General features: G+C 40.5%; 1 protein-coding gene across 3 annotated transcripts; it reads right to left on the minus strand.

Annotated features, from left to right (window-relative positions):
• Positions 1–15,251: 15,251 nt before the first annotated feature.
• On the minus strand, positions 15,252–56,574 carry TESPA1 (thymocyte expressed, positive selection associated 1). Of its 3 annotated transcripts, none has more exons than XM_059683153.1 (11): positions 56,419–56,574; positions 40,655–40,862; positions 39,711–39,753; positions 30,486–30,535; positions 30,094–30,147; positions 29,313–29,349; positions 28,950–29,048; positions 26,728–26,936; positions 24,456–25,261; positions 23,256–23,352; positions 15,252–15,975 (listed from the first exon to the last, which is right to left on the minus strand). In XM_059683153.1, exons 2-11 carry the CDS (start codon positions 40,815–40,817, stop codon positions 15,770–15,772), a joined length of 1,764 nt encoding a protein of 587 aa, XP_059539136.1. In that variant the 5' UTR covers positions 40,818–40,862; positions 56,419–56,574; the 3' UTR covers positions 15,252–15,769. The 3 variants fall into 3 exon arrangements, with proteins under 3 accessions (XP_059539136.1, XP_059539137.1, XP_059539138.1); XM_059683154.1 differs by lacking the exon at positions 56,419–56,574 and adding an exon at positions 52,725–52,870; XM_059683155.1 differs by lacking the exon at positions 56,419–56,574 and adding an exon at positions 52,574–52,616.
• Positions 56,575–72,089: the final 15,515 nt, after the last annotated feature.

The following is a 72,089-nucleotide window of genomic DNA, read 5'->3' on the forward strand; positions in this document are numbered from 1 at the left end:
CTTCTTTATCAATATTAGAACTCCTGAATTTAGATGAGCCCATGACCACCCAGAAGAGAAGTTATGTTTCTCAACCTCCCTTGCAGATAAGGTGTGTCTATGTGGTTAAATGTGACCAATATGAGGTAAGTGGAAGAGGTACTGTGCAACTTGTAAAGTTTCCTTAAAAGATGGAGCATACCTTTCTCCTTTCTTTGCTTTTTTTCCTGCTGTTTATAATGTGAGCATGATAACTGAGGCCAGAACAGTCATCTTAGGGACTGCAAGTTAGTCCCTAAATGCATGGTGAGGCCAGTAGGGTAATAGGCTAAGAAAAAAACCCTGGGTCCCTTATGATGGAGGCTTAGTGAGAGAGAGAGAGAGAGAGAGAGAGAGAGAGAACATAAAGGATATGTCAAGCATGTTTAAGCCACTGTTTGTTTATTTCCTGCTGGATCCAATCCTTTGGTATCTGGAAATGGGAAGATGCCATCAGGCAGCAACGGAAAATATGACATTAGCTTGGTGACTGACTGACCAGTGGGCAGCAAGGACCTGAATTTTGCAAGAAAAAAGTCTGATGGCTACCATTATTCCATGACAACACATTTGAAAAGAAAAATTGCCCCAGTTGGGAAGCTAACTGCCTGCCAACTAATGTGGGATTAGTGAAAATGATGGGGAAAGTGCAGTATTAGTGTGGGTTGGCTGCTGCTTGCCACTTTCATCAAAGTCCTAGGAGGGAGGTGAATTCAGGCTAGAGCTCACCATTTAGCAAGCTGAGACAGGAGGAGGTGCAACTCTCTGGGAAATGCTCTCTGCCTGAGGCTTTTAATTTAAATTGACTGAAGTCTGGAATTAGGAGTCTTCAAGCTTGGAAAAGATAATCACTATGGTATCCCCAAATGAAGCAGTTATATGCAGGGGATGTGAAAAGGCAGCTAAGCAGAAGATAAAACCATGGGCCTGAGGCATTATTAGCACCTCTGTTACGTGTTCTCTGCCAGACAGTTGGAGCCCTGTACAGCAGCCTAGATCAGATAAAGGATGCTGCCTTTATGCTACCGCTTTTTATTTTTTTCTGAAGACGTCTAGATAGCTGCCATTAGCTTGATAGAAAGAGGCACAGACAGAGGCCAGTGAATACAGACCAGAGTGTTCCGATTTTAAAACTACGTGTAGATATGCTTGGTTGTGGAATATTGGCATGTGAAATATCTGGAATCTACCCCATACAAAAAGATCAGATCTCTATTAAGTTTTTGAAGTAATTATATTGATTAAAAAACCCCCACAACTTTGTAAAAGTCCATTATTGTTCCATCCATAAAGCCCACAAACAGTGGGGAGTTGTGTAGCTCCCAAGAAGTCAATACAGTTATGAGCACATACAACAGTGATCCCCATCTATACTAATAAAAGGGTAATATGCTAATTAGACCAGACATCTTCCAGACATTCTTCCAGAAGTCCTTCTGGACAAAGCCACAGTGGTGGGGGCTGAAGCAGAGGCAGTTAGGGGTGATCAGTCCAGCAAGGTAGGGTAGTTAGGGGCAATCAGGCAGGCAGGCAGGTGAGCAGTTAGGAGCCAGCAATCCTGGATTGCAAGAGAGATGTTGGGCTGCCAGATTGAGCCTAAACTAGCAGTCGGACATCCCCCGAGGGGTCCCGGATTGGAGAGGGTGCAGGGCGGGCTGAGGGGTCAAGCCATGCATGAATTTCATGCACTGGGCCTCTAGTAAGATTATAATGGAGCCAATAATCCTATCACCTAGTGATGTCATAGTCATCATAATGTGTGTAAGGGACACTCATGCTTCTGGTGATGCTGGTATAAACAAACTTGCTGCACTGCCAGTCATATAAAAGTATAACACATACCATTGTGTAAAGTACATAACACTTGATAATGATAATAAATGACTATGTTACTGGTTTAGGTATTTATGACACTATACTTTTTATTATTTTAGAGTGTACTCTTTCTACGAATAAAATATTTTTGCTATAAAACAGTATGCTATCTTATGCTGGCAGCAGCCTCATACATCTTGCGTTTACTGCATCTCTGGATTGTGTCATTTCTCTTGTGCTTGATTTAAGCTTGTGTTGTTTTATACAGTACCATGCTTGTAGCCTAGAAGCAATAGGCTGCACCATATAGCCTAGGCGTGCATTCTGTGATGTTCACACAAGGACAAACTCATCTAACAAAGTAGTTCTCAGAAAGTATCCCCTTCGTTAAATAGAACATGAATGTACTTTCTAAGGCGCAGCTTGGTTTTTGCTGTGGAAGATGAGCAAGGAAGAACAGACTGAATAGGGCTGTGAACCAGGGAGCTTTTCTGCAAGAACAGAACCAGGGGAAGTCAGGTGATCGAAATAAGGGCTTACTACCAAAAAACAATGGGTTTAGTTAATTGTTGCAGTAATGACTCCTCCCATTTACTAAATTATAAACTTAATTGCAGTTAATCTCATTTTTACTCCTTCATTGCCTCCTGGGTATGTTTGGGGCAGATGAGGCCCTGTAGCTTACAGGCCACCAGATCACAGTGAGCCATATCTAGTCCTAATTAAGAAAAAGTTTACCACCAAGAAAACCTGGACTTCAATCTGGAGGCTGTGCCTGGTTGGGACTTGACTGTTGTCTTTTTTGAATAGGATGCATGTGTGCCCTTTAGGGAGAAAAAGGGTGTACACAAATAGTTGGGTGGCCTAAGGGGCAGTTGGTGGTAGAGACTGCATGCTATTCCCTAATAATCATTCTTCCCTTCTTCCTCAGATATGGAATCTTCAATGTTAGCTGGACACTTGGCTGCTGGACCTAAAGATCATTTGCCAGCTGCCACTGCTGCTATTATGGCCACAAGACTAAGTTCTGGCCAAGAGTATATACATGGAAGTGGTTGGTGCATCTGCTGCGCAGTGTCCTTAGAGGGGAAAGAGGGAGTGCCCTTCTTTTCCCCCTTCTCCTTCCTCCCTGGCCAAATGAAGGCATGCCAGCTGGAAGTGGGAGAGAGATCTTCAGGAAGTAATGTAGAACCCAGATGATAAGGAAGGAAGTGTAACAAGATAGAAGACAACTGGGTTACTGGTAATGGTGGAGCCCTGTACAGTCATGCTTAGCCTAGAGAAAAAATGTATTTTTGCATCTAGTCCTGACCAATGTACATTTCTCCACAAATATACATAAATATTAGAAAGATTTATTTATTTTTTAACTGCAGGTTAAAAAATGACCAATCAACCAACTACCACCACCATCACCACCAACATCCAAAGGAACCAATTTGGAAAGGAAAAAATTTAGGAGGTGAAAGTAAAGATTTAAATATGGTATAGTGTTCAGTTTGACTAGCAAGTGTTTTCTTTTCTCTTCAGAGACCATCTTATTTGAGTAAAAGCACCGGATATATTGTTTGGGATTTGGGATGGGGGTTGCTTTGCAACTTAACTGGCAATTACACTGCAGGCCCGTTTCTCTGAAACTGGCTTGATCCATCCCCAATGATGCACATTTTCTCCAGTGTATGATATTTGTCATAAGCAAGCTTTTCTTTTCTTCAACATCAGGCATACATTGCATTTATAAATAGGCAAAATAGTTTTATTCAGTGTTATATGGCAGCATATAATAACTTAAATGCCACATAAATGTCACATAAAGAGAAAGTATTTTAAATGAATTGCAGTTATTTGTCCAGTTATGATACCATATAACAATAGATGTGATAACAACAGTATGATGCTGGACATTTTAATTATAGATGTGCCTAATATTCTATGTTTATTAAAAATACTCTATATAGAAAACATTATTCAAATGGAATTATCACACCACATTGAAAAGTCCAGTGTTAAAAAATAATATTTGAAGCATTTAAATGTCATAAACATTAAAAATATATATGGAAATAAACCCCCTTAATATCTTCTGTTTTGAATTAAATCTTACTCTGAAATGTGGTATGTGAAGAAATTGAAAGCTGAGCTCCTCTGCAAGCCCTGGTTGGTGGGGACCCAGAGCTCTGCTCACACTCCCCAGTCCTGGCCTGCACGCCTGCAGGGTGCTTAGGGGATTGCCCAGGGTCTGTGGGGTGCAGTTAGGCAAAAACCCCTTTAGTTTTATGCACTCAGTTAACATAGGAGGTGATTGCAGCCCAGAAGGGACGTTACAGATCCCAGGACCAATGACTGGATTGTCTCATAGGTACCTTTACAGCTAATAACAGCTTCAGTAACAAACAAGCTGTGTCATGTCAGAGCATGGCTAACTTTCACAGAAACATCCTGTTGAAAGAATACATTTTATAAGTGTGCAATGAAAGGTTAACTCAGCAGGCTTGGTGTGTTCAAGCCCTGCACAGTCTAAAGAAAGGACTGGCCTTTGATTGATTCTTGGGAGATAACATTCAAGACCTTGGAATATGCTGGGAACCTGTCTTTGAATACCTGGGAACTTGGGCCCTAGTCAAATAGTTTTTCCTAACAATGTGACTTATGGTGAATGCCTGTTTCTACTCCCTTGAGGCCTAGGCCACAGTGAATCAGTCTGATTTCATAGGAGCTAGAGACTACGTGTCTCAGGTCAGTTACCCAGTGCTCCATGCCTACACGACTGACCCCCAATAAAAACAGCATCAGGCTCTAACTGGTTTGGCTCAGTGGATAGAGCGTCAGCCTGCGGACTGCAAGGTTCCAGGTTCGATTCCGGTCAAGGGCATGTACCTTGGTTGCGGCCACATCCCCAGTTAGGGGTGCGCAGGAGGCAGCTGGTCGATGTTTCTCTCTCATCATGTTTCTAACTCTCTATCCCTCTCCCTTCCTCTCTGTAAAAAACCAATAAAATATATTAAAAAACAAAACAAAACAAAAAAACAGCATCAGTTCAATCTGTGGGGTTGCTGGAGATTAATAACTAATGTCTGTCGCATGCGTGTACCATGCCTACATGACTGACCTCCAATAAAAACCCTGAACATTGAGGCTCATGTTAGCTTTCCTGGTTGGCAATAGTCCATGCATGTTGTCACACATCATTGCTGAAGAATTAAGCACTGTCCACAGGACTCCACTGGGAGAGGATGACTTGAAGCTCATGGCTGGTTTCTCCTGGATTATAACTTTTTCTCTTTTCTGATTTTAATCTGTATAATATTGCTATAATGAACTGTAATCATGAGTATAGTAACATCTTTTCTAAGTCCTTCTAGCAAGTCATTGAGCCTACCTCTGACACCGCGTGGGTTAACAATGATTATAAAATTCATTAATTTTCTGTATAAAAATAATTCTTAACTACTTTTAAATAGTTAAATAAATTTATTGTCAATTAACTCAAATATGAAGAGAGTACATTCATTTGGCATTGATTAGAGGAGCTCCGAAAGAACATCATATTCTCTTAAGCCAAAATTTTTATAAAATATATTTTAACCAATAATAAAAAGGAAGACTAATCAATATTTCTATTTGTAGAATTGTTTGACGTGCCAACATATATGACATTAAACAAAAGAGTCTTTAAGAATCATGCTTAATTTTTATTTAATTGCGGCTAGATCATGAGTCTTTCATGGAAAAAATCTGATTTGAAAATTCTTCACATCATATAAGGGTGAATTATAAGCAGAATGTCAACTTTTTCACCCCAAAATTTCATGAAAGAATTTATATGCCCTGCTTCAAGTATTTATCAGACACATCTTCATTCATAAAAACACCAGCTTTTCTTTTTTTCTAGCATCAATCAAGCCATAATAAAGAAGACAAAGAGGTAGGACATGACTAAAATAGGAAAATTATAGAGGAACACTTTGTGAAATACTGGAAAAACACACTGTATTCTCTCTAATCAAACTATAAACCAACAGGCTTTACAATAATAATTTAAGAAGATATTGCTTTGAGTCCAAGTTAAAAACTTCTTACAAATGTAAGTAAAGAGCTAATTGAAATTATTACTATAGACTGATAACCATTTTCAATTTGTTGAAGAAGAAGTATTTCAAAATTTATTAAAAACTCATACAACTCAACACCAGGAAGACAAACAATCCAATTAAAAATGAGCAAAGGATCTGAATAGACAGTTAGATGGCAAATAGACATATGAAAAAATGGGAAACTTCACTAGTCATCAGAGAGATGCAAATTAAAATTACAATGAAATAAAACCTCACACCTGACAGAATGATTACTAACAATAAATCAGCAAACAACAAGTCCTGGCGAGGATGCAGAGAAAAGGGAATTCTAGTACACTGCTGGTGGGAATGCAAACTGATGCAGCTACTGTGGAAAACAGTATGGAGTTTCCTCAAAAAATGAAAATGTTGCTTTAGCTGGGTTGGCTCAGTGGATAGAGCGTCAGCCTGCAGACTGAGGGGTCCCGGTTCGATTCCGGCCAAGGGCACATGCTTGGGTTGTGGGCTCGATCCCCAGTAGGGGGTGTGCAGGAGGCAGCTGATCAACGATTCTCTCTCATCATTGATGTTTCCTATCTCTCTCTCCTTCTTCCTTCCTCTCTCAAATCAATAAAAAGATATATATATATATATATATATATATATATATATATATATATATATATATATATATATATATATATATTTATGTCATTTGACCCAGTGATCCCATTTCTGGGAATATATCCCAAGACGCCTGAAACACTAATCAGAAAGAATACATGCACCCCCATGCTCATAGCAGTGATATTTACAATAGCTAATGTCTGGGTGGAGCGGAACAAAGGGGGAAGGAATGAAGGATATCTGTAAATAAAATTTTTTAAAAAAAATTTCTTTAGATTTCCCCAAACTTAATCCTAGGTACAAAGTTATTTCTATAAAATATGTCACTGAATTCTATTTTACTGATGCTATTCAATGTTCTGCATCAGTATCTTATGCCATTAGACACCTGGACAGCAGGGTGAAACAATGACAAAGTCACTGTGCTCTCCTCCTTTGCTTGCTTTTAGACCCCAAAAGCGGTTCTCAACCTGTGGGTCACGACCATTGGAAAACACATATAGCATATCAGATATTTACATTACTATTCATAACAGTAGCAAAATTACAGTTATGAAGTAGCAACAAAAATAATTTTATGGTTGGGGGTCACCACAACATGAGGAACTGTATTAAAGGGTCGCGGCATTAGGAAGGTTGAGAACCACTGTTTCTGGGTCTCACCCAGCTATAGTGAAGTTGACTGAAGAAATATAGTATTTATAAACCATAAAAGAAATAAGGCATTTCATGCAATTATAACCATCATATCTAGTTCATGGCCTTCAGTTGTTTGTTCAGAAAAGAGTAAAGCCCACTGTTATTAAATTTACTGGCTGAAAATGGAAAAATAATGAGGCACTCTCACTTTTTTCCTTTCTTTTTTTAAAAGTAATTAATTATTTTTTATTGATTAAGGTATTACAAATGTGTGGTTATCCCCCCATCATCCCCCCCCCCACACCCCAATCCTGCCCTCACCCTCACTCTTTGTTGTCTGTGTCCATTGGTTATGCTTATATGCATGCATACAAGTCTCTTGGTTGATCTTGCCTTCTTACCCCCACCCTCCCCTACCTTCCCTCTGAGGTTTGAGCATCTGATCAATGCTTCACTGTCTATGGATCTGTTTTTGTTCATCGGTTTATATTGTTCATTATATCCCACAAATGAGTGAGATCATGTGATATTTATCTTTCTCTGACTGACTTATTGTGCTTAGCATAATGCTCTCCAAGTCCATCCATGCTGTTGCAAATGGTAGGAGTTCCTTCCTTTTTACAGCAGCATAGTATTCTATTGTGTAGATGTACCAAAGTTTTTTAATCCATCATCTGCTGATGGGCACTGAGGCTGTTTCCAAATCTTAGCTATCGTAAATTGTGCTGCTATGAACATAGGGGTGCATATGTCCTTTCTAATTGGTGTTTCTGATTTCTTGGGATATATTCACAGAAGTGGGATTACTGGGTCAAATGGAAGTTCCATTTTTTATTTTTTGAGGAAACTCCATACTGTTTTCCACAGTGGCTGCACCAGTCTGCATTCCTACCAGCAGTGCAGGAGGGTTCCTTTTTCTTCACATCCTCACCAGCACTTGTCATTTGTTGATGAGTTGATGATAGCCATTCTTACAGGTGTGAGATGGTACCTCATTGTCATTTTGATTTGCATCTCTTGGATGAATTGTGACTTTGAGCATGTTTTCATATATCTTTAGGCCCTCTGTAGGTCCTCTTTGAAAAGTGTCTATTGAGGTCCTTTGCCCATTTTTGATTGGATTGTGTATCTTCCTTTTGTTAAGTTTTATAAGTTCTCTGTAAATGTTGGAGATTAAACCCTTATCAGCGATAACACAGGGAAATATGTTCTCCCATACAGTGGGCTCTTTTGTGGTTTTGTTGATGGTTTCTTTTGTTGTGTACAAATTTTTTACTTTGATGTAGTCCCATTTATTTATTTTCTTCTTAATTTCCATTGTTTTAGGAGCTATATTGGTAAAGATATTGCTACAACATATGTCTGAGATTTTGCTGCCTGTGGTTTCCTCTAAGATTTTTATGGTTTCCTGTCTTACATTTAAGTCCTTTAGCCATTATGAGTTTATTTTTGTGTATGGTGTAAGTTGGTGGTCTATTTTCATTTTTTTTGCATGTATCTGTCCAATTTTCTCAACACCATTTATTGAAGAGACTGTCTTAACTCCATTGTATGCTCTTGCCTCCTTTGTCAAATATTAATTGAGCATAATGGCTTGGGTCAATTTCTGGGTTCTCTGTTCTGTTCCATTGGTCTATTTGTCAGTTCTTGTGCCAGTACCAGGCAGTTTTGAGGACAGTGGCTTTGTAATATAGCTTGATATCTGGTAGTGAGATCCCTCCTACTTTGTTCTTCTTTGTCAGGATTGCAGCTATTCAGGGTCTTTCTTTATCCCATTTTTGGAGAGTTCGTTCTAGGTCTGTGAAATATGCAGTTGGTATTTTAATGGGGATTGCATTGAATCTATAGATTGCTTTAGGTAGTATGGACATTTTAATGATGTTGATCCTACCAATCCATGAATACAGTATATTCTTCCATTTGTTTATATCTTTCTCTATCTCTTTTTTTCAATGACCTGTAGTTTTCCAAGTACAGGTCTTTTACCTCCTTAGGTAAGTTTATTCCTAGGTATCTTAATTTTTTTTTGTTGCAATGGTAAATGGGATTTTTTAAAAAATTCTCTTTCTGTAAGTTCATTATTGCTATATAAAAAAAGCCATAGATTTCTGGGTGTTAATTTTGTATCCTGTTACATTGCCAAATTCATTTAGACTTAATGTCTAATAGTTTTTTGATGGAGTCTTTAGGATTTTCTGTGTACAATATCATGTCATCTGTGAATAATGACAGTTTTATGTCTTTTTATTCCAATTTGGATGCCTTTTATTTCTTCTTGTCTGATTGCTATGACTAGCACTTCTAGTACTATGTCAAACAGGAGTGGTGAGAGTGGGCATCCCTGTCTTGTTCCTTTTCTTGGGGAAATGGTTTTAGTTTTTGCTCTTTGAATATGATGTTGGCTGTAGGTTTGTAATATAAGCTTTTTATTATGTTGAGGTATGATCCCCCTATTCCCACTTTGCTGAGGGTTTTTATCAAGAAAGGATGTTGGATTTTGTCAACTGCTTTTTCTGCTCAATTGATGTGATTTTTATCTCTGTTTGTTTATGTGATGTATCATGTTTATTGATTTGCGGATATTGTACCAGCCTTGCAGCCCTGGAAAAAAATCCCACTTGGTCATGGTGTATGATCTTTCTAATGTAATGCTGGATCCGATATGCTAGGGTTTTGTTGAGGATTTTAGCATCTGTGTTCATCAGAGATATTGGCCTATAATTTTCTTTCTTTGTCCTATTTTTATCTGGTTTTGGGATGCTGGCTTCATAGAAAGAGCTTGGAAGTGTTCAGAAATGTTCTTAGGATAGAAGCTTGTCACAGAAGTTTCACTGAAATTGTCTGGAGTCTTTTGCCATCCAAGCTCAGCTCTCCTGTCATAGCCCTATATAGAAACATGTCCCCATAGAGTTAGCACTGAGAAAAGATGGAACAAGCAGGGGTGTGTTCCCTGGCCACATCCATACTATTAATTCCCATCTTCATACTAACAAAGAGGGGTATAGGCGTTCTGGTCATGTTAATCAACAGGTAATACAGTCATTTTAAATTAGATCTTTACAAGCACCCAACATCAGCCTTATCCACTCCTAGAAGACCCACATATTTAATTTGGTTTCGCTTATAAAAACTATAAAGTCAGTTTATATTTTCTGAGACCTTAGTAGCTGTGCATGTTTTAGAACAGTCAGCTGAATTTAGGCTGAGCACAGGCAGGAAGGTGGCTGGAGATTGAAAGTTCACTTTGGAAAACCTCCTAAATACAAACTGATGCTTAGATATTTGACACAGTTATTTCATGAGAGAATATTGTTTTCCTGCGTTAAAGAAGAATTAATGAACTTCAGAAACGGAAGAAGTCTGAGATATCATTAATAATTGTAAGCCCTTCTCTTGTGATTAGTAAGTGCCAGCATTCTTCTCTGTTCGTTACATAGAAGAGCTCATTTAATGCTCACATTAAGCTCGTGAAATGAATATTATTATTATTATTGAACAAAATGACTTTATTATCCCCTTCAACTTTAGTTAGACTTTTTTTTCTGACGCTAGACGTTTGACCTCCATTTTTATAGAGCATTTACTTGAGAAAACTTGCCATTGTAAATTCTTCCTCTGCCCCTTTGAGATGTAAATCTTCCCCACAGCCCACCCCCAGTGTCTTGCCAGTTTTACAACTCCAGGGGGTCTTTCTCCGGTACAGGGAACCATCTCTTTGAAGTGTAATCCTCAATGATTAGCGTTCTTATCTCCAAACTTCTATGGGAGGCTAGGAGCCTAACATCTGAACATGCTTAGGTCCAAATTGCAAAACTATTTCCTGTAATAAAGATATGAGAGAGATTTTTCCTTTGGATGAAGCCAATTATCAGGTGTGGCCTATAATCCCTCCTAAGGTCCTCCAGTACTTTTCCATTGGCTCACTCCAGATCTTAAAAATTCTATCACCCTTGCTTCAGCAGAGATGAGTTCAAACTTAGTTCTGGCCTCTCTCCCCTATTGGAATAGCCATGAATAAAGTCTTTCTTGCCTGTTTAACTTTGGTGCAGTGTTTACTAGGACATTATCCATGGTTTATTGATTAAGAATCTGAGGCACAGAGGGGGGTAGGGAGGTGTGAGAGGGCAATGGGGGAAAAAGGGACATATGTAATATTTTCAACAATAAAGATTTATTCTTTTTTTTTTTTTTTTTTAAAGAATATGACGCACAGAAAAATTGAGTAACTTACCTAAGGTCACACATTAGTGAGTGGGATTCTGTCATTCAGGGCTTTCTGTCTGAATTCTTCCTAGAATAAATATTACTGTGTTAAAAGTATTTTCATGCCATTATTTTATTTGACCCAGCCCAATATACTAGGCAGAACAGGTATTTTTATGTCTTTACTTTATAGTTGAGAATTTAGGGAGGTAAAACACCTTGCCTGAATCACACATGAGTTTAGGGCCCCAAGGTTTAGGGTTCAATCCTCACTGCACTCTTGAGCTGTGAATCTAATTAGAACCAGGTGCTTGGGAAGGGCTAACTCCCACTCAACTCTGGAAGCCTATGTCCTCTCCAGAAAGTACCTGTGATCCTCCCTTCCTATTCCAAAAGTCACCCAACTCCCCTCTTCCACCCAACAGTTTCCAGAGGCCTTTCTTTAGTTCACAAAAGCCATCGCCAGCCCTGGCCAGTTTGGCTCAGTGGATCCAGTGTCAGCATGCGGACTGAAGGGTCGCAGGTCTGATCCTGGTTGGGGGCATATGCCCGGGTTGCAGGATCGATCGATCCCCACTGGGGGGCGTGTGGGAGGCAGTTAATCGATGATTCTCTCTCATCATTGATGTTTCTGTCTCCCCCTCTCCCTCCTTCTCTGAAATCAATAAAAAAATATTTTTAAAAAAGCCATCTCCAGCCTTCTCCACCTACATTGCTTTCCTTTGAACCAGCTCCCTATAATGATTCTGCCTTTGCTTGGCCTCTTAGAACTCACTGAAGAACTCCGATTTATACATGGACACCTGCCACTTTGCCCTGTGAGGCCACAAGTATGAGTGCCAGCCTGTTTCCTACGTGTGTCTTATCTCCCAAATTGACTTCACTTCCTTCCAAAGGACTTCCCCATGTTAACATAAGGAACACTCAAACCTGTGAAATTTTGTGTGTGTGTGAGTTTATTTTAGCCAAACTGTCGACAATTGCTGGGAAGCAGACTCTCAACGGATTGAGATGATGCTCCAGAGAATGGCAGCTTTGCACCTTGTTTTATACATTACAATCAAAAGAGGAGACTAAGTGGGTTACATGAAATCCATTGGTGATAGATCAGGGAGGTGGGAGAAAGCAAAGCGGGGAGACCTCTGGGATTGGATAAAAAGTAAAATGATAGACACATCTTTTATTTAAGTGGGTGCAAGATAGTTAACAGTCAACGATTAACTCAAGAACAGTGAGGAGATTTGTGGTCTCTGCAGAGCGGTGCCTGTGCTTTCAGGGGGTCACGATAAAGAAAAATTCCTTTGATGTTCCAACCATATGTTATTGTAGGTGCAAAAAGACACTAGGCTCAGTTAAGGTAAAGACTGACCTTTGTCAGGGAAGATACTGGCCTAGGACATGACTACCCATCATAACCGGTTTTTTAGTTTAAAAAAGTTTTAATTTCAGACCATCCTTTGTGGTTACTTTGGGTCTCTGAGTTTGCAAGGCTGCCATGCAGGCTTTCCCTGAGCTAGTCAGGTTAGCATGTGGTCCCTTTCGTCCACACCAAACAATCCAGGCTGGCAATGGGGGCGATGTAGGTAGGAGTGGAGGCAGAGAGGACTCGGCACTGAAAGGGCGTTGGGGAAAGAGGATTGTGTGGTAAAGCTTCCACCAGAGACGGGAACTAATAGAACACAGTCCTCCACCCAGGTCCAGGGCCGCCTCTCCTCTGGCTGCCGCATGTGGTTTTGGTCTGGTTCATTCCTGCCTCGGGCCTTCCAGTCAGACCACGACTAGTCCTTTCAGGCCGTGATATTCTGGGAGTGTGAGGCTTGGGTTTCCCAGTGGGAATGGAAGTAGGCACCCCTTCCCTGCTGGGCTCACAGGGAACTAAGTTTCCTTATGGGCAGCATGTCTTGTAAAGAAAAGCAGAGCGAATCTTGGAGCTTCATGAGGACTGCAGGGGCGCGCTTCCCTTGAGCACTGCCCTGACACGTGTCCAATCCAATTGTCCTAAATGCGGCACGCTCTGCCCTCCCCCTCCCCCAACACCCTTCCCTCTACACACCCTCCCCCTACACACCCTCCTCCAACACACCCTCCCCCAACACACCCTCCCCCAACACACCCTCCCCCAACACACCCTCCCCCTACACACCCTCCCCCTACACACCCTCCCCCAACACACCCTCCCCCTACACACCCTCCCCCGTGCCAGTGAGGCGAGCGCAGTAGCTTGGCCTGGGGTCTATTACCTGGGAGCTCTGTCTCACACGCCCCATTCTCCACAGGGACAGTGTGTGGCCGGGGAGCTGGCAGAGGAGCCTGGCTCTCCTCGGGAGGAGGTGGAGCCAGGCACCTGAGGCAGAGAGCGAGCCGCAGTTTTGTTCCCGGGCTAATAATAGAACCTTCTGCAAAGGACTCTGACTCACTGTCCGAGTCCGTCAGAATCTGCCCGGAGCCGGCGTGGAGGCAGAATTCGTTTCTTTTCCTTCCTCGCTGGCATCGCTCCTGCGGACCCACCAGTTACTCCAGGGCTGTGAGCACCGAGGAAGGGAGCCAAGGAGGTTATCGGGCCATGCCCTACCTCCAGAATGCTGTGCCCACCTCCAGAATGCTGCCACCCCCCTCCAGAATGCTGCCCCCACCTCCAGAATGCTGCCCTCCCACTCCAGAATGCTGCCCCCCCCTCCAGAATGCTGCCCCCCCTCCAGAATGCTGCCCCCCCTCCGGAATGCTGCCCCCCCTCCAGAATGCTGTCCCCACCTCCAGAATGCGGTCCCCACTCCCGCCAGACCACTCCTTAGGAGTATCTAAGGATAACTTCTGGCGAAGCTGAACGTAGGATTGCCTCGTTCCGCAGCCCCAGCCCATTTCCTCCAGGCGATGGGGTCCAATGTGCTGTTAGTCTCTTAGTCTCTTAGGCTCGTTAGGTGACAAATCACAGGTCCTGTTCACGCTCATGACCAAGACGGCCTTAAGCGTCCCGCAGCTTGGCTAAAGCGTGGACAGGCTTTTCCCCGACGCTAGTCCCTGGCTTTAGAGAATTTAACTGTCAATTCTTTCTCTGTCCCTTTGAGATGTAAATGTCTCCCTGCCTCATTCCGGTTTAGCAACCCAGGAAAGGCCCTGAGAATCCTGTCTCTGCGATGTGAACATCAGGAAGACAGTGTCCTATGTCTGTTTCTGTGGAAGGGTGGGGGCCTAGCTTCAGGGGTGGGGGCGGGGAGGCCCTGGCTCCAGATTGTAATACTACCTCCTGTCATGAAGATACCCGAAGTTTACCTTTCCTTGGGGTTAGGCCCATCACCAAACACAGATGGCTAAGGTTCCCCCATCCGAGCTCTTAAAAATGCGCAGCCTGTTGTTTCCACCTAGCTAGGTATCCGTATGTCATTTATGCTGGCAATAGTATCAGAAGAAAATCAACCTCTGTCAGCTCGCTGTATTTAGTGTGATTTTTTTTCTTTAACACTCATCATGGATGGATATGATTTCCCTCAAATTCCTATCTTCTGTTCTTTGCTATTTTGCAACTTATTATGCAACCAAGTCATACATGACTGAAAATGTGTGTGTGTGTGTGTGTGTGTGTGAGAGAGAGAGAGAGAGACAGAGAGACAGAGAGACAGAGAGAGAGAGAGAGACCTCTCCCACTCTACTAAAATGTTCTTGGGGAGCAATGTATCTAAGATGTCTGCACCACATACTGCCTTACTGTAGAGCCCTGTAGGTGCTCAAGCTGTTTGTAGAAAATGTTTGGCAATGTTTTTCATCCAACAGAAACCATGACTTTTAGTTCTCCAGAAACATGGAAAGATTTGAAAATATTTTATTTGTATTGTTTTCTGCCAGCAGAAAATACTGGTTTTTTGTTTTGTTTTGTTTTGTTTTGTTTTGTTTTGTTTTGTTTTGTTTTTTTTTGCAGTGGCCAAGAAGAGAGACTCTGAATTCCACTCATCTCTTCCTATGAAGATACAAAGTTTGGGGTAGAGGGAGAAGCTGATTTTAAGGGGCAGGCTGTAAGTAGATCTCCTCAGATGAGGCCTCAAGAAGAAAATCAGGACTGGGTGATGAGGAAGACATTCTGGAATTTAATGGAGAGCACATAAGAACGAGTAGAGGCTCAGAGGGACCTCCCTTGTGGGCTGCACCAAGGTTTCTGAGTGTGGAAGGGGATTTTCCCTTCCTCACTTAGCTTGAGCCCTTTGAGAGCAACCCAGTAGCAACTGCTGTCTCTCAGACTTCATCTTCCTTAAATCCTCTAACTGTCTTATGCAGTGTCAAAACTTGGGAGAAAATTAAGTCTTTGTCTAGTTTACCACTGTCCATATCATGTATTCTAATACCTACATAGTAGAGACATCTACACGCAGAGGAATGAAGACATGCCTAAGGCCTTTCTCTGTGCGCAGTTTATGACAGCATCAGGACGTAGGTTTCAAGTCTTTCAGTCTGGTCTCCTTCCCTGTGTGCCATGCTGCCTTTCTCCCACTGAGTTCAGGACTTTGTAAGGTCTGGGAGCAGGAGCTGGAGGTTGGAGGCAGTACCAACTCCTGCAGGAAGAGGTGGGAATTAGGCTCTTCTACGAAGCCACTGCTGTCAGAGCATGCACTGTGGTGGTGGAGAAAGCCTGCAATGCAGATGAAAAGGAAACACATCATGCATTTTTAAGACAATGTTGGGTATTGGTGCTAATAGAAACTTTCATATCCCACCTGTGGAAATGCTTCTCACTACTATAAGTAATATTTAAAATTGTTATCAGCAGCAGCAGTCGTGTGACTGGCTTTCTGCCCTTCTCACCATGAAGTGAGATATCTGGAATGTTCACCTCTGTTTATACTTATAAAAGTATCCCTATATTTTATTCTTATTATTTTATATATATTGCTGAGCATTGCTGTAGAAAATTACAAAACCGTTGCAAACCCATGTCCTGCACCTTGAGCTGAGCCTCAACATTATTCACCTATTCAATTGCGAATAGATGTTTATATTCATAAATATTTCTCATCCTTTCTCCATAGCGACAAATCAAATCTTTACCATCTTCCTGAAATTCCCTGCGTCACACTTTCAGTGATGACCTTACAGGCAAAAAGAGAGAAGCCAACAGGCAGAACTTTCTGGGCTTCTTCCCCAAATGACCAATGTAACTGTATTCACACCTGTCCTTTTTCCTTTCCTCTAATCTCGGACAAAGATCAGCACCTCTAGTTCATGACTAACCGACTCCCCACCCCAAAGTACTTTGGCTCTCAACTCAATCTAATTCTCCAGTGACCTCAGGTCATCATTCTCCCTTCCCTCCTGAACCCTAGTCTCTCCCACCCTATTGATTCTTCCCCTTCAGCAAATATACATGTTTAAACCTTCCCCATCCTAAAACAAAACAAAACAAAACAAAACCAAAAGCAAAAGCAAAAAAACACTTGTTAGAGTCTCTTGACCCCTTTACCTACCTTATTTACATAATTTCCTATTCACTTTCATTAATATTTTCAAGCCCTGTCACATAAATAAAAAGTCTTATCAAGGTTCCTAATCATTATTTAGTTGCATTCTCATTCCTAATGGATATTTTATGGCAGTCAGTCAAGGGAAAAAGCTGGAACTTTCTCTGTTTCTTTCCCTCACCTCCCATCTCCTAGGTTTAGCCACTGTATATATTAAAAATCCCACTCTTCTTCTCCCTTCTTGAATGATTTCCCTTCCTCCACTGGCTCCCTATTTCTGCCCATATCTCACATCTCTGCTAGATCTTTCTAAAATAGAAATCTAATCATATAATTCCTTTGTCAAACTTTTAAGTTGTTCCCTAGACTGAATACAAATATTTAAAATAACATAGAAGACTTTGTTTCATAATCTGCTTTCTAGTAATCTTTCCTAGTCTTAATTTTTAATTTATCCCATATAATCCATTTCTCCCACTAGGCACAAGGTATAGTTTCTGAAGATACAGTTTTCCATTCCTGTCTGCCTTTGAACATGTTATCCCTCTAACTAGGATACCAATGTCCTGCCTCTTCTTCTACTTCTTCCCACTGCCTTTACTCATCTGTCCAGATTCACCTGGAAATGTCATCCTCTGGGAAGTTCATTTTTCTATGTCCCCATGTCATCTGATGAAGTTAGATAAAAGTAATTTTTGATTTTCCTGCCATGTCTTTCATGAAACTATGAGCTACAAGCATCTTGTGAGTGTTCCTGCTTAATCTATATAATACTCTTGTTGCCAGTGAATTTGTGAGAACACAAGCAAAACCGGTGGTGACAAAGCTCAAAGGGACGGGGCAGATTCAAGCACAGGAAGGGGGGCTTGTTCTCACCCACAACCACAATCCAAACTCCTGTGTACTCAGGGCAGTATGACTTCATGAAAAGAGCACTGATTCGGGAGTCAGGACACCTGAATTCTAGTACTGATTCTGATATTAACTAACGACTGTAGTTACAGGATCTCGCTTAGTCATTTTCTTCTCAAACAGTCTATGTAATTCTAAGACTTACATGAAATAATATCTCTGAAAGTGCTGTATACTCACTAGAAGGTAGTTTCTATCTGAAGGGCTGGGTAAGATAGTATGGATGGAGCCGGGGCCCCTGCTCTGCACACCTCCAAGAGCAGTGCTTACATTGCAGTCTATGTGAACGCTGACCTGAAGTGGCATGGCTCCACAGCCCTGGATGTAGCCTTGGCAAACCATTGAAACACTGGAAATGAATGACTCAGAAAATGAGCATTATGCAATGCAGAGGCAGCATCCTTCTGCCTTCCACAGCTCTAAAGAAGAATGGGCCATACAGATAAAGGGAAGGCCAAGGAGGAGAAAAGACTCACTGAGGTGAAATGGCAAATACATATAAAAAATAAGCTTAATTTTCCCTGTTGTGAAAGAGGCTTCTTCCCCTCCCACATTTGTTCTTAAAGTGTATTTCTTTAGAAAATTTGTAAACTCTTTGTCTCTTTGAAATGTCTGTAAAACTTTTTAAAAGGCTAACTAAATCTCTTGCCACCTTTACAAACCAGAAATATCTTTCCCAAAGGAAGCCATTGCTTTGAAATGTCAAGGACATAGCTGATTTCCTAGTCTTAATTTTTATCTTCTCCCATATAATCCATTTCTCCCACTAGGCACAAGATATAGTTTCTGAAGATATGGTTTTCCATTCCTGTCTGCCTTTGAACATGTTATCCCTCTAACTAGGATACCAATGTCCTGCTTCTTCTACTTCTTCCCACTGCCTTTACTCATCTGTCCAGATTCACCTGGAAATGTCATCCTCTGGGAAGTTCATTTTTCTATGTCCCCATGTCATCTGATGAAGTTAAATCAAAGTAAACTTCTGATCTTCATGGGAGGGTAGGAGTCTAACTTAGGGGCTTGGTTCTAACTCACAAAGCTATCTTCTACCATAAAGATAGGAGAACTTGCCAGCACCAGTTTGGCTCAGTGGATAGAGCCTGCGGACTGAAGGGTCCCAGGTTCGATTCCAGTCAAGGGCATGTACCTTGGTTGCAGGCACATTCCCGGTGGGACATGTGCAGGAGGCAGCTGATCAATGTTTCTCTCTCATCGATGTTTCTAGCTCTCTCTCTCCCTTCCTCTCTGTAAAAAAAATCAATAAAATGTATTTAAAAAAAAGATAGGAGAACTTTTATTATTCCTTTGGATAAAGGCAATTAGCTAACATAGTTGGCCACCCCAGTTACCAGGTAAATGCCAGATGAACTATGTATGACAGATGGTGCTGTTGAGTTCTCTGATAAGAGCACTAGTCATTGTTTATTTTGACATGAGTGTAATGGGTTGTATTTGTTTGGTTATTTGACAGGTCAGATTTCTTTCTGTCTTTACAACCTCGTTCGTGTATTGCCTGTGATGCACATCATGTTCTGGTTTAATGTTTATTTAAAAATAAAAACTGTTTTCTTTCTCTTATACCTTTTGGAGAGGTTTTCTGGGGTGGGAGAAGATTTTTATCTTTGATTATATTTCCCCAATGGGCACAAAACAATCTTCGTGATCATGGTATCTCCCCTGCCAGGTAAGTATTACACAAAACAATCTTGGTAAGAATTATAATTGAGCCAGAAAAATAATTGTCATATTCTCACAATGTCCTCTCTCCCTCCCCTCTCCCTGTTCCCATCTCTCCTTATACTTCATATCTAGGAGTTCCTCTTCAGGAATTTATTTTGGCATAAAAATTAACTGTCCAGTCTCTCTCTCTCTCTCTCTCTCTCTCTCTCTCTCTCTCTCTCTCTCTCTATATATATATATATATATATATATATATATTATTGTTAATATTATATGGAAAAGCTTTACACCAAAGAGCAAGTCTGTAGTTACCTGGCCCAATAGGTTCCACCAAGTACACACCGATAGCACTTAGAATAACCCCCTATAGGATTATGTCACAATAGTTATTCTTTATCCTATGCTCTGTACCAGCCCTCCCCACAAACCCTTCCTGTCTCTTCTCTCACTGCCACTAGAAGAGTTGACCATAAAATGAAACCTCCCATCTCCATACATGATCACTTCACAAATAGAATACCTGTTGGCCTGTGCTACCTCAAATTTGGTAAAAGAAACAAACAACGAAAATTTAAAGACCTCCTTGGCCCTGTCTTTTATAAATGTGGTAAAGGTTAAATGGTTTAAATTTCAGCAATAGGGCACCAATAAAAGGGCTATGAATTGGAAAATTCTGAGCATGGTGCAAATGATGGGGAATGATGAGGGCCATCCTTTTCCAGGAACTTCGAGGAAGAGTAAGACTTCTCTGGTAGAGACTAAATGATAGAGTGGGAGGGGAAGAAAGCTGAGAGCTGGGGACCAGATCCTTTTTTTAACAGAAAAGGTGCCCTTGTACTAATTACAGAAGAAAAAAAGGAATTCTATCTTATAAATGAAGAAACCTTGAGATTTTGGGCGGTAAGCTCTATAGGGCCGGATTTGAACTGGTATTTGCCTCTTTAAGTGAGTGTCTTTGTGCAATGAGAACTACAAACTGGACACAGTGGCTGGTTGGGTGCGGCTACCACTTCCTACCCATGTTCACACCCTCCCATGCCTGATAATCAGTAGTAGATTAACTTCTGGGACTGAATACAGAGATCCTGGGTGATAATTCATCTCTTGGAAATAATTACAGACCCTGGGAGAGACAGAGTGGGGTTGTTTTTCAGTAGATCCAGGACTGTGACACCTATCTCTGCCTTTGATGGTGGTAAGTGAATTTCTCCTTTCCATATTTCTCACACAGTCTTTAATGTTGGCAGTACTGGGCTGTTTTCATGGTTATCTTCCCTTTCCTATGATCTCTTAAGGATGATTGAGGGAGATACTTCATAGCTTTGAGAAAAGACGATTAAGAAAACTCACAGAGCATTGCAAAGATTTGAGAACCACTGTGGTCCCTGTCTCAGCCAAAGACTGTCAGTGAAGGGATTTCTCATTCTTCAAGAGAGGCATAAAAGGAAAATCTGCAAAATCACTTCCTCGTTTATCTGAGAGACTAAGTGCATTTAATGTCTAAAGTTACACTGTTTTATTGACTCGGATAAGCCATCATTTGTAAGATTTATAATTATTTTATATTTCACTAAGGAGGCAAAAACATTAGACAATTAAATAGGCTGATAGTGGCAATTATTAAGACCCATTCCACTTGAGAGATTAAAATGTGGAAAAGGTACACCTTAGAATAAGTAAAATACAGCATTTCTAACTGAAATCTCTTTTGCTGTAATGAAATTGCATCACCATAGCAGATAATGGAATCTAGTAACTTATGTGAAATGTGTAACTTCTAGAAATACTTCCTCCCTGGCATAACTATATAGATCCTCCCTGTGGCCTGCTTTGCCGGACATCTTGGTATTTTCTTGTGCAAGGCTGACATCTGCTGGATAAGTGGCACTTGAGCCAAGCTCTGTACAGTAGTCCCCTGCTATCTGTGGTTTCAGTTACCCATGGTTAACAGCGGCCTGAAAATATTAAATGAAAAATTCCAGAAATAAAAAATTCAGAAATTTTAAATTGTACGCTATTATGAATAGTGTGATGAAATCTCTCACTGTCTGCTCCATCCCAGTTGGGACATGAAACATCCCTTTGTTCAAAGTCTCCACACTTTAAACGTTCCCTGCCCATTAATCACTTAGCAATCATCTCAGTTATCACATTAGCTGTCAGGGTATCACAAGCCATTCTTATTTTACTTAATAATGCCACATTCCCACAACTTTATTACAGTATGTTGTTGCAATTGTTCCATTTTATTATTAGTTGTTGTTAATCTCTTACTGTGCCTAATTTATAAATTAAACTTTATCATAGGTATATATTATCAGAAAAAACATAGTACATATAGCATTCAGTACTATCTATGGTTTCAGGCATCCACTGGGGGTCTTGGAACATATCCCTCATGGATAAGGGGGACTACAGTGTGTGTGTGTGTGTGTGTGTGTGTGTGTGTGTGTGTGTGTGTGTGAGTGAGATTCTCCTATTTCATAGGACAAAACTAAAGTGATTTCTGCAAGAACTAATATGAGGTATGTCATTTAACTCCATGTCTTAAATTTTTTCAACTGTATATAACATATTGCTGCCTCCTGATATTTACCTCTTTTGTGAGTCACTAATCTGTATACCTGGAGATGAAGGTAATGGGTAAGAGAGAAAGAAGAGCCATTAGGGCTCCAAGCCACAGATTATTAGAATTAAAAGAGAATTGTAGAGATCTTTGTGATTATGGACTAATAACACTGAAATTTTGGAGTTTTAACAAAAATGGTATTGTGCTAGGAAGTGCAGTAAATAGTTCTAAGATATGCACAATGAAGGGAACTCTAAGCTAGATGAATCCTTATTCATTTACTTAATTCAAGAAAGGTTTCAATTCCTACTATCTTGGAATAGTCATTATCCCTGATGCCATCTTCTCTGTGGTCCTGAGATACAGGTGGTAAAACCTATAGAAGATTAAGTTTCACCTAGTTTAAACAATAAATCTTTTGCCCAAATGTTCAAATGTATAGGGGTTGCCTCTGAAAGGGTTAATATTCAAAACTCACATCACAGGAAAGACATTTTAGTGGCAATAACCACGTATGTGAGATTCGACATCAGACCCTTGTTGCAGAAAGGAGCTCAGAGCCTAAATGAACAAAGCTGTGAGATACACTGAGGAGTCTTCCCTAAGTCCTATGATGTGGGCTGAGTAAGAAGTAGCTAAAAATGTAGGTGCTGGCATGTAAATCTCCATGATCGTTCCTCACCTGTTACAAAACTCCTACAATGCTTTTCAAACTCCGATGTGCAGAAGAATCACTATGGATCTTGATATAATGGTGATTCATCAGGTAGGGACTGGGATTCCAAATTTCTAACAAAATTCCAAGTGGTGTCAATGCTTCTGGCCTGCAGACTATGTTTTTAATATTAAGGTTCTGTAGGATTTCCCCCAGAGCAGCAGTTCTCAGACTGCGATCACCAGACCAGCAGCATCAGCATTACCTGGGAACTTGTTAGAAATGCATATTTTCAGGCCCTGTCTAGACCTATTTAATCGGAAACTCTGGGAATTGGGGCCCAGCCATTACTATTTGAATAAATCCTCTGGATGATTCTAATGCTAATGTCTGAGAATCACGGATCTAGAGAAGTATTTATCTACCCATAATAGAATTGCCCTAGGAGCTTAAAAACAAAATATCAGCCACTGGTTTCCATGCCATCCCAATTAAATCAGGATTTCAGGATGTGGGACTCTTCATTGTGAGTATTAAAAAAATATTCCCAAGTGATTATGGTATGCAGCCAGGATGGAGAGAGAGAGAGAGAGAGAGAGAGAGAGAGAGAGAGAGAGAGAGAAAAGAGACTGACTTACTTCTTGAGTCTTTGCCAACAAAAGGATGGTAAAGGTGAGGGGGTGTGCGTCTGCTAGCCAAGTATGTCTCCTCGTCGTCCTCACTGTTGCTTTGCACCTGTAACCAAGATCCCAGCAGAACTAGTCAGAGCCACTGGTGGGGAAAAGTGCAGGATGTCAGGCAGCTGTAGGGGAAGGAGGCTTGAGAGACTTGGTCTCTTCTCCTTTGGCAAGAGCCGGTAGTGAGGAAGGCAGGAGCTGAGGTTGCGCTCTACATTCAGTGAGAGGTGACATACATGCAAATGATATTTTGAATCATCACAGCTTCTTGTTGTGGCAAAGACTTGAGAGCTTTGCCAAGAAACCCTTGTATTTGGTGGCAGAACTATAGACCTAGGCAAGATGAGTCCTGAGTTTTTGAGAGTCCATGGAGTAAAGAATTGGCAGACCTAGGGGATGTGCTCACCTGGATCCTAAACTACCCCTTCTAGACCATACACCAGTTATCCAGAATCTCAAATATACTGCTCAAATGGCTCAAGCCTGCTTCAGTGAACTGCACTGGTTGTACCTGGTGTCTGTCCTCTCATGAGCCATCTCCTTATTAGTATATGCACTCCTGGGCCTGAGTGATGGCCAATGGATGGCTGTTTGTGGGGATAAGGGGTATGAGGCATTTGGATTTGCAGGCTGGGATGTTCACACACTTGTGTATGGAATCCCTGATGGGTCAGAACAGATGTTGGCATGGGAGGAGAAGAGGACAGGCCAGGGGCTGGAGAGTGGCTCTGCCCACACTGTCATGTTCTCCTATAGAAGTCCTAAGAGTCTGAGAATTCTAGATTTGAACCTGGACTTCCAGGTCTTTATGGTTACATATTTGTAAAGGTAGAAGAGAAAATATTTTATTTAATAGTGTTTAGCTTAGTGTATGACTGACCTCTGCTCTTGTGTGGATCCCACAAGGGTGCTTGATGAGAAACTTCAGGAAGCTCAGATAAGATGAGGAATGAGAAAAGCAGTTCTGGAGACCTGAATGCTCTTAAGAAACTGGGCCTATTTCTTTTCCTCTTTCTATGTTAACTCATTCCCAAAGGACTCAGAGTGTAATTCAAGAATTGGTATTTCTGATAAGGACAGGGAGCCTGGCTTTCCTTTACCCAGGGACAAGAATTCAGAGCTTTTCTCTGCTAGGCTCTTCCCCATCTCCAATCTGCTCACCTCCTCCAAGTCAAAAGTGTCCTGCTGCTGCTGGGTTAGAGATCGGCGCAGTTCTGGCCTCTCTTGGCTCTGCCTCCATTTCTGTTGGACGATGGACAGATCCAATGAGTTAACCTTCCTGACAGTGGGATCCTTCTGAAACAGGCTCTTCCTGGCTCTGCTCTTCCTTTTCCAGAAAGTCTCATCCTTGGCCAAGTGGACTTCCTTATTGGTGGCCTGTAGACCCCACAACTCTCTCTTTACCTGTGCAGGATCTGTCCTCCACTGTAGATTTTCTCTGGGCAGAGAATGTGTGCAACAGGGTATCTTGGGGTCAGAATGCAGAGTTTGCAGGGGTTCGCACACTGTGCACACCCCCTGCTGTGTTTCCTCTTTAGGGCAGAGGACACATGAACAAGAAGTAGGCAGCATTGTACCCCTGATGGGGGGCACAGGACCTTCCTGTGAGCCTGGTCCAAACTCAGGGTCTTGCTGAAGAATGAGCTTCTCTCCTCTCACTCTGTCCATCACTTCCCACACCACTTGGTCCAAACTGTTCCTTTTGGAAGTATTGTGGGGTGGTGATAACTGAACGCGGGGGCATGTATATAGGCACATTTTGGAGATGGCTTTCCGGAGGCGATCTCTGGGTGAGTGAGGTTCAGGTTCTGGGGCCAGAATCTTGATGGATGGCACATCAGTTGGGTTGCAATTCCAGAACATGTGGGGTGGTGTGAACTTTTGGACAGGTGTCTTAGACACATAGGAGTAGAGACAGAAGAAGGCATCAGCAGTGACAGCCAGTGTTTGCACTTGCTTAAATCTGCCTGGGTACAAGGGTTGAAAACAGTGAGTCTGGGAGGCTATCAGCAAATTATTTCTTAAATTTCTCCCTTCAATAGCCTTCCTAAACCTAAAATCCAGAAAGAAGGTATTAATTTCCCCACTAGCATTTCTCCTATTTAGATTTTTGACACTCAGATGCCCCTTTCTTGATTTTTCTTTAATTTTTATTGAATTTATTGGGGTGACATTGGTTAATAAAATTGCAAAGGTTTTAAGTATACAATTTTATAATACATCATCTGTATATTGTATTATGTGTTCAACATCCAAAGTTAAGTGTCCTTCCACTTTCCTGATTTTTTGACTTCCCACACCAAGTAGCTATTTTACTTTAGTCCAAAAATTAATTCTATTTGGTCTGAGAAACATTTCTATATCTTGAGTTAGCATATCTTTCTGTTGTCAGTATTTTCTAAACAATGACCTCTAGAACTGTGTTTGCTTTAGATCAAAAACATGATAAGAAACAAAAAATAATGTTACGAAATCAACATTATTATTTTTTTTAGTAATAAAACATTAGGGTTATAAAAGGCAACAAATTTGAGGGATAGCAATGACTAGGCAATGAACTGGAGTAGAGAATTTAGATGAACTCTATCATTTCTATTAGACCTTTGCTTCTCAAAGTGTGGCCAGTAGTCCAGAAGCATCAGCATTGCTTGGTAACTTGTCATAAATACAGAATCTGACTATATCCCATACATTTTAACAATATCCTCTGGTAATTCATGTGCACATCCATGTTTGAAAAGCACCGTGATAAACCATAAAGTCATTAAATTGTAACCTTCCTGAAGGCAAGAGTCATGCTCCTCTTGTCTAGCTATTGCTATTCCAGAATTTAACATATAATTGTGTACCTGGTACATACAACAAATTCAATAAACTATCCTCAGAAGAGTGTGACGAAGAATCCTCTAAGGTGTGAAACTATTCCCACTCAAAATTCTTGTTTTAGTCGCTCAGGAGTCTAGTTTTACTAAACCTCTAAGTTGAATCTGATACAAAGAATCTGAAACATCACTGTCAGAAACACCATCTTGTTTTCAGTGGAGCAGAATATAATTTGAAATATATTCTAACATATGGAATTAAATAGAATGTTTTATACCTCATCATGGTAGAAGAGCCCTCTCATATCTTTCCTTACTATGAAATCAGTATAACTTAAATTATTGTTTCCCTAGATGTGGTCTAAGGATTGCATAAGAATCATCTGTGCACTTGTTTAAAATAAATATCCCCGAACCATTCTTTCTCTGGAGGATAAACCTATGAGAAGATGTCAATGTTATCCATCTTCACTGAAGACAATATAAGGGAAAATAGACACAAGAGACAAAGGATCACATGAAGCTAATCGAGAGAAAGTAGGATTTGGATCCATTGATCCCTGTCTGGAGGTTCAGTAAAAAGCAGAGCATGGATCTGTGGGAACACTCACTGGCCAGCATGAGGCATGGGTCCTCCATCTCAATCCTCTGCACCTGGGCCTTCAAGAAGAGCTGGAAATCAATGCCTCTGGCCTGGGAGGGGTTGGTGAAAAATCGGGCAGGGATCCGAGAAGTGTCTTTGTGGTCTTCCTGACCAAAGCCCAGATTGAAGAGGACATCTTCTGCATCTTCTTGCACCTTTTCCAGAATCTCAGAGATGCTGAAAAAAAAAAGGGAATTTGGGTAAGTAGGGGCGATTTTGAGGGACAGGGTAATCCAAGTATCTTTGACTTTGAGAAAAACTTTTATTTCTCTGAACGTAAATTTTCTGTCTGAAACATGGGAATTGCAATACAGCTCTGATTTAAAAATTGAATGAAATTCTATCATAGGACTCTGAATAACTGATTACAGGTGAATGAAAATTTACTATGAGAGGATTTGAACAATTAAAGTGAGTACAGATACAAAGAAATCTGTGGTTGTGTTATTAACCAGTCAGTTTCCACTTGCAAATACGTACTATGACATAGCTGGCTTTTGCCAAGTGCTTTGCAACTTGCCACCCAGTTTACCCTTAGCAGTTGTGGGGGACAATTAGAGAATATGTGTGTAGGGAACATAAAACCCATTTTATCCTCACTCTGAGGGCAAAAAATTTTCAATACGGTATGTCCTCATTGAATGTTATTGATAGGTTTTGTGACTTTAAGCAAAACAACATATAGTGAAATCAAATTTACCATAGGCTAATTGTTATAAACAACTGTTAAGTTCCTATGTCATCTCATCAATGTTGTAACAAAAGAGCATTGAACAAAACAACCTTAGTTGAGGACCCACTGCGAGGGATGTTCAAAACCTGATTTTGAGAGGTAGACCCATTTGTAGCTCCATTTTCAGTACAGAAGCCCTGCAGTACAGAAGATCAAATATTCTCTCTTCATGACACCAACATGTATCTGCATTCAAATGTGTGTTCCACCAGGCTGGGTGACACAGAGCTCAATAACTATGCATCCCAAACAACAATGGGGTAGGAGGGCTGTGGATTGCTTGAGACTTTGAATAAACACTTTCACTCTCTTCAGAAAAGATTTTGGGCTTTTTGATCCAAATAGGTAGCTTTATTTAATTAACAGCAGGATAATTGGGATCCCTGGCTGTACTATTATGTTTGTTACCTAAGTGCTGATATTATTTCCATGGTCTCACGTTTCCTTATCTGAATTGTGGGCCTAAGTCTGAGTATTGGTTCTTAACCAGGGCTGCATATTAGAATCACTGTCAGGGGGCTTTAAAACATGAAGATGTCTGAGTCTTATCTCAAGAGATGCTGATTTAATTGAACTGGAGTGTGGGCCAGGGCTAGGGCTCTGTAAGGACAAGTCACTAAAGATAGTAATATGACTAATAAGTCTCCGAACCAGGTCTCAAATTCACATTTTGACTGGAGGCCGGCCAGTATGGCTCAGTGGTTGAGCATCACCCATGAACCAGGAGGTTATGGTTTGATTCCTAGTCAGAGCACATGCCTTAGGCTCAATCCCCAGTAGGGGGCGTTCAGGAGGAAGCTGACCCATGATTCTCTCTCATCACTGATGTTTCTATCTTTCTCTTCCTCTCCCTCCCTCTCTCTGAAATCAATTTTAAAAAACAAAACAAAACAAAAACTTTGACTTGAAATTCCCACTTTTAATTATACCACACTAGTTTTCATCACTTTCCATCTTGTTCTAAAGGTATTTGCATGTTATTTTGTTCATTCTATTAGATTGTTGAATTCCTGGGGGCAAGCTCTTTGTCTTTTTCATCTTTTAAAATGCCATACAGTCATTGTCTGGCTTGCATTAGGGGATAGAAATCTGCCTGAATGAATCAATATTTACTGCTTTATTCAATCAATAAATCAGTCAGTTAATCAATACATTTATTGATTGTTTATTGAACACTTAGTAATACTAAGTCCAGGAACCATGATGGTACCATTACACCTCCTGCAGTATGAAGCTCAGTGGAAAGACACCTGTTATTTCACACATAGCATCAAACTCTGAGCAGTAGATTCCTCAGTGTTCCTCACTATTCTTGAAGCAAATATGGTCATACTTCTCAAGTATTTGATTGCATAAAAGCTCCAGAAAGATATGCCAGAAAAAATGGGCAATAGTTCTCAGTTCCATTCTTTTCTGTTTCTCATCTTCCCTATCCTTCTACCCCTGCCAGTACCTACCTTGAACTAGTCTTGTTGGTCCCACCAGTCATGCTGCTGGAAGCCATACTGCAGCCAAGATCTAGTAGCTGGCAGGGCCGGCCTGTCTCCAGGAAATTCCTGCAGGGATCAGAGATGATGTCATACGAATCTTGTAAGCAGTTTGCACCCTGGCTGCAAGACACCCCTGCTGGGCATAGTCACTCCCTGCTGGGTACCTCTGAACCATGTACTGTGAAAATTCAGTCTATGACTTCATTCCTGATCAGGAAATTTCACTCTATTGTAAATTTTTAGCTCTTTGTTTTTAATTTTTTTTTTTTTTTTTTTTTTTTACTATGACACTTACCCCAATTCAGTAGCTCCGGCTGACCTTATACTTACCTGGAGAAGAGGTTGCCATTAGTGGCCATCAGTGTGGCTGGTCAAGGAACAGAACGGTAAAGAGAAAGTTAGAAGGGAAAATAAAAACCACTGAATCTGCTCCTCTGGACTTAAAATTTAGTCCCCTTCTGTTCATCTCTGCCACTACCCCATGAATTCCATTCTTTACGGATTTATCCAAAGACAATCAAACACAGGCCTGGAAGGTGGACTTATATAGGAGAGAAAAATTGGCCCTGAGTCTCTGAACTTCTGAACCATGAATGGTTTCTAGATGAGAGTTCCTCTGTTCCGAGAAGCATAGAGTCATTCAGCTCTCCAGGCTAGACTTTCTATCACACCTTATGAGTCTCTTCAGATCCCAGGAGATAGTAGTAGGTTGCTATACCTCTGTCTTTCATTCAAACCCTTATCTTCCTGCAATGCAGTCTCTCTCACACTCAGTACTGAGGCTACATTGGGTTTCCTACACAGAGAACCGTTTTGAAGATGTCTGGGCAGCCAATGTTATCGTGATTTTATATGTTATCTTTCCAGGGCCCAAAGGAAAGCTCCAATGGTGGACCAGTAGACATACTAATAGGTTGGTGCAGAAGTATTTTTGGGCATGTGATGCTTTCTCAGTTTCACATTAGATGCTATTGAGATTGCTCTTTCCCTATGGTTAAGATGCCAGGAATGGGCTGCTTTGTTCTGCAGTTATTCCCTTCCATCCTATCCTTAATCAATCCAATGTATACTGTCTTATTCAATCTCAACCTCAGAGAGTTGTGCTACTTACCCTCTGCTCCAAGGGTCAAGTCATCTTCAAAGCTGGTTCTCTGGCTGGGGCACCCTGTCAAATAATAAGGCCAAGGTCACAGAAAATCAGGCTTAGACACCCCCACAGCTACCCGTCCTCCCCCAGTCACACCAGACATCGACATGTTTGCAAAACTACCCCAAGCTGTACATACATATAGTACCTCAAAAATTACACTCATATTTTCACTCAGAAAGAATCACATAGACTTCATCTGTAATTAACCTGTCCCCTACATCACATAGTCACGTACACAATTCGCTGCCAAATAATAAGTACATGGAGGTGTGCACTCAGACACATAAACATATACAGCCATATCGCTATCCAGGTAGGAGAACAATAGAAGAAAAGACAGAGTCTATACTCACCATTGTAGATTGACTGTCCGGATTCCTCAAAAAACCCTTCTTCTGTGTAGCTAAAAACCAAAAATAATTTTATAGGTTTAAATCACTACATTTTACATTCAAATATGTGCCACAGGTTCACATAATTTTATGATGAGAGTCAGTAGTATTGAAATTGATTTTTTGTTGAAGAAAACAAGACATAGTGGTTATTTGACAAATTCATGGAGGTGATCATGAGAAGCTGGGACTGCAGTGCTGCCATTGTACTGACCACATTGTCTAACCTTAGCTTAACAACAATTCTCCAGTAGTCCTAAGTAAGGAATATAGAAACAAAACTGGAGAAATACATTTACAGAAGCAGGGATTTGGGTGCATAATTTCTACATCACAAAAGCAAATATAGAGATTTTAAAGAAACTTTTAGGAGGTCATCTTATCTACCCACACAGCCCTTTCTTCTCTATGAGTCATATTCTTGCAGAATATCATGTCTTTCAGGAAGCAGCAGAAACTGCCTCTTGGTTAGAGATTATATTTTTACATTTTGAGATATGAGCTTATCAAACATTTACCATCTGCAGAAGAAAAACAGATGGAGATCAGCATAAATGTTACTGAGAAACAACTCAATTTTATAAACAAGGAAGAAATTCTCTGTCTAAAACTGGTGAGTGAAGTAGCCTGTGGAAAAACTTTGAACTGGGACCAGAGTACCTGGATTCTAGTCCTGGCTCCTTGCTACTGTTATGTTTTCAAACATTACACAGAGGATTGGATGCCTAGATATTATTATTTTCTAAGCCCACTTCAAGCACTGATGTGTTGTGAGTTTTATAGAGTTTGCTTCCTGGGAGTATTAAAATGGAAGTTGCACATGATGCTTTTAATGTAATCTCATATGGAGGCTGGAGCAGAGAAGGCCTGCTAACGTGAGTTATCAGGGAAATGGACTGGAGTGCATCCATTCCATTGGAGTGGTCTTAAGTGAGGCCTCGCCTTGATCAGTCTTCAGCGATCCAAAGAAATCTAAAGCTATTGGAGCATCACTTCATGAAGTGCTTAATAATAGCAATGGGTTTACTAATTGAACATCTGTAGATTAGTTGTGTTTAACGTTTTATAAAATAAATCATTATGTATATTTTTAGACATCTTTTACTGGTACTTTGCTTTTAATAGTGAAAAAAATCAACCCTGTTTTCCAAATTCTGTATTTTTATATGTCCTTATGAAAAAAACAGTTCATCAAGGTATGATATAAAATGTTCAATGATATACCTAAGCTAATTGAGAATAGGTAACTCTAATACTATAACTTGAACTAAAAATATATACTTTTCTTTCTAATATGTAATATTATACATAAACTATTATTTTATTACACATATAACATTATATATATATATGTATATATATATATATATAGTATTTATTGTTGTTAATCCTCATCCGAAGATATTTTTTCCATTGATTTTTTTTAGAGAGAGTAGAAGGGAGGAGCACAGACACAGAGAGAAAAACATCAACGTGAGAGAGAGACATTGATTGGTTGCCTCACACATGCTCTCCAACCAGGGCTGGGGACCCAGCCTGCAACTGAGGTACATTCCTTGACAGGAATCAAGCCCATGACCCTTCAGTCCATGGGCCAACACTCTAACCATTAAGTCACACTGGCTAGGGCTACATACATATATTTTAATATAATATTAAAAATACGTTGTATATGTAATATTGCAAATGTTAGTATAAATAAATATTTACAATTACTACTAAAACACTATGATAAGTAGTATAGGAGGCTCCAAAATCGTGGCAGATTAAGTGGCAGCTACACGGACACTTTCCCAGGACCAAATTGGAATTATTGCTATTATTAAACATTTCATGAAGTGATGCTCCAATAGCCTGAGATTTCTTTGGGTCACTGGAATATCCAGGACCAAACTGGGATTATAACTAAAATACAGAAAAACCATTCTGAATAATCAACTGAAGACTAGCTGGAGAGAACCCAGATAACCAAGGACGGGAAGTGGAGACCACATACAGACTGATAGGAAGTGTGGAGGCACAAGAGGACTGGCCAAGCTCCCACAGACAGCAGCTGAAGTTCCAGAGGGATAGCTCAGCTGTGGTATTCTCATGGAGAACTCTGGGGTCTAAACCCCAAACTGGGTTCCCCAGCCCAGTGCACCAGAACTGAGAAAGGTACCCACATAACATCTAGTTTTGAAAAGGAGAGGGGTTGCTATCTGCCAGCCAGAGACAGCTGTTAATGCAGGCACCCTATTAAAGGGCCAATGCACAAAATTTCATGTGCAGCCACTCATCTTGGGCTCTGGCAGAAGGAGGGCAGAGTGGACTAGAGCTGTTTGAGGAGAATCCAGGGCTGGGGGCTCTGGGATTAGAGCTGAGAAGGCAGCCACCCTGGCTTTCTGTGCTGAGTCATTCCACCACACTGCGGAGGACATATTTCTCAGAGAGACCTTTACCAGCCAGGAAGCTTTTGGAGCAATTGTCCTATCCTGTTGGAAAACCTCTCACCCCACCCTGTGGAGTCTATGCCTGGCTGTGTCCTATAGCCTGAGGCACATTAAAACTATGAAAAAACAATCAGACTGCAGGAAGAGGCAGTCTGGAAGCTTTGAGTCTTTGCCTGACCTCGTCTGGATCTGGGGCTAGGAAAGGCAGACATTGGTGTACATCTTGGTCCATTCCAAGGTACTCAGCCCTAGCATAGGGAGCCACAAGCTATGAATTGCTGATAGCTCCAAATAGTACTCAGGGCTAGTCACAAACAGTGTCTGACATTGTCCTGCATTAGAGGCCAGTCACAAACAGTGTCTGGACTCTGGAAAGAACTCAAACAGGCCCAGTCCTGCTAGTCACAAACAGTGTCTGATATTGTCCTACACTAAAGTCTCAGAGTCATAGCAGATCTGCCTAATACACAGACACAAACCCAAACAGGCAGCCAAAATGGGGAGACAAAAAAACAAATAAACTCCAAGTGAAAGAACAAGAGAGTTCTCCAGAAGAAGAGCTAAATGAAATGGAGATAAGAAATTTATCAGATATAGAGTTCAGATAATTATTATAAGGATGCTCAACAGCATGAGAAAAGACATAGAAACTATGAAAAAATGACCAGTCAGGAATAAAGAATGACATAGAACTAATAAAGAACACATTGGGTGGAATACACAGATTAGGGGAAGCCAAGGATTGGCTCAGTGAATTAGAAGACAGGGTAGAAAATATCATTCAATCAGAGAACCAAAAATTAAAAACAATTAAAAAACAGGAGGACAGCTTAAGGGAGCTGTGGGACAATATGAAACATAATAATATTTGCATCATAGGAGTGCCAGAAAGCGAAGAAAGTAAGTGAGGATTAGAGAAACCATTTGAAGAAATAATGACAGAAAACTCCCCTAACCTGGTGAAGTAAAAAAGTCACACAAGTTCAGGAAGCACAGAGAGTCCCAAGCAAGAAGAACAAGCAGGCCCACCCCCTGACACATCATAATTAAAATAAAAAATGTTAAAGACAAAGAGAGAATCTTAAAGGCAGTAAGAGAAAAGCAATTTGTTACCTACAAAGGAGCTCTAATAGGGCTGTCAGATGATTTCTCATCAGAAACTCTACAGGCCAGAATGAAATGGCTTGAAGTATTCAAGGTAATGGAAAGCAAGGATCTGAAACCAAGGTAATGATATCCAACAAGGCTATCATTCAAAATAGATGGAGAAATAAAGAGCTTCTCAGACAAAAAGAGGCTAAAGGAGTTTATCACCACCAAACCAGAATTGCAAGAAAGGCTAAAGGGATTGCTGTAATAATAAGGAGAAACAGAGAGAGGGAGAAACATAGACATGAAGATAACCAAGATAGTCAAGTACCAGAATACTGAGATTTACTATTGTATTGAATGTTTGTGCTGTAGCTACACAGTAATGCAGCTATTAAAGACAACTATTATTATAACTACAATAAAAACACACTACTGTTGCACTTTTGGGCATATATTCAATGGAAATACCTGAATATGTTTACCAGAAGAAATTATTTTCATAATAATCCACAAATGAAAGACACAAATCTCTACTTATTATAAAATAGCTAAATTGTAGGATAAAGAAACAATTTAATGCTATGCAACAATAAAAAGTGCGACCTATTGCTGCTTGCAAAACATGGATGAACATCACAAACATAATGCTGAACAAAGGAAACACACATAAAACAGTACATATTATATGATTCCATGTATATAAATTTAAGACTGCAAAATTTATCTATGATGCCATAAGTCAGGCTACTAGTTATCTTGGAAGCAGGGTATGAATGGAAGGGGACAGAAAGGAGCTTCTGGAGTGCTGGTAATGTCCCACTGCAGGCTTTATAGGTGTATTCCCTTTGAGAAAATTCCTTGAGCTATCTATTTAATACTTGTTTATTTTTCAGTAAATAGTTTATCCTTCAATATAATGTATATCATTATTTTAAAAGCTTTATTGAGGTATAATTAATATTTAAAGAACTGCACATATTTAATGTATACAATGAGATAAGTTTGGACATATGCAACCACTTGTGATACCATCATCAATCAAGGTAGCAGACATATCCCAAACTCTCAGCTTCCTTCTTTCCCTTTGTGCTTTTTTGAAGTCAGAACACAACATGAGATCTACCTTCTTAATAAATTTTTAAGTGCAATACCATATTGTTAACTATAAGCACTTTGTTGTATAGTGGATATCTAGATTTACTTATCTAGCATAACTGAAATGTATAGCCATTGAATTGTATTAAATTTACATTAGAAAAAGAAATGCTACTAATATGTATGCTACATTTCAATAAAATTTACATTAAAAATACCACTGATAAAATTTCTAGTCTCTCCAAAGGAAAACTTGCTACTATTCATTAGATACAAGTGTTCATTGGATGTTCACCCTATATTTCTCTTTTCTAGTTATACCCTGGCAGACATGTCCATATTCTTTATATGAGAACTAGCCCAGGATGACAGTAGGCTTTTCTTTTCTTTTTTTATTCTTTGATTATATTCTTTATTAATTAAGGTATTACATATGTCTCCTTTTCCCCCCATCGCCACCCTCCCAGCACATGCTGTCACCCTCCCTGTGTCTGTGTCCATTGGTTATGCTTATATGCATCCATATAAGCCCTTTGATTGATCTCTATCCCCTCCCCCACCTTCCCCTGTCTTCCCTTTGAGGTTTGATGCTCTGTTCAATGCTTCTCTATCTCTGGATCTGACAGATGTAGGGTGCGGCTATAGGGTTAAGCCTCAGACTGACCTGTTGGCAAAGCCACAAACAAGTCCCAGCTTAGAGGACATAGTCCTCTTCACATAATTAGGCTTGACCTTATGATGCTCCCTAGATCCTTCCTAGGTATCTAATGGGCTGTGGGAGGTGTGGAGCTGCCAAAACAAGTGAAACTCACAAGAACATTGTAACTATGGTGACCACTACCTTGTTTACTTCTGGCTATAAAATAAAGGCTCAGCTTGCCTCTGCATATCTCTCTCTGTGGCCTCAGCCAGGCACAGGAAGATCCACCTAGACCCAGCTTATTCTCTTTATTTGTCATTTTTGCATCCTTTGCCACCCTCACTCAGGCTTTTGAAACCTTGGCTGAGCTGGCTCGGCCCAGACAGTAGCTTTTTCTATGTGTATGTGGGATCTACCACAGCCATATGGATGTGGGCCTGGGTTTATTGGTGCCTTCTCACTGAGCATGCTAATTTGAAACATCCTATTCATTACCTAAATCCCAGGCCTTTCATGGATTATTGCTTAAGACATAATACCAATGACTGGGGGCTAGATCCAAAACTTCACCTCTCTCTCCACCTTTTTATTGAAAGGTCCCTTAGCGTCATTTCAAGTCTGAAGTACAAGAGCCAAAGTACTGTTCTCCTATATACCTAATTAATAAAGAAAGAGTAAGGAGGTGGATTGGATTATGAGAAGAAGCATGTGGCTATTTTTAGCTACTCCCAGCAATTTCCATAGATTAAGTTTGCAGAGATTTTAAACTGAAGTCCATACATGATTTTGGGGCTCCCAATCCTACCTCTGATGATTACAAGTAACACATTTATGCTCTAGAAAATCCCCTGAGAGCCTAAGAAGAGAAAGAAAAAAGAGAGGCATAGTTTGTAAAGACGTATACAATCTAAACCTGCAGCAGAAGGGTCTGCTACTAGATTCGATTACCCCAAGAGACACTGACACTAAGTTATCAAGGAAGATGGTGGACTTTCTTGGAAAGCCTGTCATAAAACAAAGCCCTCTTGCTACCAGTGGGTGTTTGGCATTGAAAAGAAGATGAAAATAAACTTTGAAAAGTGCCTCCCAGAGTATACAGATAACTAGTGAATGGGGGTTTCTTATCCATCTTCTTTCCTCTGTGAACTTGGCAGCCTAACAACCAGGATGGTGGCAACTCAGGTCATATTTAGAATACATTTCCTCCCATCTTCTTCATTGTCTATTATAAAAATCAAATATTGCCTCACTAGCATCAATCATCATCCTTTCATTTTTCTGATTTTCCCATATAATTAAAATATTACATACTTACTTGAGAGGATTAGAAAATAGAGAATATTGAAAATATTTTATGAACCTAATAATTCCTTTTTCAAAGAAAATGTAAACATGCTAATAATAGACTTCCTTATGGCCTTTTTGAAGTTTAAATATTGAATTATTTTCAACACACAGAAAAGTAAAAAAAAAATGTGAGATGCCCTTGCACTTGCCACCCTATTTTCACACATGTAAACATTTTGTCATATTTGCTACATATCTCTGTTAATAACAAATAAATAAAATGTTAAAGATATAATTAAAGTCTCATTTTACTCCCCATTCCTTCCTACTTTCTTCCTTCCTTGAGGTAACCACTATCCTGGAGCTAATCACTTCTGGACATACTCTTCTAATAAAGAGATGGATAGATAGATAGATAGATAGATAGATAGATAGATAGATAGATAGACAGATGATAGACAGACTTATTTTGTGAAGTTTTAAAATAGCATAAAGCTCCTACTTTAGAAACCTTACCACTCACATATTACTACAGAGCATACAGCTCTTGTATATACATCATGTCATTTAAATCTTTGAAAACTTTTGAAACTATTGAAACTTTTGAAATTATTATTCTAGTTCTCCACTTTATAGATGAGGAAACTGAGAGAGAAAGAATTTCAGTTGTTTGCTTACAGTTGTTTACACAGACAATTAGCAAACAAAATTAGTCTCCAATCTTAGAGTTTTTCCACTATCAGGCTACATTTTCAGCATATGTTTTGTATCAGAGTTTATCTTCGTAGAATACAGGTGGGGAAAGGTGATTTCTGAAGTTTACAATCTTATATTTCTGTGAATTTATTCTTTTCATGTAAAATATAGTGTGTTTGAAGCCAAGGAGCACATTTTAAACTATTTGGCATCCCTAGATCATTTAGACCAGTGGCTCTCAACCTTCCTAATGCTGCGACCCTTTAATACAGTTTCTCATGTTGTGGTGACCCCCAACCATAAAATTATTTTCGTTGCTACTTCATAACTGTAATTTTGCTACTGTTATGAATCATAATGTAAATATCTGATATGCAGGATGTATTTTCATTGTTACAAATTGAACATAATTAAAGCATAGTGATTAATCACAAAAATAATATGTAATTATATATGTGTTTTCCGATGGTCTTAGGCGACCCCTGTGAAAGGGTTGTTCGACCCCCAAAGGGGTCGCGACCCACAGGTTGAGAACCACTGATTTAGGCACTCAGACAGTTAGCAAATGCACAGTTAATAATTGTTGACGTGAATTGATAAAACAATAGTAGTTAATGAAATGTTAACTGAGACAACTGGTTCTCTTTTACAAATCTGGTGAAGCATTTTTAAAAAATATATTTTTATTGATTTCAGAGAGGAAGGGAGAAGGGAGAGAGAGATAGAAACATCAATGATGAGAGAGAATCATTGATTGGCTGCCTCCTGCATGCCCCACACTGGGGATTGAGCCTGCAACTTGGGCCCTTGACCAGAATTGAACCTGGGACCCGTTAGTCCACAGGATGAAGCTCTATCCACTGAGCAAAACTAGCTAGGGCCTAGTGAAGCATTTTTAATCTTAGGACACACCAAAACTTTCAAATGTCCTCATCCCTACATTTACTTTGCTTCTCTATATTTTTATTACCTTTAATTGACTTTGAAGTCATTGAGTTGTGAACCAGATTAGGACTATAAGGATGATATGTTTTGTAAACAACAAAAACACAAAATAAATCCTTCTTGGCATTAACTTCTGGGTCATAGTTAAAATAAACAACATTGGATTATTCAGTGCTATTTCCTACCAAATAATCAAGGATGGGTTTTTGTATATGTTAATAGATGAGTTTAGAATAAAGTCTACATAAAACTTGAACCATTCCTGGAAAGGAAATAATGAGCAGGCAGGAGTTATAAATTCTGAGAATTCATTATCACACAAGTGATCGGGCTTAAATAGGTCACAGAAGCTTTTCTTCTGTTTCTGGGTAGACTGAGCTTAAAATGGTACAGGCTGATAGGGTGTGGGGGTCTCATATTTAAAAGTGTTTTTTAAAAATATTTTTATTGATTTTAGAGAGAGAGGAATCAAACCAGAGGCCATGCCCAGGAATCAAACCAGAGGAAAGAGATACTATATTTTGTCTTGAAGTACTTGCTCCAATTCTTTACTGCTTTGAATGACTGGAGTAAACTCTTAGCCCCTTGTCCTATGTTCTACAGTAGAAATAAACAATATAATGACAACTTCTGGTCATAAGAACAATTAGGTTTCTAACCTCTTTTGTTACAGAGTGTTAGACTTCTGTCTAAGGGAAAAGCAGTAAAGAAGGGATCTGGAACTCAGCCCAGCCATTCCCCAAAGCTACAGATTTCCATCATTCTTGGCTTTCGACCAAATCCAGCCTATATTTCCAGACCTCCACCATAAATTAGTTTCATCCTAGAGTTGCCCATACTCACTCCAAACTCTTTTACTCCCCCTTTCTCTTAACCTAACTTTTAAACATTAGTCCCAATTCAAACCCATTTTCCTGTTTCTGAGTTTCCATGGGTCAGTGCCTATTAGCATATCCACCCATCAGCTGTGTTCAATCCCATTGTGTCTCCAGCACTTACCCACAGTCCTGCAGCCAGTCCTCAATCTTAGTGATTGGATTCCCTAGGAAAGATAGACATCAGATCACTGTGAGAACGGAAGGAAATTAGACTTCCCCCCTACAACTCACCCCATTCTCAATTTGGCTTAATAAGCCAAATCATGATTCTTTTTTTTTTTTTTTGCCCCATAAAAACTTTTTCTTAAATATATGAGAGGAATATACCCATGTATAAAAATGGATATTTCTTCTCTCTGCCTCCCCCCCCTCCGTCCCTTTCCTCTCAGGAATCTGGAAAATGCTCAGTATATCAAGCCCACTACTCTCTTTCCGCCAAGGTTTGGGAATAAGGGTGGATCCTTCCCCTTAAACAAATTTAAATAAAACAAAAAGTGCACAATATTGCAATTGTGTTTTCTACTAAATAAACAAGAATGGGGTTATTTATATAAGATTTTCTCTCTTCTATGGCTGTAGTCTCATTTGAACCTCAAAGAAGCTCTGAGAGGCATATAGGAAAGGTACTATTACTATTTAAATTATTCAAGTAAGTCTTAGAAAAGTGAGTGACTTGATAAAGGTCACATAGCTTGTTAGTGACAGAGTTGTGGCCAGAGTCTAGGCATTCAGGTTGTGTAACCTTGTTACACAGACAAAATAAACACCCCAAAGCATTTACAGAGAACCCTGACCTCAGGTCCTACAGGCAGCTTCTCAGGATGATGCAAAACTGTGCCTCTTCCTGTTTCCTAATCTCATGCCTGCCTCCATTTCACATAATTCATATTTTGTATTACTTTACCTTTCTTCTTTTAAACTTATTTAAGCCAGTCAAATTGAGCCTCCCTGAGGAACTAGCCTAAACAAGGGACCCACTGCCCACACTGTAGGTCTGTGCCTGTTGTCACGTTGTTCCTACTGAAGACAATGTGGAAGTCTGTTTGATGTCTGATTGCTTCTTACCTTCCTGGAAAACGTCATCCAGGCTGGAAGGTTCCGGATCTGGGACATCCTGCAGGGCAGCTGCAGCCTCCTCTTCCAGGACCTGGGTCTGCCAGTGACGGCTCTGACGGAGCCAGGCTCGTCTCTTCTCCCAGGATGTGGGGCTCAGCACAGAGCCCTCCATGGCCCTGGTTTAGACTTCAGGGTCTCCTGTCACAGTGATGCTGCCCTGAGGGTTGAATCACAGTGATACTCCCTCATCCTCTGCCCAGAAACCACCACTCCAGGGTATCTCCCGACCTCCCATCTCCCCAGATCTGCACAAAGGACATGACCCCTCTGCCCATTTGGGAGGAGGAAGGAGATGTCTAGCCCTTCCTCCATCTTCAAAAAGAAAAAAGAAAAGAAAAGGAAAGAAAAGAAAGGAAAAGAAAAATGCTCTGAACAATCCAAACCCCAGGGCAATCTTTCAAATCAGCAAGTCTAGAAACTTCAAACATCATATGATTTAAGGGGCATTAAAAAAGCTCTTCCTGCTTAAAGAATTGCTACTTCTCACGGTAACTGAAATTGTGTATCAGAAAAAACATTTTTCTTTAATCCTTAAGGATTTTGCCTCAGAATCTTCCACTGACATTAAAATATAGTTTTTCAATGTATAAAATTCACTTTACTTAATCCTCATAAAGGTGTATGAAGAAGTCTCAGATATCAAAGGTTGAACAGCTTTTCTAAGGTCTCACAAACAGGACACCACCCTAACTGCAGTCATTCTGGGTTTGCTTTGTTTGGTTTCCTCTTTTAGATATTAGGGGGTCCACATAGGATTTCTCTGTGGGGGAGAATCTCTCAATAAAAACAACAAGGAGAGCTTGCCTCAAGCAATTAGCAGTCACCACCTTCAGGGTCATCACTTTTGACTTTGTGAACTTGGGTCTCTCCATAGCTATAAGTTAATTCCCTAGTTCATCAATCTATATATATGAAACCCTTAGTGACCGGTCAACCATTTGACTGGTTGACCACTTGACCAGTCGCTATGATGTGCACTGACCACCAGGGAGCAGACACTCAATGCAGGAGCTGCCCCCTGGTGGTCAGAGCGCTCCCACAGCAGGAGTGCTGCTCAGCTGACCTACAGGCGCCAGATGCTGGGCTCATGGCTAGCAAGCGCCACAGCGGCGGCACAAGCCTCTTCAACCTCCCCAGCAGCGTGCTACCAGGATGAGCAGGAGTGGTGCAATGTCTGGCCTGGGTTCAGGCTCCTTCCTGGCTGCCTGCCACTTCACGCACTACTACATCCCCCGGGGGGTTCTGGATTACCAGAGGGTGCAGGCCAGGCTGAAGGACCCCACTGGTGCATGAATTCGTGCACCGGGCCTCTAGTGTATTTATATTTCTTTTAGCACTGCCTAACCAACTCCTCTGTATTCTTCCAAAAGATTCATTCTGATAGCGCTAGCCATTTATTCAAAGAAGAAGAAAGAAGAGAGGAATCATTTAATTGTCCAAATGGAGCTTAAAAGGACTCAAGGTGAAAGAACATTTACTGGCTTATGCTCTGTCCTCCTACCTCCTCCTACCTGCCACACTCAAAATAGTAAATCAGTGGAAGGGGAGTCATTGTCCTCTACTGCTTTGTCCCTGTATTCCCTGGAGCTGTCATAACACCTTCACTATCATAGCTACACTGTTAACTGTTGGAGTAAAGGGAAAGAAATAAAAGAAAAAAATAAGGAGACTGCCAGCTTCCAGACATTTAAAAACAAAATCATTAGTGAGGCATTTAACAATTTAGGCAGTGAAATAGCTATTTCTGAAGAGAATAACCAGAACATAAAATACTTTCCTAGGACCATAAAATTGCTTTGAAAGCCTCTGTTTGTTACAGACAAAACCTATCCAGAGAAAAAGAATTCCTGATCTAAATTCTTTTACTTCAGGTCTAACCCAAGATTATTTTTTTCCAAAGAGCAACAACAGTTGGAATTATGAAACTTTGTTAACTCTGGGCACCTGTCCTTTTGTCCACTGCCTGTGCCTTTTAGGGGGAATTAAATCATTTAATTATGCTTTTGACACAGGGAAATCACAAAGAGGGTAGCAGAGATAATTTGTCCTTTGGTCAGAGCTGCTGTGAGGTGATGAAAAGATGCTGAAACGGTCACGAGAAAGAATTGAAAAAGCCATATCAGAGTTTATTTACCTAGTTAGTCTGCACCTCCAAAATGTTGAATGGGTTGCTGTCAGTGAGCCCAGGCTTGCCTGTTGTCTTTAATTCCCACAGCGAATGAACTTCACCTAAATCACAAGACCTCTTTAGCTTACAAGAATAAACCTTTTGATGGTTAAGAGAATTTAAAAGGAAGGCAGGAAGGCAGGAGGGCAGGAAGGGAGATAGAAAAAAGTGAAAGAAAGAAAGAAAGAAAGAAAGAAAGAAAGAAAGAAAGAAAGAAAGAAAGAGAGGAATATTGACGTCCACACTTTATATTCTGCCATTTGCTAATGGTATGGCATTGGAAAATTTAATCCCTCTTTTTGGTCTCAGTTTCTCAATCAGGACACTCTAGCTTAGAGTAGTGTCAGAATCTCACTAATTGAGATGGTAGATGGAGGCCTCAACTTGAGTTTCAACATCCTCTGTGATATGAATCTACTCTATATTCTTCCCACATGTTTGAAACTTCATCACACTCATATAAGCTAATTTCTCCTCTACCCCCGAAAATGCTTATATATATATATATATATATTTTTATTAATCTTAGGTTTTTCTCATGTTCTTCACTCCTTCCCCCACTCCTGTCCTTCAACTTTGGCAGACTTAACCTGCAAAACTCAGCTCTTAAACAACTTTCTCAGTTTGTAGTGTCAGGCCTGGTTTGCAGAGCCTACAATAATCACTTTTCACTGAGTTTTTTGTTTTTTGGGTTTTTTTTTTGCTTGATTTTCTTCTTCATTGTTATCACTAAAATACTTACATTTTATTTGTTAAGCTAATTTATTGTTTACTCCTCTGATTAGGACATAAGTTCCATGAGGACAGAGATTTTTGTCTGGATTATTCACTGTTATGTCCCTAATGTCTAAAACAGAATCTAACTCATACCAGTTGCTTAATAAATACTTATTCTCTAAATGAGTGAATAATTTTAGTAGGTGATTATTCCCCAAAGGAGCCCAGCATCTTATAGAATTATCATAGATACATGAAGGGAGATCAGCTTCAAAACTGTGGACAATAAGCTTGTAATTATGTGTTTACTAAGCATGCAAAATGTTTTGGGCTACAAGTTAGAGAAAAAGATGAATGTGAGGATTATTCTATGACTTGTTTCTACTCTTGAAGTTCCTATAATTGTGAACAGAAGTTGTTATTTTCTTAACTATTTTGATTTGTTTCTCTGTCCTATGCAGAAAAGTTTTACTTAATGTAAACACCTAAAGGAAAATTCCTTTGGAAAGAGAACCCTCAATGCTTAAGAGTTCCAAAGAAAGGTTTACAAGTAAATACTATAGTTAGGACAACAAGAAGGCTGGGCAACTTAAGGACTCTACTGCCTATTGAGAATGACAGAATTTTCTAAGCAATTTGGGTGAGAATTGAATAATTTCTTCTCTTGAAAAAAGCAACAATGGTCTTAAGTCTGAAATAAAATATGCAAGGTATATCTATGCTAATCTTTTCAACTGTGGCAAACTGGGCATGGGACCAGGGAATTTAATTAGCTAATTTTCCTCAATTTCTGCCACACTTGGGTTGTAGAGACCTGTTCATGGGGGTGACATATGGAAACACTCTAAGTGCAGTGATATTATGAGACAGGGAGAAATAGAATTGTCTCGTTAGTGGTAACAGCAGGAAGCAGTACTACTGGGAGATAAGAAAGGGGGTATTCTTTGTGGGAATCTGGAGGAAGCAGCAAACGATTATCAGACAAGTACATCAGCAGTGAGAGTGTTAGAAAGAAATGAAACATGGGGCTGCACACACTATTAAGATGGCACCTTTGAAGGCCTTGTGGCCCCTTGTAATAGAGAGAGGGGAATGGAGATATTTTCTCCAAACAGGTCATACAAAAACATACACCTATATATACAATGGAGTTTGGTGCAGTGTGAAGAGCACTGACTAGGAATCAGGAAACTTGGGTATCCTTTCAATCATTGTGTGCAATTAATTGACTTCTGGCAAGTCAATTAGATCTTCTTTTTCATTCTGGAATGTAAAGCTATTTTTAATTAAAGTATAGTTGACATCCAATATTATATTTGTTTCAGGTGTATTACATAGTGATTTGGCATTTATATACCTTACAATGTGATCACCACGAAAAGTCCAGTATCCACCTGTCATCATACAAAATTATTGTGATATTATTGACTGAATTCCCTCTGCTGTACTTCACATCTCTGTGACTTATGTTATAACTATAAAATTTTCCTCTTAATCTCTTTTACGTTTTTGCCTATCCCCCCACTCTCTAGCAACTATCAGTTTTTCTGTATCTATATTTTGTTTATTCAGTTGTTTAGTTTTTTAGATTTCACATTATAAATAAAATGATACAGTATTTGTCTTTCTCTGACTTATTTCACATAGTATAATAACCTCTAGGTATATCCATATTGTTGCAGTGGCAAGATTCATTCTTTGTCATGGCTGAATAATATTCCACTACGTGTACATACATACAATTATTCTTTGTCCATTCATCTACTAATGAACACCTATGTTGCTTCCATATTATGGCTATTGTAAATAATGCTTCAGTGAACATAAGGGTGCTTATATCTTTTTAAATTAGTTTTTGTTTTTCTTTAGATAAACACCCAGAAGTAGAATTGGTGGGTCCTTCTTTGTCTCTTGTTATAACCTTTATTTTAGTCTGTTTTGTCTGGTATAAGTATTGCTATCTCAGCTTTTTTTAAATTTCCATTTTCATGAAATATCTTTTTCCATCCCTTTACTTTCAGTTTGTGTGTGTCTTTCAACCTGATATGAGTCTTATATAGGCAGCATATGTAAGGGTCTTGTTTTTTATCCATTCAGTTAGCCTATGTTTTTCGAATGGAGCACTTAGTCCATTCTTTTTTTATTGCTTAAAGTATTACAAAGGGTATTACATATGTGTCCTTCTCTCCCCCCCCCCCCCCGCCCTTGGCAGTCCCCTAGCCTCCCCTATCCCCCAGTGTCTTATGTCCATTGGTTATGCTTATATGAAGTAATTATTGATAGATAGGTACTTATTACAATTTTAGTTGTTTCCATATTATATTTATAAGTGGTTGGTCTACTACCTTTTCTATATGTTTGCCTTTACTTGTGAGATTTTTTTTTCTTTCATATATTTTCTTATTTCTAGTTTCAGCCTTTTCTTTTCCACTTAAAGAATTCCCTTTAACATTTCTTGTAATGCCAGTTTAGTAATGATAAATTCCTTTAGTTTTTGCTAGTCTGAGAAAATCTTGATCTCTTCTTCAATTCTGAATGATAACTTTGCTGGTATTCCTGATTATAAGTTGTTCCCTTTCATTATGTTAAATACATCAGGCTACTCCCATCTGGCTTGCAAAGTTTCTGTTGAAAAGTCAGCTGATAGTCTTATGGGCATTCCCTTAAAATGTAACTAGTTGTTATTCTCTTGCTGCTTTTAAGATCCTTTTTTTATCTTTAACTTTTAACAATTTAATTATAATGTGTCTTGGTATGGATCTCTTTGGGTTTATCTTGTTTGGGATTCTCTGTGCTTCCTGAACTTGGATGTCTGATTCTATCTCCAGGTTGGGAAAGTTTTGGGCCATTATTTCTTTAAATAGTTTTTTCAATCCATTTCTCTCTCTCTTCTCCTTCTTGGACCCATATGATTCAAATGTTAGAACATTTAATGCTGTCCCAGAGGTCCCATATACTATCTTTATCCTTTTAAATTCTTTCTTTTTGATCTTTCAATTGGGTGATTCCCAGTATCCTGTATTCCTAATTGTTGATCCATACTTCTGGTTTGGCTGATCTGCTGTTGATTCTATCCAGTATATTTTTCATTTCAGTTGTTACATTCTTCAGTTCTGATAGGTCCTTTTTAAAAAAATAATTTTTAACTCTTTGTTGAAGTTATCACTTGAGTTTATACACTTGTCTGCAAAATTTGGTGGGCATCTTTATTACTACTACTTTGAACTCTTTCTCTGGTATACAGCTTTCCTCAGTTTCATTTAGTTCTCTTTTTCTGGGCTTTGTATTTTTTTTTCCCTTTTGTTTGGAACATATTCTTTTCTCTCCTCACTTTGACTGTTTGTTTTATGTATTAGGTAGGTTAGCTACATCACCTGGTTTTGAAAGTGTGGTCTTATTTAGAAGGTGTCCTGAGGGACTCAGTGGTGGAATCCCCCTTGTCACCAGAGCCAGGTGCTCCAGAGATGCTCCTTGAATGGATTAGTGTGACTTCCTATTTTGGTTGGGCCACAGCTTCTATGGACACACTGTCAGGGGAGGCTGGTCCCTGGCCTGCTAGCTGTGAGGTCTGGTCACTACTGTTATGGACACACTTGCCGGGAGCCGGTCCATCCTTGCTGTTTCAAGGGACCTGGCATATATGGCATATGGTTCTTAATATGTTTGCTCACCTTCTTGGCACTGTGTTTTAACCAAGGTCACCTCTCCGAGAAAGGTTGAATCCCCAGGTAGGGATTTTCCCCTGAAGTTAGGGAGGGAATAAAACCCCTCAACTAAGTGCCAGGCGGGTAATTAATCCCTTTAACTACGAACAATCATGCTTAAACTACATAATCTTTTCTCCCTGGAATGGAGATAAGAAACGCCCTAACCTTTGTAATAGAGATTGATGGGATTGAGTCAACTGGTATAAATACAGATGTAACAAGACAGCAAGACACAGAACTCAGAACTCAGAACTTAGAACACACAACTTAGGAGTCAGAATTCAGAAGACAGAGATTCAGAACTCAGAACACAGAACTAAGGACACAGGGCTTGGAAGACAGGACCAAGAGAGACAGAGCCTAGGCACAGAACCTACACAGAACGTTCTCTAGAGACAGAAGAACTTCGCTGGCGAGAGCATGCCGGAAGATCCTGGACAGGGACTGGCCTCGGAGCCTGGAGGCGGAGCCTGGCGAGAGAGCATGGCAGGGATCCTGGACTGAACCTGACTGCGGAGATTGGCAAGAGAACCTGACCAGGACCTGGCCACAGAACCTGGCTGGAGATCCGAAGCAGAGCCTCTCTGGAGATCAAGACCAGAACTTGGCTGGAGATCCTGGCTAGGCTGCTGATCAACTGAACGCTGTCTCCGTGTCATTCCTTCTTCGCCGACTCCGTCCACACCTTTGGGGACCCCTGGACCTGCTGGGGTTGGACCCCGGCACACACTGGTATGCAGGGCAAGCCTTCTGTGTGGCTGGCTGTGAGGTCCAGACATGCTAGTGCAGATATACTGCTGTTGTGCTGGTGCCCACTGAGGCTACCCATTGGGTGTGGCAGGGAAGGAACTGCTTTGGAGAGATGACAGCCTGGATAAGTCCTCAGGGAAATGTCAGTGTGAGGTGAATAGTGCTAGCAAGTTTAATGGAGAGTATCAGAAATGTTGCCGGCTAGTGTCAGACCAGTTAGGTGGAAGGAGAATAAAAAAAAGAGGAAATAGTGGCCCCTTTTGACTGAGGAGAAAGTTTCAACAGATCCTTGTTCCAGCACACACCCTAAAATTGGCCAATATATCACATTCATGCATAAACTAGGTGCTTTTCAAACTGCTCTTTCTGTGCCAGGACTCAGAAAGAGCACAACTTGGGTTTCCTACCGCCTTTGGCTCTCCCAGATGTAAGCCCTGCTGGTTTTCAAAGCCATATGCTATGGGGGATCCTCTTCCTGGTGAGGTTCCCCATGCTAGTGCTCAGACCCTTCACTCTTTGGGGACAACCTCTGGAGTTGTGCTATCCCTTCCACTGGTCAGTCACCACATGGGTCCTGACTAGACAGTCTCTATCCCTCCTACCTGTCTCAATGCGGCTTTTTCTTTATGTCCATAGTTGTAGAAAACCTGTCCTGCTGGTCTTCAGGTCATTTTCAGAGATAGCTATTCTATATGTAATTATAGTTTTGGTGTCAATGAGAGGAGGTGAGCTCGGGATCTTCCTACTCTGCCATCCAGAACTTGAAGCCAAGAGCTTTACTCTTGTTTGCCAATTTTGCTTGTCTGTGAAATGTTCCTTGCAATTGGTGCACTGCCGCTGCAACAAACATGTCTCTGGATGGGGTTGCTGAATCATTCTATTCGTGCATTGGTTTTAGCTTCTAAAGAATAAATTGGTGGGCCCAGCATGCGTGGCTCAGCAGTTGAGCAACCCAGGAATTGAGAGGTCACTGGTTCAATTCCCGGCCAGGGCACATGCTTGAGTGCAGCCTTGATTCCCATTGGGAGGCTTGCAGGAGGCAGTGGATTGACGATGTCTCTCTCATTGATGTTTCTATGTCTCTATCTTGCTCCCTTCCTCTCTAAACATCAATAAAAACATACTTAAAAAGTAAATTAAGTTGGTGGGACTTGAAGTTTTGTAAGTTTGCCACCAATACCAATGTTTATGAATTTATTCTAGTTGAATTTGAAATATTTGTAGGAATGATACCTATAAAAAAGTGCATTTGTATAGTTTCCCCCATAAGAATTAAAAAATAGTCCAATAGCCCCTGAATTTACTTTCCATTTGGCAACTTTCCTTTAAAATGAACACTAACTTATGGGGTTTCTGGATTTCCAACTTTCACTGACCCAGGAAAGTGGTGAGCCTGATGAGGGAGGCTAAGAAGGAATTCAAACATGTGTGATTCAGTCAGGTGTTGCTCACTGACCTCCAGTACTTAAACTTTTCTGCTTTAGCTTATATAGCTTCATCCATCTTTCTCTCTTTCCAAACAAATTCTGTCTACCCTTTGAAGTCCTACTCAAGCCATCTGCTTTCAATTATCTATTTCTAACAACTAGCACACATCCTATACAATAAAAGCCTAATAGGGTGGCCCCAGCCAGTGGCAGCATTGGCAGGCAGCTGGGGAAAGGGAGGTCCTGGCCAGCAGCGGCAGCCACTAGGGACCCTACCCATGCACGAATTTCATGCACTGGGCCTCTAGTATTATAATAAACAAGAGATAAGTGGTTACCTTTTTCTTCATTATCCACCTCTTCTTATGGTCTGTTCCCTAAATCTTATTTTAGGGCATCTCACAGTCTTTGCAACAAAAGGAGCTCAGGAAATGCTATACCTACATATGAACAAGAATCACACTGGTGCTGAAAATTATTCTTATATTTCATTGGACAGGTATTCCTGATTTTCCCTATGGTCTCAACTCCTAATGTATATATTTTGTATACCTTGTAGTAAAGAGGAAAAAGGCTGGGGGCATAGTCAAGTCAATCCTTGGTTAATGTAATATAATGGTCACACTAGTGTGACTGAATTTATAAGCTTAAAGTATCAAATTTTCCTATCTTAAAAATGTTTCCTAGAATTCCCCATTCTAAGTTTTCATTTCTTGGTCAAAATTTCTTTCTACAATCGTCTCAATGCTGGTTTATGTTATAATGATATATTTAATCTATTTTCTATGAGGTTGGAAATCTGAAGCTTGTGATATCTTTTCTCTGATATTCCCAATAACCACCCCCTGCAAAAGAAAACAACAAAAGTCTACACTGCTTCTCTAGCTACTTGCCTGAATCACCCCAAAGTCTTACTATTGTCCACTGCTATTATTATCAGCCCTTTGTCCTTTCCTCTTCCTTACATTTCTTGAAAGGCTCACTCCCCAAATATTTCTCCACAATCTGTCAAGTGTTCGGAAATATGATCACAACCAAGCAGAATAGGAGAGAATTCTCTGTTCTAAGGATGTTATATTAAAAAGCAGGATTTGTAGCAGACAGGGTTGAAGTTAAACAAGAGGAAAAAAAAACTCTAGTGGTTTAATATTAGGGAGTGGTTTAAGAGCTTGGAAATGAATATCGAACAAAAATCATAACCAGAAGTGGTAATATCAGTAGCAGAGAAAACAATTATGGATATTATTATTACTACACTGAGAACATCACATACTTCTAGTCTTTGTTTTCTCAAGAATGTAGCCAGAGTTTCTCTACATATTAACAAGGGTAAGTCAAGCAAAAGGTACTCATAATAACTCATAACACATAATAAGATGTATTGAGTACCTTATCTTTATTCATAAAATCTCCCCACGAACTATCTCACTTAATCTTGACAATCACATTTGAGCTAATAATTTTTATCTGAAGCTCGAAAAGATATGTGACTTGTCCAAGGTCATATATTTAGGATCGTATAGTGTTGAGAATTAAATTCAGGTTGGTCTGACTTGAGATACAATCTTTCCACTAACAATATAATAATAATAATAATAATAATAATAATAATAATAATAACAACAACAACAAAACCCTAAGATCACTATTTAGGTGTCAGTGGTAAATGCATTTTGCATAAAGGAAAGGACAAACTATTTTAGTAATATCTCCATTTCATGTTACACAAACTCTTCATTCTACAGCTTTGTATAGAAGAGGCAGCATAAACCAAAAGTAATTTATACTTGGGTTTGTGACAGTCTTGATGAGTGAGGTGTTCCTTTGTTTGGTTAATAGCATAATATCCCTTTTTGACGCCAACTAGATAATTATGAAGCAATTTTGCCTTCCTCAGCCTTATGGAGTAGATTAACAGCAAGGGCCCAACTAGGTTCTAGTTGAGAGGAGACATTTTTGTGGCATTCAGAGCATTTAACAGTGATGATGGGATGGCATAGATCAATCAGAGTTGACACCAGTCACTGCCCTGGGGCTGAGTCAGGGCTGGTGTGGCACTGAGTTTTTGCTGCCAGTCTCAGAATCTTGTGGGAAGGGCTGGGATAGCAAGGATTGGTCATGGACACTCAGAGGGCCTGGAACAATGAGCATTTGTCATAATTTGGTGTGGACATATTTTAATATTTAACAACTAGTATGGGCCTACCAATTTGAACCTGTCAAATATGTATCAGCTATGTGTACAGTTATCTCATCATGGGAATATTTTCAAAAGGCCCAGGAAAAACCTCGGCCAGGTGGCTCAGTTGGTTGGAGCATCATCCCACACACTGAAAGGTTGCAGGTTTGATTTCCAGTCAGGACATATACCTAGGTTGTGTGTTCAATTCCTGGTGGGGGCACATATGGGAGGCAACAAATCATTGTTCCCTCTCTCACATAGATGTTTCTCTCTCTCCCTCCCTCTTTCTCTCCCTCTTTCTCTCTCTCTATAAAAAAAAATCAATAAACATATGTTTAGATTAGGATTAAAAAAAGGCTCAGAAGTGATGGTCAACCCTTGAGAAGGAAAACCATAAAAAGAGTATGAGCCATGGAATCAGAATAAGTTTTGTTTGGAATCACAGTTCTGTCTACCTACTGCATGTATCCTTGGTAAAATTACTTATCCCCTCTAAACCTAACTTTCTTCATATGTAAAAAAGATAATGTATGAAATGTTGGTTTACTGGGGGGTAAAATTGAATAATATACAGGGTGGGGCAGCTGTTTGTATAGAAAATAATATAATAGTTAATAAATAATAATATAAGAATACACTCTGTTTTGCATACTCACAACTGTAAGCCTACTTTTCCCACTCCAGTATATTAAGTCCCTGATGTATAAAGGAGGTGCTTAATAGATGGTAGCTGTTATTATTATTAATCTTCCCTTAGCCTAAACCATTTACTAAGGTTGGAACATTTTAAGGCATAAGAAAGTAAGGAAAGAGTAGGCAGCAGGATACACTATGGGTGCACAATCCAGATGGTAAGAAAGGGATGCTGCTGTTAAGCACGGATGAAAAGTATGCAATGACCGGGTCCTTCATTCTTACTTAATGTCCAAAGGAAGATCATCTAATCCTTGTCACTCATTTTTCAGTTGAGGAAACTAAAAGAGAAAGAAAAAGAGATATATAGAGAGAGATTACGAGAGAGGCTTATCTGAAGTCATGTAGAATATTAATGGTTATAAATGGGACTTACAAGTTCTGAGTTCCAGGTGCATGCTTTCTTCCTCTATATCAATAGCCTTCCTCCTGCCATTCTTGGTTTCTAAGACCCTGCCCCAGGTTTTTGTTTATCACTCTGGGCCTCCTCCCAGGGACATGTATCAGACAGATCTCACTTTTCTTCTGTCTGTATTGTTCCTACACCGCAAGCAGTGTCTGTGAATTGGGACTGAGAATGAAAACAAGCGTGGGAGGGGAGAAAAAGGAAACGGAGTTTCCATGATGGGCCCATAAGACTTTCTGCGTCTTATCCACATTCACAACCAACACACACATCACCACCGTGGCAAAGGGCTGTCAGAAATCCCAGCACAGCCAACATTTCGGTTTGTGGATGGAACAAACTCTACCTCAAGCCAGATTGACTACCCCCCATTCTATATACCCCAACTGCAACATCCTCTTACATGCTTCATAGATAGGAAATATTTTTCTAATTTCAAATCCTCTTTCATGCCACTGCAGTTTGTAAGATCATCAGAACAAAATTTACCGAGAATAGCATTTGAGTATTCTGGAACTTTCAGGGTCTAAGAGAGCAGTTCAATCTATTTCAGGGAAAAAATGAGATGTTACTTGGCATTTTTCTTACTTCTACTTCCACAAGGTGGATGAGTTTTATAAAAGGCTTGCAAACTGCTACAGGAAATATTACAGTTGTACGTTTGGAAGAAAGTAATCCTGTGCTCTCAGTGTTGGGAAACATGAAATTTTATTCATCTGCATAGATTTTAAAGACATCAAGAATAAGATAACAAGTGTTGGAGAGGTTGTGGGGAAAAAGGAACCCTCTTACACTGCTGGTGGGAATGTAAACTGGTACAGCCACTATAGAACACATACAGAAGCTCTTCAAAAAATTAAGAATATAGTTACCATATGACCCAGCAACCCCTTTTCTGGGTACCTACTCACAAAATTAGAAGACATTTGTTTGCAAATATATATGCAGCCCTATGTTCAGTGCAGTATTATTTATGGTCATCAAGACATATCCTTCAATAGTTGATTGGATAAAGAAGATGTGATATATATACAAAGGAATACGAACTACTCAGCCATAGGAAAAAATGAAATACTGCCATTTGCAACAACATGGATGAATCTTGAGAATACCATGTTAAGGGAAATAAGTCAGACAGAAAAAATTATGAACCATATGATTTCACTCAATGTGCGATATAAAATTGAAAGCAAAAAATAAACATTTTATATTGTGTGCCCACCACCCAACATCAAACCAAAAAAAACAAACAAACAAATCTCATAGACACAGACAACAGTGAGGTGGTTACCAGAGGAAAGGGGATGGGGAGTAGTAAAGGGTAAAGGGAGTCTAATATGTGGTGGCAGAGGATGGTTTGATGTTGGGTGGTGGGCACACAATATAATATACAGATTATGTATCATAAAAGTGTACACTTGAAACCTATATTATCTTATTAGCCAATGTCACTCCAATAAATTTAATTAACTCCCCCTAATACTAAAAAAAAGAAACATCAGTCCATTTGGACTGGTTAACAGGCAGCTTAGTCTAGAGCAGCAGTTCTCAACCTGTGGGTTGCGACCCCTTTGGGGGTCAAACGACCCTTTCATAGGTGTCGCTTAAGACCATCGGAAAACACATATATAATTACGTATTGTTTTTGTGATTAGCACTATGCTTTAATTATGTTCAATTTGTAACAATGAAAACACATCCTGCATATCAGATATTTACATTACAATTCATAACAGTAGCAAAATTACAGTTATGAAGTAGCAACGAAAATAATTTTATGATTGGGGGTCACCACAACATGAGGAACTGTATTAAAGGGTTGCCACATTAGGAAGGTTGAGAACCACTGGTCTAGAGACAAGGGAGAATGAGCAGATTTATTGATCATTGCATTCTGTGAATTCATATATTGAATTCTTCAGTCCTATTTCCTTGGTAATGAAGCTCTTTCCCTCATGCATTAATTTTTATTCTTCCCTCTTTTCCCCAACAATATCTGAAATGTCTCTTTTCCTTAAAATCTGTGTTTAAGCTTTTCTGCATTAGGCCTGGACATGGCTAGGGCACGGAGTACAGTGGGTATCAGGATACCCACTTTGGTCTTGTCCTTCAAGTGGCAAAGAGTTGTTAGTTATCAAATGGAAATAAATGTCTGATCTTTTTCCTTTACTGCAGCTCAGAGTGGACCTTGTGAGTCACGATCTGAGCTGGGACAGAACTTTCTCTCTATTTTCTATTAGAATAAGAATCATAAATCTGAAACTAAAAATGACTGTTGGGTCTCTATGGCCACTGCCTAATGCTTCCTCACTGGATTCCATCTAACATTCAGAGGGCCAAAGGAGTTGTGAGCAAGTGTTCTTAGGATTGTTGTAAAAAGCTTCTAAATGCCCTGGAGTGCCCGTGAATAAGAAATCATTTGTTAGATCTCTTTCTGTCCCCTATGTTGTATCTTTAGCTTGTTATCTCTGATAATATGTAGAAATAGAGAATACACTCTTCCTAGTAATACTTCATATTACAGGAAAATCCCACCAGATCTTTTTCTCTAATCACTCAAGCCTAACATGGTTAAGTCTGAAGTTTGAACACACAAGTTGAAAGCTTCTGACCTCCAACCTCCGACCTCCTGTCCTCGGCACTGCCATGTACTACCTGGAATGTCCCTGGGCCTCTCTACCCAAGGCCATTGGTGGTAGATGGAGTCACTGTTCCTTCCCTGGGGATCTCTTCCAAATCCTCGTGGTCTTATCAGATCACTCCTGTGGGGCTCTTTTATCTTGTCCTTGTTCTGTTTTGGGGACCTACCCCTTCTCTTCCACACACTGGGGAGCTCAGTAGCACAGCAAGGGCATGGGGGAAACCCCAGCGTAGTGGATCTTTCCACTCTTCTACCCTCCCCAAAACTCATGTAGGTGGTGACATGCTCAGCCTGGATACTACTAAGACAAGGATATTGGGGAAGTACAGAATCCACCCTTCTCCGCCCGGGATTATGTGGGCCATTAAGTAGTCAATATATTCATTGACCCATCTCTGACATGTACAGCTGAAAGCCAACCCTGACGGGTAGTTATCTATCTTGAGCCGTCCAGTTAATTTGGTCTGGTGCTGTCCAATTGTGTAACTTCCTGGGTAACCCCAGTGTACCTTGCTTTAGTTTATCTCCTCAACAGCTTTGTTCCATGATTTCTGAAGACAGTTCATACCCACAAAAAACAAAATTGATTTAGTCAGAGTTATGGATGCTGGAATGGGACCTGAAATGAAGCTAAGAAACTTTTCACCTGGAGAATCTTTCAAAGTTAGAATCACATTGAATTTACAGCCAAAGTGAGTACAGCAAGACACAGAGATAAACGTCTCAGGTGAGAAAGGTGAAACATTCCGAAATATTAATTCAGGCCATCAAAGGAACCCATGCTTTGTGACCCCAGAAAGAGTACCTCTCTAGTAACGGGAAGGAAAAAAAGAGTGTAAAGGACTCCCTGTTCCAAGAGGCACAATGATGAGTTTTTTAAAGGTTGGAGTCAGGGGTGCGGGAGATTTTCTCCTGACTTTCCTCGTTTCTTCACAGCCTGGTGTTTCTTTGACCTGTTTTCTGCTGTCTCCCAGCATCATCCTACATCAGCATAGTCTTAAATAAAGTGGAAATTGCACTCACCTGTTTGCTGGTAGAGAGCAGAATTTGAGGCAAAGCAGTCATGAAAGCTGGGCCAACCCTTTCCCAGGCATGGGGATCGCAGTGAGGACAGTGAGAAAGTATCATATTGCATATTGCACTTTTCTCTCTGTCCTCATTAAACGGCAGTTGCAAGCTTGAAAGGGGAAGCGGAAATGAGAAAACACACAGGCACATATACACACAAATGCACAGTCCCCGCCTCCTACCCCAGCCACATCCTTTGCTCTAGCTCAGGAGGCTGACTGAAGAGCAAAGTATCAGACAAAGTATTGAGCTCGCCACTAGTGAGCCCTTCTCCTCAGAGGGCTGCCTTGGTGCCCCTCAAACGGCAGATCTTTTCCTATTAAGGGAAAGGTACAGCCCCTTTAATGATGTGCGCACAGGAAAGTCTTCCTACCACATCACTAGAATCCCACTGCTGCAGATAAAGCTTTCTGTGCCCAGGAGGGGAGGTGTCTGAAAATGACACTAGATCTCTCTCTCTCTGGAAAATTCTCTCACATTTATCTCAGAGAAGATGCGTGCAGCCCTATCACACACTTGAGAGGGCGCTTTGCCCAAATGGATGTTTTCATAACTCTTTCACACTTTGGTGAATTTCCCAGAAGCTTGTTTTCAAATACTGCATACCGTCACAAGCCACTTTTTTTCTGGGTTGACTTCTTAGCACTTTGTTTTTATGTTCAAATGACTTCAAAGTTTTTCTCTTAACAAACACACGATTGCCTTCTCCTTTAAAATTTGGATTTAAAAAAAAATCCATCATACCCTGGAGATGTCTTCAGTTTATTGGCTTTCAAGTCAAAGAAGCCTTATTAAACTCCAAAACGTTCCCCCCAGTCCTCAGTCACTTCCACCCTGACTAATTCAGCAGGACTGACTGTCTTTCTCCCCATTTCTCCAATATCTGCTAGTGGGATTTCTTCTTTGTTTGATATTGCACCATTCCAGGTTTTCCCTATCTCTCTTTCCTCATCTCACTCTGTTTCCTTCCCTGTATCATTTATCTGCAAATATTTATCACAATATTTATTATACAAGGCACACCTCTAATGTGCTTAATGTGACTGATTTTTATATGTTAATTCTTTTCTTTCTAATTTTTTGGTTATAATTACACTTGGATTTCTTTTTACCATGTGCCCAAATTCCATTTCTAGTTGCTAATTTCATTGGACATCCACGCTATAGCTTTGGTATGGTGGAAAGAAGCCTAAATAAAATTCCTGTTTGGCAAGTTAAGTTTTCTAAACATTATTTCTTTCAAGGATAATATAAGTAAAAAAAATCATTCTCTAGGGGAGGCCGGGGGAATCTCAAGGGGGGGGGGGAGGAGACATATGTAATACTCTTTGTAATACTTTAAGCAATAAAACAAAATTAAAAAAAATCATTCTCTCTGTCTCATTCTCTAACACACACACACACACACACACACACACACACACACACACACACACTTTCATGTAGGGAAGAAAATGTCTGACATATTTCCCACTATACAGTAGGTTCTAAATATATGCTTTTTTGTGGGGTGGGGGGTGGAGGGAGGAGAATTACCTAAAAGTCAACAAGTGAAAAAACCAAACCTAGCCCTTTCTTGTTCTCTTTATCACTATTATTTTATGTACAAGTTGATTAGAAACACTAAACTAATGGAATGTTTAAATATTTTTTAAACCCTAAGTTTCTGAAATTCAGTATTTCCCTTAACAGCTATTTTAAATGTGTTGGAGTTAGGGAGGGTACCACTCCTGGAGGGAGTTTTTCAGTATGGGAGGGCATTTTAGTTTTCAGTGGTAGAAAGCTGCTCCTGCCATTTTGTGTTCGAGGGCCAGAGATGCGGAATGTCTTCGGAGGCACGGGACTGTTCAGCATAAGAAACAATTGGTCTGGCCCAAATGCGAACATTTTATAAGCACAGGTATGTTCATGGGAGACTTTGTAGCCAAGAGAATATCAGAAGATATTTCTACAGAGTAGACTTTGAAGTCAGACTCTGGCACGAGTTGGCTCTGTAGTTGGCTCTGTAGTTGTAGGCACATTAATTAACACCTCAGGCCTCCGCTTCCTTGTCTGTGAAATGGGGATAATCTACCCAAAGGCAGGGCCAAAGCTGTAGAGAGAGGAATGCAAAAGGCTGTTAAAAGGCTCTTTAATACAATGCTTTCAGTTTCCTGCCAGCACGCTGTATATCAAAATGGCCTCAGTCAGTAAAGAAGCCATTTCACAAGCAAATTTTTAGAGATTATTTTTGTTAGTTAAAAAACTTCCATTTTGATTTATTTATTTATTTTTTTAAAAGAATTGTTTTCTTTTTTATAAGTAGTTGCTGAAAGTCAAGGCTAATGTATGATTCCTCGGAGGAGAAGGAAGCCCAGGCTATTCTGTGTTTGCCTTCTTCCTGGTAGGGTCTCTCTCTCTTTCTCCCGCTGTCTCCCTCATCTACCCTTTTCCATCCCTGGAAAACATTAAATGCTTTTTATTGCAGACCTTGCAAAGTTCTCTGATCATATATTCCACATGCATCCTGAAAACTTAACCGATTGTCCTTTCTGTGTAAATGCGGTCCAGAATTTTAGAAGGTTTTAAGACTTTGTTCACTCCCTCCCACCCCTGGTTAAAAATAAAACCGTTATACCAAACAAGCCTTCCGACTTGAACACTCACAATATGATAGTTATTTAATTTCCCTGGGTATCAGTTTCTGACAAACAGAGAAATAACTTCTAATATTTTCTTGCTTCTAGAAATCTGTAATATGCACCCACACTGTTTTTCTCTCCTCTCTTGTAACTATGTGCGCTTTGTTATGGAAAATGAAAATATGAAATGACAGCTCTTTGGTAAGAAATCATTATCAATATAATAAAGAATGCTTTAGGAGAAAACTCTTGTCCATTGAAAAGTCAAATAAAATTGCTTTTGAGTAATATTATCCTCTAGACACATAACCTGATAACACTGATAGAATAGTTTCAGAACATGTGTGTGTCCATCAAACAGATGAACTGGGTTGGGCATGAGTTCTGAAGCTACAGAAGTGAGAGCTGAGCTGGCAGGTTGCCCAGTCAGACCTGGGGCGGAGCCAGGACAGCTGCCCAGAGAGGCTGTCCCATGAGAGGGAAGTTGCTGCTCACCGCTTATGCTCTGTGCTGAGCAGCTGGACCTCAGGCTCTTTGCATCATCTGCTTCCATTTCAGTTCTCAGCTTTCTCCTTCCACAGACCCTGGCGTTTGCAAACATCCATTTTTCACTGAGTCTGGTCCTTTAAATTGCTGATGGGAAAGTTCAAGGGAGTTTGTTTCCTTCCTGTATCAAAGGCTCCAATGTGGGGAGAGAGAGTGTGTGTGTGGATAGAGTCCCAGGGGAGAACCCAGTGGTAGTTTAACTAACCAAGGGTTTTCCGAACTTTCTCCACACAGAAAAGGGTCCACCAAAACCACTCTGTTCTTCTCTCTGCTCCCATGTTCTGGAAGTAATTAATTCCATGAGATGGGATTTGCTAACTTTTCTGACACACCCGTTCTCTTGAATCACTCAACTCAATTGCTGGACAGTTTTCCTGTATCTTCCTTACTTATAATTTCAGCAGCTGAGAGCACTCTGTCACAGGCCTCTGCAGAGGGTGTTCCTGTAGAGATTTGAAATTATAACTCTATTCAAATTGTATTTTACTGGGCACTGCCTAAGTGCCAGAAATAAACAAGATCCAGAAAAACAATATAAAAGGCTACCCTTTAGAGAGCTTACTCTTAGTGTGATCAAGCAATTTTGGTAAATACATGGTTAACAAAAGACATACCTGATTTTTTTTTTACTTGTTTCACTAACTTTATTCCCAATGTTTCCTTACCCGTTGTTTGTTTTTAAACATCAGCTTTCTTTTTGAAAAAATTAAATGTCTTAGGGTGACATTAGTTAATAAGGTTATATGGGTTTCAGCTGTACATTTTTATGATACATAAAAATTTCTCTCTGAAATTTCTCTTTCCTCATCCCACTCTGTTTCCTTCCCTGTATCATTTATCTGCAAATATTTATCACAATATTTATTATACAAGGCACACCTCTAATCTGCATATTGCATTGTGTGCCCACCACCCAAAATCAAATCATCTGTCACCACATATTTTACTCCCCCTTCCCTCCAGTAACTACCATACTGTTGTCTGTGAGTTATTGTTTGTTTGTTTTTCTTGCTTGTTCATTTATTGCTTTCAGTTTTATATCCCACATATGAGTGAAATAATGTGGTTTTTAACATTTTCTGGCTGACATTTCTGTCTTAACATATCATTAGCATGATATTCTCAAGGTCTATCCATGTTGTCACAGATGGCAGCATTCCGTCCTTTCTTATGGCTGAGTAGTATTCCATTGTGTATATGTACCACATCTTCTTTATCCAGTCCTCTCTTGAAGGACACTTTGGTTGTTTCCATGTCTTGGCCACCGTGAATAATGCTGCAAAGAACACAGGGGTGCATAGATCTTTGTGAATGAATGTTTTCAAGTTTTTGGGTAGATCCCCAGAAGAGGGTTGTTGGGTCATAGGATAATTCTATTGTTCATTTTTTGACACCCTCCATACTATTTTCCATAGTGGCTGGCAGTTTATATTCCCATGGAAAGTGAATGAGGGTTCCTTTTTCTCCGCACCTCTCCGACACTTGTTACTTGTCTTGTTGATAGTAGGCATTCTAACAGGAAGACACACCTAATTTTTTAAGGCACAACTTCTTGAAACTTCTAACAAGCTGATATAAATTGTGGCTCTTCTAGGAGAGAGTTTGTATTTTACAAATCTACTAGTCTTTGTTTTTAAGGGTCATTTCAAGGAAATTACTTTTGGGAAAGTTGTCTTCCACTGTGGCCACTTCAGTTGTGTCTTCTCTGGATTAAATAATGACTTTCATGTCATCATTCTCAGATGGTTTGAACACAGAATATTTTGACTGCCTGGTGAGCCTGTGTTCTTTCTTCTGATCAAGACTGCTTAACCTAGAAGCACAGTACCTCTTTGGGGTCTCAAGTGTGATCCACACAGTGAGTGTTCAGGGTTTTATATGACAATTGAAGTGGACAGAGCCTGGGTCCCAGAGGATGTGAGTATAAATGCAGTGGAGGAGGAGGGATCTGGGGATTCTGTAGGCTGGGAGTCATAGGACAACCCCAGGAACTTGAGAAACAAGAAATATGGAATAATTTTTATTTTAGTTTCCTTATCCAGAAGAAAAGAGGGCCTCAGGCATGGTTTCTCTGTATAGCAGGTACCCGGTACAAAGTAAAAACTCATAGCAATGGTGCAATTGATGGTGGGAAAGAAAGAGGGGGATGACAGAAAAGCAATACACATTTTTGGATAAAAGAGCATTGAAAGTGCGTTGAACCTTGGAGAAACTATGTGGCAAGTGCCAGGGAATTAGTGACCTCATGGATTTGGAAAACATTTAAAGTTGGCCCAGCACTCTGAAGTCTTAAAAAGGGCAGGCATTAAAAGCCACAACAGCAGGTAGGATTTGGAGGCTGCTGGAGCTTTGGTATAAGGGGGAAATGTAGGGTGAGTGTGAGTGCAGAACATGAGCACTTGGGTTATAGCGAGGAAGGGGTGGCTTTTTTCTAAGCCCATGTCCTTCTCTCATCTCTACATCAGGGAAGCCTTGAAGCTCTGAGGCCATCCCACTGAAGTCAGGCTGCATCCCCCAGCCACAGTGGACTAGAGCCCCTGGTGGGCAGAGTGAACACAGGGACAGGAGTGCATGTTGGGCAGAACCCAGTGATGGGCTGGAGAACAACAAACCAGGATTTCTGGAAAGATGTTAAAAGGTTTTACCAGTGTTGTGTCAGTTAATCAGAGGAAGTGGGATAACTGTCGCCTTCTGATCAGATCAGAGGGAGCGCGGCAGGAGGGGGAAATGGTATATGTGTCAACCCCGGTGCTTGGTCTGCATAGGAGTCTTGGCTGACAGGAGAGTTCTCTTTATTACGTTTAAAGAAAAAGTAGGAGGAAAAGAAAGAAGAGACTGAACGAAAGTGGCACACACATAGAGAAGCTGAAAGGAAGTGATTCACATGCAAGAAAAAGTGGAACTGAAGTGCAACCATTCAAACTATGAAACACAAATCGGTCTCCCTCGTGGGAGGAAGCATCTCATGTTTGCAGACACCTGCCCCTGCCACAGCCATCCTCCTCCTTCACTGAGGGAACGTTCTCCCATGGCGTTTCCTCCTGCCCTTACCGACCTGGAACCAGCAGCTTTCCAGGCCTCTCTTAGAAAGCAGGAGTAAACATGAGGGTGGGGACGGGTGAGATGCTACAATTACATACTATCGTTTTTGTTATAATACACTTGTTTCGTCTGACCTACATTTGGGAAAGGAGTGAGGAGTCAAAAAGCCTGTCCTTTAGGTCTTGCCCTGCATATCTCCTGGATATCAGGTTCCTTAACTACAAAATGATGAAATGCAAATAAATGGTTTTGTAGGTTCTTTCCAGTAGAGTAGTTTATGTCTCTAAAATACTAGCTACCCTCTACTGAGTGAGTATTCTGTGAAAACAATAGTACAGTTTAACTCTAGTCCTCAAAACATGTAGTAAAGTCAATATTATAACCCACAGAGAAACTGAATGAGACTTTGAGCAGAATGTGTGTGTCCTGACTTTTTTCATTCTGCAAACCTGTGTGCTCACAGATGCTCTTCAGACGAATATATTCCTAAAGACCACCAGGTGGCAGCCTATCCCCATTCTCTGAGTTCTGCTTGTGGTTATGTTGGAGACTGAGACTAGCCCACAGCTCTGAAAGTTGACCTAACCCAAATTGATGAAGTAACCCAGGATTTAGCAGCCTGAGTAGATGAGGGCTTCTTCCTTAGGTTGGGTGATTTTTTATTAAGGCTGTCCAGCATTGAAGAGGATTTCAAAAGGTTGAGAAGTAAAAAGAAGGCTGCCCTAGCAGGGGAGATCTGAGTGAGCACAAATAACACGGTGGAAAATAGAGGGGATGCTTGGATATTTGGGAAAAATCAAGTAGCTCAATGTGGCTATAATGTGAGTTTTATGACCAAGAATAAGTGGAACATAAGATCGTTAAGATAGTTTGAGGTTATAACTAAGAAATCCTTGAATGTCATATTTCAGGGTTTGAACTTTATTTTGTAAATTCTTGTTTTGAAATAATTCCAAACTTATGGAAGAACTGTAAGAAGAATAAGGAGAACTCTGGTACACCTGTTACTCTGATTTACAATGGTTAATATTTTGCTTTACTAGAATAACACTGTCTCCTTTTTTCAGAACCTTTGAGAATAATTTGCATATCGCCTGCCTCTTTATCCTTTACCTAAAATTAAGGACAATCATCATCACAGTTACAGTACAATTAGCAAAACCAGAAAATGTAACATTGATTCAATATTATTATCTAACCTGCAGAGTTTATTCAAGATTCATTATTTTTCCAGCAATGTGCAGCATCACACCAGGCACGTGGATTCCCGTCTGTCTCTCCTCCTTTATCTGGAACCGCTCCTCAGCTTTCCATGATGTCCACGACATTGGTGTGTTTGAAGCTCATGGTCCTTCTCTGCTCCAAGTGTCCCTCCATTTGGTTTGTTTGCAGTTCCGTGGGATGAAATTTGGGTTAGGCGATGGTTTCCGGATTGTAAATGAGATGCTGTATCCCTCCCAGGGCACCACGTCAGGCCGCTCAGGGTGTCCATTTCCCTGTAATTAGTTACACAGGAGGCATTCTTCTTTTGTTCTTATTTACTGTAAACTTATTTTCCTTTTAAAATAAGTGCTATTCAATCTTTTGCAACTATGTAAATAGTCTATTCTCTATTATCCACTTTCACCGACTAGTTTTAATATTTTATTTGCTTACTGGTGGAGATCAAACACATCAAAACTCTATTGAGTAGGGCAGGATGTATTCAGAGACATGTTTAGCAATACCACTCTGGAAGCTGTGTGTGTGTGTGTGTGTGTGTGTGTGTGTGTGTGTGTGTGTGTGTGTGTGATGGTTCTATCTCTAACTCCTATACACTGTACACCTGCTCAGAACTCTGGTACTACAGTCCTAACCTGCGTCAGGAAATTGTTGCCTTTGAGTCTAGCACATAACCATCTTGGTAGATTTGAGGGCAAAACAAGCACCCTTCTTCCAGGCCAATGGTGCCTGGTCTCAGAGTGCACACCCCAGTTGTATTTGCTCCCTTGGGCAGGCAACCCAATGGCCTATATCTCTGGATTGGATTTGGGGAGCAGTAGAATCTGGGAGAGGAAACATATGTATTAAGCTCTCATTGCCCACTTACCTCTCTTTAAGTGTTCCACTGTACGCCCCTCACTTACATCTACAGCAACCTTCCAGGCAGGTGGTAGGTAGATTCCCAGTGAGCAGAGGAGGAGGACAAGTCCCAGCAGTCTCAGAAGAAGGCCAGGGTTTCATCCCTCATCTGTCCGACTCTGATTCTGAAACCTGTGTCATGTCTGCTGCTTTATAAGTCCATTCACTGTGACGATGGCACTGAGAGCAACCCTGTCATTGCCTCGGTAATTGATGTAACCAGCCCCTTAATATACATTTTCCTCTCGTGCTCACAGCTTTGTTGGAAATGTAGAGCAGATATTATTTGTCTCATTTTATAGATGAAGATGTTGCTCACACAACGAATGGCAAAATCAAGTTTTTGGATTTTCAATCAGAAGTTCTTTTTAATTATGTGCTCTTCTGAGGAGGTTGGGGAGGATTTGGGAGAGTGAGGAAGAAGAAATAGGAATAGGGGCTATAGAGCTGGGGGAGGTCAGGGATAGAGGACCTGTGAAATCACGGTGCCTGTGTGCTTCAGGACACATCTGTGCTCCTTTTGGCTCCTTTTGCCAAGGCCCAGGAGATTGGCAGGGACCCCAGAGAAGAGCCGCTCTTGAGTGTAGGCATCTGCTGACCAGCTGAGCAAGCAGGGCTAGGCTGCCAGGAGGGCCAGCTCCTCCTGCTAACTCGTTTTTCCAGAGGCCCTGTGAGCACAGAGTCCCTCTCTTCCTCCTCTAGGAGCGGAAAGCTGGCTTCCCTCCTTTCCTTTTCCCAGTGGCCCTCAAGGTCCCAGAGGGAGGTCTTTGCCTGGGAATATGAGAGGTTAAGGAGTAACAAATCTCAAAGAACAAAAGAAGAGGTAGAACCAGGCTTCTCCTCTGTGTCTTCTAAGACAAGAGCCCCTAGGAGAGGACAGAAAACACATAATTTTGCAGGAGAGGAGAAGGTCAAAAGTCACAGGGAGCCTAGCCAGTGTGGCTTAGTGGTTGACCTATGAACCAGGAGGTCAAGGTTCAATTCCTGGTCAGGGCACATGCCCAGGTTGCAGCTTGATCCGCAGTGTGGGGCGTGCACTAGGCAACCGATCAATGATTCTCTCACCATTGAGTTTCTATCTCTTTCTCCCTCTCTCTTCCTTTCTGAAATCAATGAAAAGATGTAATTTTAAAAAGTTGCAGAGAAAGTTGACTCTGAGAGTAAATGAAGTGATCCCCAATATATCGTTATATGTCTTCCCATTCCCCAAAGTGACAGCTGAAATTTGAGTGGGATGGGCTTAGGCGTGAAATAAAGAACGATTTCTGTGACTCTTTGAAGTTTTATGTCACTTCATGGGGTAGATAACCTCACAGACTCGTCTTGGACACAGCGAGAAGGATGAGATGATACCTGAAGGAGCAGTGTGTTTCACAGGGAGACAGTGATCAAAAGATCAGCTGCCAGGATTTGCTCTGTAGTTAACCAGTTAGTTGAGTTGGGGCAAACTACATAGCTTTGGTGCCTTCGTCTTCTGACATAACAGACTACAGTAATGGTGCCCATCTCAAAGTGTTGTCATGGAATGTGTGTATGTAAAGCTTAGTATGTTATCTAGTACATAGTGAGCAAAACATTTAGCTGTTATTACCATGCTTCTTATACTGAAAAGGGCATTGGGTTGAGTGAGAGGAAAACTGATTTTTATTTCCATTTCTTTCAAGATATCCAGTTTTTATCCTGGCAAATAAATTTTCTTCTTTCCCCTACATGCAGAAAGGCAGGCTTGTTTGAGATCCAAGTTCTATTTCCAGTTGTGATATTAACTCAAATTTTGAGCTAATGAAAATATGTCACTACTCAGAGCCTCAGTTTCCCCCATATATAAATGAAGAGGATTATATCTATTTGGGCTTGCTGGTCAGTAACATAGTGTTTAGAGTCAGACAGGCCTGATTTGAATCATACTTTCAACACTTAATAGCTATATGGCTGTGGACATCATATTTAACCTCTGTGAGCCTCAGTTTCCTCAATTGATAAGTAAGGATTATGATACCAAACACCTTGTTGAAATATTCATAAGGACTACTTAAAACAATGGAGTATAGGCTGGCTAACACAGAGCCAGCACAGAGTAGGCACCCTGGAAGTAAAATTAGTAGTTGGTAGCTTTTGGGTGTAAATACAATCACTTAAAAACTATCCTTTTAATCATATGCCTTTGTCTATAACAAAAAGTAGATAATGAGTGTGCAAATTTAAAAACCTTTTCCTGCTTTCCCCTTTTAGACAGGCTCACTGAAAAAGTATCTAAGAATATTTGCTCAGAATTCAGCTATAACCTGCTCTCACACCCCCTCACCCTTCTCTCCAGTAACGGACAAGGCCCATCCATCAACTCTCAATCTCACCTTTGTCATGCAGAGTGGACTAGCCCCTAGCCACAAAGCCCCCTCTCCCCAAACACACCAACACACACACACACACACACTCCTTCTGCACACCACACACATAATTTCTCAAAAGCCAAATTAAAGTCACCTTCCATCCACTGACAGAAGCCCTTTTCCTATTCTCTTCTCCCAGGGGAATCCTCCCTCTCCATTGACATCAGCCTCCCCTCTACCCCATCCTCCAACACAGGCACAAACGGGTCACCATCCCACTGCTCCTCCCCTTCTTCATTGCTCAGTAATTATATTCTCCGCCTCCCAGTGTCATGCTAATACAGCTCCTGGCACAGCTGCCCAGATTAAATTAGAGCCCAAACCAGCAGGCTGACTAATTATATTTTCTGGCCTGGAATTCTCTTCCCCCACCTTTGGGGTCCTGGGCCAATGAAGAGTAAATGAGCACGGCCAATATTTGCCAAGAATATTTGACTGTTTTTGCCTGGTGGTTTTGTCCTCCCTAACCAATCTGGGCCTCTTGAATTAGATTAGACCGGAATGAGGGAAGAGAGTTTTGCTCAAAGGACCTTCCCAAATCCCACCCATTCTCCTGCTGGCTAGCTCAGCTGTGCCTGGCCACCATCATCAGGCCAAGGAATAAAGAATGGCATCGAGCTCTTTCTTAAGAATGGGATTCTACTGCTACCTTTGTAAGTCTGTTCACTCTTCCCAACTCCAAAGTTTTTCCTCCACATATTGATTGCCACTTGTCCTGCAGTGATTGTTGCTGAATTCTTTTACTTCTGTCTCAAGTGAAAAAGAATGCTCCTCCCCTTACTGTTTCATAGACTCTATTCCCACGTTTGTCTTATTTATAGCTGAAACACAGTAAATGTTTCAATTTGTCTAGAGACAAACTTTGCCAGTCCTTAATTTCATTATTTCACTAACATTTATTGTGCATTTACCATACACCTCATAGTGAGATGGAGATGGATGTTAAAGAATGTAAAGGTGTAAGTCCTGTTTTCAGGAAGATCATGGCCTCGTGAATAGTCTAAATTGGTATAGCTGTGCGGATAGGTCCTTCGAGAAATCTGTTCAGGATACAGTGCTGGCACATGAGGCTTGGGGTAGGACTCAGAAAAGGCATTATTGAAGAGGTGATCCTTGAGTGAAGTTCTGAAAATTTGTTTAGAAAACCACTAAAGTTAGGACAGGAATTCTGGGAAGAGAGATCAGAGATAGAAAGGCAAGAAAGGCATAACAATTTCATGACCTGAAACCACTAGGGATAAGACAAAAGAAGTAGCCAGGAGGATGAATCTTGATATTAAAGGAGTATTTGGCCTAGTGGCTAGAGCATCGGCCTGTAGACTGAAGGATTGTGGGTTTGATTCTCAGTCAAGGGCATGTACCTGTGTCTCTCTCACATTGATGTTTCTCTCTCTCTTTGTCTTTCTCCCTCCCCTCTACTCTCTAAAAAAATCAATAGAAAAGATATCTTCAGGTGAGGATTAACAAAAAAAGTAAAAAAAGGAAGTATTTTGTTTTTGGATTTTTTGGGCCCCAAATTCTTACCATTTTAGCTCAGGGAGAACAACTCCACTTCTCAAAGACCTGAGCTACTCCACTTAGGGCTCTTTTTTTTTTTTTCCCTGTCAACGTTCCTCTTCAAATTTGCTTTCAATAATCCCTCTCACAAATAACTGTCTTTTTTTTAAGTGACTATTTCCTATGGAGGTGCATTTAAGCAAGAAACTAATATATTTTTTTTCTTTTTTTTTAATTAAATCTTTATTGTTCAGATTATTACATTTGTTCCTCTTTTTCCCCCCCTATAACTCCCCTCCTCCCAGCTCCCGCCCCACCCTCCGCCCTCACTCCCCACCCACTGTCCTCATCCATAGGTGCACGATTTTTGTCCAGTCTCTTCCCTCATCTCCCACACCCCTTTCCCCCCCAAGAATAGTCAGTCCATTCCCTTTCTATGTCCCTGATTCTATTATAATCACCAGTTCATTCTGTTCATCAGATTATTTATTCACTTGATTCTTAGATTCACTTGTTGATAGATGAATATTTGTTGTTCATAATTTGTATCTTTACCTTTTTCTTCCTCTTCCTCTTCTTAAAGGATACCTTTCAGCATTTCATATAATCCTGGTTTGGTGGTGATGAACTCCTTTAGCTTTTCCTTATCTGTGAAGCTCTTTATCTGACCTTCAATTCTGAATGATAGCTTTGCTGGATAAAGTAATCTTGGTTGTAGGTTCTGGTATTCATCACTTTGAATATTTCTTGCCACTCCCGTCTGGCCTGCAAAGTTTCTGTTGAGAAATCAGCTGACAGTCGTATGGGTATTCCCTTGTAGGTGACTGAGTTTCTTTCTCTTGCTGTTTTTAAGATTCTCTCTTTATCTTTTGCTCTTGGCATTTTAATTATGATGTGTCTTGGTGTGGTCTTCTTTGCATTCCTTTTGTTTGGGGTTCTCCGCGCTTCTTGGACCTGTAAGTCCATTTCTTTCACCAGGTGGGGGAAGTTTTCTGTCATTATTTCTTCAAATAGGTTTTCAATATCTTGCTCTCTCTCATCTTCTGGCACCCCTATAATTCTGATGTTGGTATGCTTGAAGCTGTCCCAGAGGCTCCTTACACTATCCTCGCATTTTTGGATTCTTTTTTCATTTTGCTTTTCTGGTTGGGTGTTTTTTGCTTCCTCGCATTTCAAATCATTGACTTGATTCTTGCGCTCCTCTGGTCTGCTGTCGGGAGTCTGTATAATATTCGTTATTTCAGTCAGTGTATGCTTAATTTCTCGTTGGTTCCCCAATATAACATCGAGGGTCTCATTAGTTTTCTTGTAGATTTCATTAAGTTTATCGGCGGCTTCTAAACAGTTCTTGAGAGACCTTAAAAGTGTGGTTCTGAACTCTATATCTTCCATTGACAATTTTGTCCTGTTTCTTTGTCTCTGCATTTTGTTATGCTTCCTTGGTGCACCCCCTAGTGGTCTTTGTTCGCAGTCTTATAGTTAAACCTTGATTGTTGTAGCTAATACCAGGGAGGGTTTGACCTCCAGGCCAAGTGGCTAGGAGAATCAGCTGTGTCAGCAGTGAGAGAACTTCTGTCCTCTAGGGAGGTGCTAATCTAGCCTTTGCCTGAGGCTATCCGGCAAATGCCTCTGTGCAGGGCTTGGGCAGTGCGGGTCGAACAGGATCAACAGGGTGGGCCGGAGGGAGCAGTTATGGCATCTCTCAGTCCTGTCCCCAGGGGCTCTGCCTCTCTGAGTCCCAGCACCCACTGCAAAGCTCGGAGAGAAAGCTGCACTCGCTCTGACCGAAACCAGACAGTCCCGCTTCTCCCGTTTGAGTCTGGGTCCCTAAAGACTCGCCCGGATCTGGAGCTCAGAGTCTGTGACTCCCTCCCGATTGAAAACGCCAACCGCGCCCTCCGCCGCCAGCCCGCTCCGCGCACTCCGCACCTCAGAATTTGACTTCAGCACTGCGCCTCCTCTGAGTGTCCGTATGCGTTTCTCTTTCCTCCTAGTTGTAGGACTTCCACTCAGCCAGCGTTCCTGTGGTTCTGGGTGATGTCCGTTCCGTCTTTTAGTTTCACTTTTGAAGTAGTTGTTCAAAGCAGCAAACTCCGGCGTTAACCTATGCCGCCATCTTGGTTCTCCCCGAAACTAATATTTTTGAAGAACTGAAGGGAAACATTCTGGTAGTAGAGTTGCTAAAAATAAAATTAAACAAAAACAAAGCAAAACGAAAACTTATGACTGGATCTCAAATGTTTTCCCATCTAGTCACCAATCTCCTCTACCTCTTTATTCATTTGTTAATTCAACACATATTTTTTCAGGCCCTTTTCTATATCAAACATATTTATAGATAATCCAGTATAAATGATAAAGAGAGTCCTTCACTTTGAGAAATTCAGTGTAGAGGAGAATAGACTAATATATAGATAATTAAAAAGAAGGTACGTGAGAGCACAGAGGAGCCCTGTATTTGTCCCCAGGGCAACTGTAACAAAGTACAGAAAACAGGGCAGCTTAATACAACAGAAATTTATTGTTTCACAGTTCTGGAAACTAGAAGCCCAAAATCAAGATGTCAGCCAGGTCATGCTCGCCTGAAGCCAACAGGGGAATCCTTTCTTGTCTCTTACCTTGCAGTAGTTTGCTGGCAATCTTTGACATTTGTTGGCCTGTGTATGCATCACGCCAATCCTCTCTGTTAACATGGCATTCTCTCTGTGTGTCTGTCTTCACAAGATTGTCTTCTTATAAGGACACCCATCATATTGGTTAGGGGCCCACCCCTTCCAGTATGACCTTATTTTAACTTAGCTAATTCCATCTTCAATGACCCTATTGCCTAATAGGATCTTATTCAAAGGTACTAGAAGTTAAGAAAATGCATCTTATTTGGAGGGAACACAATTCAACTTGTATCAGATACCTAATTCTTTCTAAGATTTGATTCCAGAGAATAAAATAAGAATGGACCAAAAGAGTGATTTGGGGGAAGATGTTCTTATGAAAGAAATAACATCGAAAGAGGCGTGAAGGTATACAAAGGGAACATGTGAAGAATTTTCTGTAGCTGTAGAATAGAATAGTCAGAAGCCAAGCAGTGAATGATGGGCGTGAGAAGTGTGCTTGGATCAGATGGTGACAGGCGTCAAGATGTGTATACTTTATCCTGGTGTCACGAAATGCTGTGTCTAACTTTTAGACTTGTGACTTACTCCTCTGACCACAGAAAATGAGGCCTGAGTTGTTATTAAGTGTGATATGGGAAAAGGACGGTGGAAGATGGCTCTTCCTGAGTGGCTGAAATGGCCCTACTATCTATCTATCTATCTATCTATCTATCTATCTATCTATCTATCTATCTATCTATCTATCATCTATCTATCTATCATAGGAATTGGCTCACATGATGGAGGTCAAAAAG

Source organism: Myotis daubentonii, chromosome 2 (genome assembly GCF_963259705.1).
Source record: "Myotis daubentonii chromosome 2, mMyoDau2.1, whole genome shotgun sequence".
NCBI lineage: Eukaryota > Metazoa > Chordata > Mammalia > Chiroptera > Vespertilionidae > Myotis > Myotis daubentonii.

Coding starts and splice junctions, on each gene's coding strand:
- TESPA1 (XM_059683153.1), bottom strand. CDS start 40,817: ATGGAGGGCTCTGTGCTGAGCCCCACATCCTGGGAGAAGAGACGAGCC. Junction 29,350..30,093: donor CTTGACCCTTGGAGCAGAGG/GTAAGTAGCACA, acceptor TTCCTTGACCAG/CCACACTGATGGCCACTAAT. Junction 26,937..28,949: donor ACCAACAAGACTAGTTCAAG/GTAGGTACTGGC, acceptor TTTTTTTTTCAG/CATCTCTGAGATTCTGGAAA.